This window comes from Arachis ipaensis, chromosome B7, assembly GCF_059453495.1.
Source record: "Arachis ipaensis isolate K30076 ecotype BB chromosome B7, ASM5945349v1, whole genome shotgun sequence".
NCBI classification, from domain to species: domain Eukaryota; kingdom Viridiplantae; phylum Streptophyta; class Magnoliopsida; order Fabales; family Fabaceae; genus Arachis; species Arachis ipaensis.
The window spans coordinates 7,933,060-8,005,148 of NC_142442.1; the positions used below are offsets into that span (position 1 = coordinate 7,933,060).

Here is a 72,089-nt window from a genome sequence, read left to right on the forward strand (position 1 = left end):
TCAGACAATAAATGCTGCTCATTGTTTTCATAGCCTACAATTCTTTAACATACTCAGATTGCAAAGGAAAATGAGCAAGACATGCATGCATGGAGAAATTCTCAAAGTTTCTACTAGATAAGAAGAATATTGGATTTTATTGCTCCAACTACAATGTTGAAAAGTCTTTCATCTATATCCTTCAATATTATGATGATAATAATAATAATAATAATCACCATAGCCTCCTCTCCCTCCTATATATATAGAGAACACATTCCCACTAATTTTCTCATCCTTCACTACTAAACACATACTATAATAATAAATTAATAACTTGTTTGAATTGTAATACTGAAAAAATGGGTTCAAAAGTAGCAACACTCATGCTTGGCCTCTTGGCCATGGTTCTTCTTATCTCCGCAGAGGTGGCTGAAGTTTCTTCTAATAAAGGTTAGCTACTCTTTTGAATTTTCTTATGAACAATATAAAATTTAAATATATAATTATGATCTATTATTAGAAATATAATTATTTATATATATTTTTTTATCGATTTAAATTTTAGTGATAAAAGAGTCTACATCAATTTTTGTTGATATCTAAAAACAAAATATTTAGCCTACAAAACTCAAAAAGAATCTTATTATAATACATACAAATATTTATTAATAACTAGGGTGATAATTAAATTTGCTTACATGATTTAGTGACTTGTAGAAGAAATAATACATCATTTGATTAGTTCATGATGGTTCCAGTTAGAGGCGTATTTTAATTATATCATCCTGTTATTAAAGTGTATAAAAAAAATCAATCTTAAAAATAATTACTCATATAATATATATGTTAGAATAATATAAAAATATATATTAAAGATAAATTAAATTATATATATATTTATATATAAATATATAATGATTAATTTGATAATTAATTTTTAGTGTGTTTTTAATATTTTTTATATTAATCATGTTAGATATACACTAAAATTAACTACTAAAATTATTTACTAATATAAAATATATATTAAAATATAAAATATATATTAAAAGTTAGTTAAATAACACATATATTTATGTATAAATATACGCAAATATATGATGGCTAATTTTTATATATAAATAATATTTTTGTATTAGCATATATCGGAGGTATGTATTTGCCTCATTTAAAATTAAAAAATTGTATTCATAATATATAAATATTATGTATATATAATTTTTGTACCTACTATAATTTTATAAATCCTTCCTCGACTGATTCTATTTATGTCTTTATAGCTGCAGTTGGTAACGAGGCAAATGAAGTGGGCAATGCCAAGTATGAAGGATACGGTGGTGGTGGCGGCTACGGAGGAGGGTATTGCATGTATGGATGCTGTCGCCGCGGATACTACGGCGGGTGCAGGCGGTGCTGCTATTATGCCGGTGAAGCTCCTGAACCAGACGAAGTTAAACCTCAAAACTAAACCAATGTTGTTGCTATGTTACTAAATGTTTTGCTTTTAACGTTGTTTCCTTAATTTGCATGAATAAATAATCAAAGCTAGTGATGAGAGGCTTTGAAAAATATGCATGTATCACTATATGTTTATGTGATATTGTTACATAGAAAATAAAGTTGAAATATAATATATAAATGTGTTTTTCTTAATTATTTGCTTTGTTTTTACATTAAATATATACGATTGGCCTTAAGATGTTTATCGAGAGGAGTGTTTGGGGACAGCAGATTTTGTGAGTTGTAGCTATCAATTAGCCATCAATAATATATTTAATGGTGTGAAATTTCATCTAATAATAGAGAATCACTCATTTTCTTTTTACTGACTAAGTGCTGGCCAAATTTTAATAAATTTGCTGCCCCTAGACTTTCTCGTTTATCAATTACATATAACTAAATAAAAGAAGAGAAAATTTTGGTAGCTAACACTGCATGCCCAACAACCAATATTTCTCTTATTATTTTTTTATGGGTAAGGATAGGAATTAGTACTCTAACAACTAATTTTAGCAAATACTATAGTATGTTACTAAACAAATTCAATATGAAACTAGCTAAATATAAAGTTTTATTGAGTTTAGATTTTGAATATGTCCTTTGATTGAATTTTGGATGTTTCTGTTTTTAAAAATTTAAGAGAAAATTTTATTATTTTCCCATAAGAGGTATTAAAATAACACTTTCTTCACCTTTATTTATAAAATGTACATTTTCTTTCTTTATAACTTTTAAAAAACTTCTACTTTAATCAATTTAAATTTTTTGTGTTAACTAATGTTAACTATTTTTCAAGAAAAATAAATTATTTTACAAAAATTTTATTTTTTTGTCATTAAATTTTGCTTACAAAATACCCTTTAATAAATTATTTTTTATTGATTAAATTGTATTTTTACTAAAATATTTTTTGAAAAAATTTAATAATTAAATTATTTTTTTCTAAGATACCGTTTAATAATTTTTTAATTATTAAATTGTAATTTTATCAAAACTTTTGTTAATAATTATAGTTATATTTTACTATAAATTTTCTGATATCAATATATATTATTTAACATTAAATAAAAAATTCTTGGTAAGATTATATTTTCTGATATTAATATATATTAATTATTATACATATTAACAGTAGTAAAATTTTTTTAGCTAAAAGGTATTTTTGTAAAAAATAATTTTTTTTGTAAAAAATAGATAAAATTAATATTAGTTAATATAAAAAATTTAAAATAGATTAAAGAGAAAATTTTTTAAAATTATAGAAAAAAGAATATATATTTTATAAATAAAAAAAATAGAGTGTCATTTTAACGTCTTTTAAAAAAAATAGTAAAATTTTCTCTTAAATTTTAAAAACAGAAACATCCAAAATTCAATCAAATGACATATTCAAAATCCAAACTCAATAAAACTTTATATTTAGCGAGTTTCATATTGAATTTGTTTAGTAACATACTATAGTATTTGCTAAAATTAGTTGTTATAGTACTAATTCCTATCCTTACCCATAAAAAAAGAAAAAAAATAAGTGAGCCTTTGTTTCAAAGTTTGTGGCATTTATTCCGAAACATAACAAGGTGACTTTAAAATAATATATTTTTATTTCTGTCAAGAAAATAATAAAAAAATCTAAGTATTTGATATTCTCACTAAGTTGGTATATAGATATTTAGGTTAGTAAAACTTTAATCTCCAATTGCTAAAAAGATGACAAACTACTGAAAAAATAATAAACTATATATCAAAAACTACTAAATAGAAAAAAATAATAAAAAAAATGATAAATTGACAAAATACGATAAAAAAAATGACAAATTATAAAAAGATAGCAAACTATTAAAAAGATGTCAAACGGTTAAAAAAATGATAAACTATTAAAAAATATAGTGTAAAAAAAATGGTTGAAAAACAACTAATTTCTTTAAACAAAAAACAAAAATAAAAAGGAGATACTAAAAATCTTTAGAAGTCCATACAGTGATGCCACGCCAACAATCAAGTGATTCTGCCATGTCAGCGGCAAGTGGACAGGCAAAACCTGATTAGCGAGAGAACTACATTAACATATTTACTTAGGATCTATTTGAGAAGTTTTAGAAGTTAGTTTTTTAAATTTTTGGTTTATAAAAAGTTATATTAATAGTGTTTGATATGATTTTTTTAGATATAATTTTAATTTTTTAAAAAATTGTTTAAAATTTTTTAAAAATTTTTTTTAAAAAATTATTTTATTATTTTTATTTATTATACAATTTTAAAATAAATATTTTTATAATAATTTTTTGAATATAAAATAATTTATTTATAAACTGTTTTTAATATAATTTTTTTTATCAAAGATTGAAAAATTCGAACCCGCAATTTCTTAGATAAATATAAAAAAATTATACCATTTGAATTATAACTCATTAGTTTTTAATATAAATTTTTATATTTTATTTTTTTAAAAAAAATTAATTAAATTATTTATCTAGACTGACCTTTAATTCTGTGCTGACATCAGAGTGCACGGATCAAGAAATGAATTGGATGCGAGACGGGTCACGGTAAACCATTTGAAACGTTGATAATAAATGAGATCGGACAGGAGAGATGATGCAATGTGTATATGTATATATATTGCATTTTATTTGAATTTCGTCTAATTCAAGTGTGAGAGTTTTAAAAGTTATATTTTGGAGAAACTAAACCTATTTGTGACGGGTTTTTTAAATTATATTTTATAGTTGAATTTTAAATTTGTAGAGTTTAAAATTTTACAGTAAATTTAAAATATAACTATAATTTTGTTGAGATTTAAAACCCTACAAAATGATTGAAAATAACAAAATTTAAACGAAAGAATGAATATCGAATTTGACTGATATTGCAAGATTTGAAGAATTAATTATTTGGTTATTGAAAATTTAGATAACTAATTTAACTAATGAATAAAATTTGAGGAATCATTTTTATTATTTAAAATATATTTTTAAGTATTTTTTTAAATCTTAAAAAAAATAAAAGTATTTTAATATTTAAATATCTCATGTAAAAATAATTTTTTATTTAAATACAATAATATAAAAATATTTTTTATTTATTATGTTAAATATTATTTTAAAATAAAAATATTTTTAAAAATAAAATTGAATCTTTTAAAAAAATATATTTCTTTTAAAATGATTTCTTATTATTTAATGACATCCAAATAGTCAAACACACATAATTTTTGTTTATCCCTAATATTTGGGATAAGTTTTATTTGTGTCTCTAACATTTAAATCGTCTTATTTGTATTTTTAACGTTTGTAAAAGTAGTGATTCAATATTTCAATGTTATCATGTCGTCAATTACATATAATGAGCTTTAGTTAGAGTTCTAAAAAATCTCTTCTTAAAGTTAGAATACAAATATTTGGGACATAATCAATGATCCATTCCGAATAATAGCTCATCAAAAATTGAAACTAATCTCTACAACATTTACATAATTCACTTTTTATGGATATAATTGAACTTGAACACAAATAGTGGTACAATATTAAAATCGAACACATCTAAGCAAAACCTAATTGAGAATGAATACATCCAAGTGAGAAAAATTGAAAAATATAATCTAATTTGTTAGTATAATTGACGGTAGAATAATATTGAATCACTTTTATAAACGTTAGGGATACAAATAGAACAATTTAAATGTTAAAAATACAAATAAAACTTACTCTAAATGTTAGTAACAAAAACGATATTTTACTCCTTAAAAAAACTTTTCTTTTTTTTTTTTATGTTTTCCTTTCTTTTAGTTGCGCTTATTTATAGAGACAGGACACTGAGACAGGAACACAGAGACACAAAATCGTATTTAACAGAAGAGACAAGAACAGAGACACTAAATTAGTATATTTTGTATCCATCCTAACAGAAAAAACACAAAAATACTAACAAAAAACACAATTTATTTTTAATTTTTTTTTTTATTATTTTTATTAATTTTTTTATAATTATATTTTTTATTATTATATTTTTTTGTTTCAAATTCTTTAAATAAAAAAATAAAAATAAATTAAATTTTTATAATTTATTTTAATTTATCATCAAATAAAATACAATAATATAAAATTTTATATTTTATTTTTTATATCTTATTTTTAATTTCTTATTTTATTTTGTTTATCTATTATCAGAAATAAATACAGTCTTTTATGGATTCAAATGAGATTATTGATTTTGATAAGACGATATGATCGACTGTAATGTCGTTGACTCAGTGACGTTGACACTGATTAATGTGGTCGATCAATTCTACTAATAATTGACAAGATGAGCTTGATTATTGTCGACTAATAATTAATTTTGTACGAATACGTGGAGTAGAAAGCGTAAGAGCATCTGGCCACAAAATGCTGAGCCATAGTTAGGAACATTTAATGCTTCAACCTCCTCAAAGTATTGATTATCCTTTAATTTTATCCATCCGCAGCCGCATTTAATTTGCTTTAGTAAGGCTTTATCTACCGTGTGTTTTAAAGGTACGTATTAAATTTATAAATTAAAATTTATTTTATTAAAAATACAAAAAATTTAAATTTTTAATATATTTATTTTATATAAAAATATTTAAAATTATTTTACTAAATAAATTTATTATATATTTTTAGAATACATATTAATTAAATTCTTTTTTTATATATAATATTATTTGAATTTAGCAATAAACATATGCCTTAAAAGCATATATAAATGACTAGTATTTATTAAAGTTTTTTTCAGGAAAAATGTAAAATTTAGTTTTTTTATTGTGTATTTATTTAAAAAATTTAATTTTTTAATAATAATAATAATAATAATAATAATAATAATAATAATAATAATAATATGTGTTTAAAGTTTAAAGACATATAATAGGTAAAACCCTTGTTATTTTATTTTAATTGGTTATCAAATCTACCATTATATTTTCCGACGATCATATCTAGTGTTTCAAGCCTGTTGCTCTCTTCTACCTTTGTTACTTTGTTCAAGAGAGTATAAACTAACTAATTGTATAACTAACTGTATTTATCTAAAACCGGTTTTATATTTGAAGAAAACTTGTTTAACTAACTCTGTATTTATCTTCAATTTTTGTTTTTTTACACAAAGAATTATTTTTCGTATCTATGCTGAAGGGAGCATTTTATGGTGAACATGCTGTAGCAAGCCGCCTTAGTTGACTCACGTTGATGTTTGTCCATTTTTTGTTTTCACATAGAGGTGTACACTCATCGGTCAAAATTCCGAGTTGATTTGCACAAAAAAATCGAATTGAATTATATCAAATATGTTATTTTTACCTTTTTTTGTTTCCTTTCAAATTACACCTCAACACAAACACCCTCTTTCTTTTTAATTACCAAGTTGACACAAATAAATAAACATATATTTTTTAACCATCTTTTTTAAGTTTGATACTCATTAAAAGATACAAATAAAATTTATTTGTTTGAGAAGATTATTCACTTTATACCATTACACCACATCCGGCAATTAACAGCAGTTATGAAGCAGGATAGCAGCGATTATTAACCGCTGCAAAACGGATAGCAATGATTGTCAATCCGCTGGAAGATAGCGTGCAGCCAAATTTTTAGCAGCAGTTAATAATAACCGATAGAATAACCGTTGCTAGATGGTATTTTACTGCAAAATATTTCTGCGGCGGTTTTAACCGCTACTAAAACGTCAGCAAGCCTACTTGTAAATAGCAGCAGTTGTAAACCGCTGCAAAATATCATCTATTAAAAAGCTATATTTGTAATATAGCGGCGGTTTTGTAACCGCTGCCAAATGTGATATTATAGTTTTTTAATCTGAATTTTTAATAATATAATGAATTCTTTAATTCTTTATATGTTCTTCCGCTACATAAGTTGCTTTAATTTATTAAAACAACCAATCAAACTAAAACACACAAAACAAAATAAAAATATATATACAAAAGTCAATCATTATAATAGTAATTTGTCTTCAGTACATCAATGTCTGTAAAATAGAAATAAATAACTCAAAAGTATGTCTATAAACTAGAAATAAACAACTCAAAAGTATGTCTGTAAACTAGAAATAAATTACTCAAAAGTCATTAGGACAGTGAACAATGAAAAAATATTTAGATTCAGGTGTATCTATTTTTGTTGACTAGATTTCATGATTTATCATTCAGATCATTAGTGCCAGAATATCATCTTACATGGGATAAGGTCAGTGCACTTTCCAAAAAATCTAGATCTACAGCTACGTCAGATGGCAAGTTATCTCCTTGTTACTGGATTAGGTATCTTAACAAATTTCCCATTGTCTGTCTCTTTGTCTTCTAACCTGATGAATTATTTTATGAGTTAATTGGTGTTATATTTTTCGACTTATTAGTTTAGAAAGCATTGAATTTAAATATTTAAAATTATATATTGAATGTTTAAATATTTTTTTAAATTTAAATTTACTATCGAATTTATCATCGGATTTAATTATTAGCAATAGACAAAAAAATCTGCCGATAAACAATTATTATATATATATATGGAGTATTTTTTATTTTTTAAACAAAAACACATAAAGCAATTGTTATTATAAATTTTTACAAAATAACGGCTAAAGCCAAAGTATAACTATTTTCAATATTAAAATAATGAATAAAATTATATGTCTTTAAAATAGAATTATTACTCATTGATAATATTATATAGTTTAAATTTTAAATAAAATATTTATATTATAGTTAAAAAATTTAATTTTATCAATGAATGTACATTATTTTAACTCTTTAAAATAAAACTTTGAACATGAGATTATTATAAATCATGTATGTATTAGCTTTTATCTTTTACAAAGATAAAGTGATATGTGAAAAAAATATAAATTCTTTGCCTTTAAGTTTTTTAAGTTGATTGAACATAATTATCATTTATCTATTGGTAATATTTATTATTTTATAATTTAAAGAGCAGAAACTTTTCACATTATTATATAAGTTGAATGTCTGTATATAATCTTTTATTTTATAAAAAACTTGAAAAGGAATATAATCAATTATTTATATATGTACTATTTGGTACTACAAGAAACAATGTAATTATTGACGCCAAAAATCGACGGTTAAGTTTGCCATTGATATTTTTCGACGGCTTGTCGTCTATAAAATAAAAAAGGAATGATTAAAAATAAAATATTAAAATCGATAACAATGTCGTCTATTATTTTGATAATTTTTTAGCCCTTCACTACTATCGTCATATTACCGACGAAATAGGGGTTGAAATTTTTATAAGACGGGTTGTCGATTTTAATAATTAAAATATCGATAGCTTTTGTCGTCGATAAATTTAGACGGCAGAGATCTCTTTTTTAGATTGAACGAACGGTATAGATTTATTGTATAAAATAGACAATTAGAGCATTAATTTTTTATTTTAACTAAAATCGACAATATAGCCATCGATTTTTATCAACAAAAAATTACTCCCACGTTTGCTTCCCGCGTCCCTGCTCGCTTCACTCATCTTCCCAAAATTTAACCCCAAATATTCAGATCTAGAGTGATGCTTCTTCTTCTCCTCCAACGCCCGAGAGTAGAGACCAGAATGGAGTCACGGTCACGAAGAGAGGCAGAGAGCACAGCTTCTTCTTCTCCGACTCCTGAGAAAGCCCACCGTCCTCCGCCTGAGAGCAGAGCTGCTTTTTCTTCTTCTTCTCCTCCTCCGCCGAGCCCGCCGCCGCGCCATCCTCTTCATGTAAGTTCCTCTCTCTCTCTCTCACTCTATCACATTGTAAGTTCTTCTTCTCCTCCTCCCGCCGTCGCCGCCTGAGACCAGAAGAAGGAGCAGGGAACCACTATGTTGAGCTCCAAGAAGAAGCTCAAGATGCCGAAAAAACGTGTCCTTTTTGATGATCTTTAAGGAAACCTAACTTCGGTAGTTTAATTATTTTTACATCTTGTTGCTGTTTGGACTAATGATTTAGTTGCATAGGGTTGAAATCAAATTTAAAAGGTTTAGAATAATGCATTTGAACATGCGATTTCATTGATTATTTGGTGAATTTAGTTACATCATGATAAATGCATGTTATTGTTTCTGGCCTTTAAAGTGATTGACAGAGTCTCAAGTTTTGTTCAATGAAAAATTTTGATAGGATTCCTATTTGATTTGACATTTATTTTGGTAAATTTATGCTCTTGATTTACTAATTTGTTGTTTATTTTGCTTTTGTTAATGTGGAATCTAGCTTGGCATGGGAATTCCAGAGTGTATTTTTGAATTTATGTTTTCTGGTTTTCTTATAGAAAATTTTATCTGTTTTTAATAACCTTGTGTAGAAGCTTCGTATCCTTTAATATGCTTGCTCTATATCTCATATATATTTTCTGATTCTTCCCTGCAACTGCTTTGGTTTTACCTGCTATATGTCTTTAGCATGGTTCTAAGCACCATCTGGTAATATTCGCTCACCGCAAGCCTGCAAGGGTTTTTGGAAGTGTTTTCTATTGCATGTTACTGGCAAGTTCAAATCTGTTTTTTGTTTTAATTAATCGGTTGTTGGCTGATTGATTTGACAGGCATTGATGTTCTGGTTGAATTGAAAAGGTTGTTTGAGTTGTTATGCATATCTTATGTTTGTTCAAATTACTGAGTGAGTTGGCTTGTTGTTTCTTTACATTTTAGGTAGGTTATGCTACCTTGGCCATAGGAGCTGAGTGAATTTTTTGCCCCAAGCAAAAAGTGATCTCTTCGGTGCTTTGTAGTTGTGATGTTCTTCTTTTGCTATTAACAGGTTTTTTCCTTGCATTGCTCTTGTTTCATTCTCGAAATGAAGTTTTTATGTTGGGGAAAAAATGTAGCAAAATTTTAAAATTCTTTTACATAAGAATAAATTTCAAAAAAGTAGCATTATATGGCAACCAGGGCAAAGGAATGGGCAGTGGCCCTTCCTCTTTGAATAACTCTACCACCTCTGTACCAATTAACAGTAGATGTTTAATTGAAAGAATAAATAAATAAATCTTAAATTAATGATGGTTAATTGAACCTCAAACAGACCATGTCACAGTTAATCCTAATTCTCTAGCTGGGTTCTTTGTTCTTGTTTGATATGCAACTAGTTTTTTACATGCTTTCCTGTCAAATATTTATTTTCTTAGTTGTTCAATTATTATTCAATTCATACACTACTTTGCATAATGGTACGACATTAAAGTTTCATTGAACAAGTTTTAGCTACCCTTGCATTGCATTTGTTTGAAGTTTGTTTAAACGTTGAAAATGTTGATTTATTATGAAATTATGCTTGATGAGAACCTTTTTTCTATCTGATAGACTGATATACGTTGCTTTGGTTTATGTTTTACATCCTAAAACTCTCTTTTTATTTATTTATATATTTATTGTTAAAATTCTCTAAAAATATAGGATACTGGGTTTCCCTTGACTGAAAGGGATCGGTTGGGGCTTCGGGGTCTCCTTCCTCCTCATGTCATATCATTCGAGCACCAATATGAACGTTTCAGTAAGTTTGAGACTGATCTTTGGATATTATCTTCTTAGAACTATTTTAGCACTTTGGTGTTGCTTGATTTGTTCCTTGTAGTAACTGACTATGTTTAGTGACACAAGGCTTAGTTGTTGCTGTTCTTATAGCTATTTTATCTATGCAAATATCTAAGCTTTGAATTCCTATTTCTTACTTGTCTCTAATTCCTTCTTCAGTAATCTTAAATCAGCTAATTATTTAATTTATTATTTTTCGTTCAGTGACTTCATACAGGTCCTTGGAGAAGAACACCTGAGGCTAATCAGATAAATTTGTTTCCTTAGCGAAATGGAGAATCTTAAATAGACTGCATGACAGGAACGAGACTCTGTACTACAGAGTGAGTTTCATCACTAAGTTTTTAATCCTAGAGTATAAGAAACATTTGATCTTATTCGTTACCTGCCTTCTTCAAGTTCTTATTGATAATATTAAAGAGTTTGCTCTAATAATCTATACTCCTACAGTTGGATTAGTGTGTCCACTGTTAAATATCGTTGGTTTATGCATACAGGTGCAGTGGAGCTTGCTGCTGTAGGAGTATCCATAGCTCTCTTCAATCAAATATCGAGGATTGCAATTTTCCCACTCGTCAGTGTGACTACTTCTTTTGTGGCTGAGGAAGATGCCCTTACAGCAGCCAGCCCTATGGTAAAGGATAGTGAATCCTTGGAAGAAGGTTCCATTCTGAAAGCTGAAATTAATGAACTTATACCAGATAAAGGTAACATCCTCCCATTCTTATCTAAATCATGGTGGTTTGGTTTTTAGTCATGTTTTCTTCGAATATTCCTACTGTCTATGTTCTGCCAAAAATTCTTAAAACATGGACACGTGACACGTCACTTAGTTGGTGTGTCTGTGCTTCGTAGCTTGCATAACAAGGCATTGAGGCACTTTTTTTTTGGTAATAATAGATGGAGATGTTCAGAAACCAGATTTGATCCATATGGACTCAAATGTAGTTAAGGTTGAGCATAAGGGAAGGCATATCCCTTCTGCATCATCAGCATTGGTAATTGGTGGTATTCTTGGCCTTGTCCAGGCAATATTCCTCATATTTGCAGCAAAACCTTTATTACACTTCATGGGAGTAAATTATGTAAGTGGTTTCTTATAAACATTTGCAGAATGATCATTTTAGTTTCAGCGCTTTAGCATTTTGTTTAACATATTGTACACAATTTTTTTCATGAAGGACTCTCCCATTCTCAAACCTGCACAGAACTACCTGACATTGAGATCTCTTGGCACGCCGGCTGTTCTTCTCTTGTTAGCAATGCAGGGAGTCTTCTGAGGATTTAAAGACACTAAAACACCTCTATATGCCACTTGTATGCCTTAAAATTTTATCAATTGTGTGTTGCAACATCTTAATATCATCTAATTCTGATGACCCTTTCCCTTATGTGATCCAGTGGCAGGAGATTTGACCAACATAGCACTGGATCCTTTGTTCATGTTTGTATTCCGCTTAGGTGTTAGTGGTACAGCCATTGCTCATGTTATATCTCAGTAAGTCTTATTTCATTGGAGTTAGAATAATCTAACTATACTCTAATGTTAACTCTTATTTTTCTTTTGCTTCTTTCTCTCTTAGTCATCTCTTAGTTTCAAATTAACTGTGAATGCAGGTACCTAATTTCTGTAATACTCCTATGGAAATTGATGCAAAAAGTTGATCTTATGCCTCCCAGCATCAAACATCTACAGTTTGATCGATTTCTCAAAAATGGTAAGGTTAACTAGCATTTCAAGTTGATTATCCCTGGGAAATAGCCAAATAGTTTAACTAGCATTTCAACATTGAGATTATTTTGTTTCATTCTTATCATCCAGGTTTTCTGTTGTTAATGAGAGTAACTGCTGTAACATTCTGTGTCACTCTGGCCGCCTCACTAGCTGCACACCAGGGATCAAAATCTATGGCTGCATTTCAAGTCTGCCTGCAGATTTGGCTGGCAGTATCTCTTCTTGCCGATGGTCTTGCTGTTGCTGGGCAGGTTGATACCTCTGTTTACATAATGCACTATTTTTTACTTCATCCTACTTTCAAGTTGATTGCAGGCAATTCTTGCAGGCGCATTTGCTGCCAAGGATTATGACAAGGCCACTGCGACTGCAGCTCGAGTATTACAGGTTCTTTACATTTCTACTTTTTTTTTAAAAAATAGATCATAATCTTTGCTAAATTAAATTAGCTGCAAGACTAACAAATAATTATATTGCAGATGGGTTTGGTTCTGGGATTGGCTCTTGCATTCATTCTTGGTGAGTTATCTGCGATATGTAATTTAGACAGACATAGTCATCTTGATTGTTTCTAATTTAACATATTGAAAGTTATTGGTGAGTTATGTGCAATATGTAATGTTATATAGAATATAAGTCTAAGTTTAGTTATTTATCTTATCTTAAGTCTTTATGTTAGAGGATTATTTATTATTTTGATAAGTTTGTAAACTCATTATCTAATATTTAGTATAAATTTTATTTTTATATTTAAAAATTTATTTGTCTTGTTATTTATATTCTATATAAATTTTATTTCTATATTATTTGCATTAATTGTTTACTATTTTTCAAATAAAAAAAATAATTAAAACATATCTATTAAAATAGACAGAATGGTTGTCGCTTTTATTGTCACTTTTTAATTTTAAAATAGACAAGAAAAACCAAATATAGACAAAGAATTTGTCGATATCTAAATAATAAAATCGACGGCAGGTGTGTCGATTTTATTGGATCAAATATCGACGGTAACATTGTCGATTTTAGTAAGCATATTATAAACAGAAACATGGTCGATTTTATTGAATCAAATATCGACAAAGATGGCGTCGATTTTATATAATAATATCGACGGCACCGTTGTCGATTTTAGTAAGAATGTAAAATTCTTAAACTCATATTATAAACAGTAAAGCCGTCGATTTTATTAAATTATTATCGATGGCTAGGCAAGCCATCGATTTTATTAGAATTTTGAAAAGTCGACAAGTTTTATAGAGACCACCTCCGCCGTTTATTTTGTCGTCGAAATTTAATATTATCGACGGCTAAGCCGTCGATTTGGCCGTCGATTTTAATGATGTTTCTTGTAGTGTGGAATCATACCAATCATAATAATTTATTTAGAATTTTGAATAAATTGGAATAAATTATTTATTTATGTCTTTACATTTAGTAAAATTAATGCATGACTTATTAAAAAAACGAATGAATGAATAAAATTAATACGATTAGATAATTTACTGATATAATATAATCGTATGACTAGTACAAAATAATCAGTTTCACAAATTTTCATAAAAATAATTACTTATCATAAAGGGGTGGAAAACAAAATTTATAAGAGTATGTCACATGTTTAATATGTAATTACTTATGTTAAAATAACTATATCATCATTTTAGTTATAATTATAGAATTTAATTTTAATATATTGATAATATAAAGAGTTTTATATAATTATTCAATCAAATTTACATGTTTAGGATTTTTTAAATGATGAATCTAAAAGTTAGTTATTTTAATTTTATTGATATATCAATACATGATCAGATGTTTGCGTAAATTTTTTTTACATCGTCGATGAATGAAAACTATAAAATAAAAACTATAATCTGACTTAATATTTAAATTTTTACTCTCTCACAAATTGAATACTTTAATGTCATCTTGATTATTATATTATAACTTTTAGTTGCATAAACACAATAAAAAAATTAATAATCTTTTATTTCATGATTCTTTGTTTTAAATTTCTTTTAATGTCATCTTGATTATAACTTTTAGTTGCATAAACACAAAATAAAAAAAATTAATAATCTTTTATTTCATGATTCTTTGTTTTAAATTTCTTCCATCCCATCTGATTAATCATTTAATTTGTTTGAGGTTAATTTTTTTATTGTTATCACTTTAGAGTAGGCTCAGTTAAGAAACCAGGCTTTGCTATTCTGTGCAGGAAGACAAGAACGAACGGTGGCAGGGGACGTGACGACCGGCAGAAGACGCAACGAACAATGGCAGTGTGGCGACGGCAGAGGTTCCACAAGTCTACGAGCTTTGATGCAAAACAAAGTCAACAGAGAACAGAGAGTGAGAGTGAAAGAACGGAGAAGAAGGAGACAGTGATGAGCTGTTTGAGAAACGGCGAACGGCGAACGACGGCGAGGGACGGACGACGACGAGGGACGGACGAAATGCGAAGAGGGCTTGGAGAAGATAGTGACTGAGTGAGTGTGGCGAGCAAAGTGAGGGATTTAGTGTTTAGGGTTACATTCATACGTTGCTCCCTTTCTTCTTTTTTTTTTCTATCCAACATGGCGCCGTTTTGACGAAAAAGGCCAAACAAAGCAAACTTGCTGACTCGCCCGTAAACTCGCAAGTTTGCTCAAGTTTATGCAAGTTTACCCAAGTCTACTCAGAAATGAGTTTGTGTCCGAGTTAACTTGATTCCATTACCTAAACTCGTAAACTCGTATGAGTTTACGAGTTAACTCGCGAGTTTGACAATAATAATGACAGATACTCAGAATAAGCAGTGAAGCATAGTAAGTCTACTTGTAACAACCTAAGGTTTTGGAAAATTAAATTTATTATATTTTTTGAAAATTTTATTTTAAAAAGTTATTTTACTAAAAGAAATTAAATAAAATCTTATGATACTTTGAATTTTAAAATATTAAGAATCATAATAATTGGATTTTAAATTAATTAGGATTTTTATATAAATCCTTAATATAATCGGATATTTGGTATAATTAAAATTATAATTTCGGTAATTGAAAAATAAGAAAAAATTGTATAATTTAATTTAAATAACTTTTATTATGAATAATTTATGAATTAATTCGAGTTTTTTATTTTAAAAAAAATAATTTATTAAGAATGATTAAATTAATTTTATAAATATTTTGAGTTTAAATTAATTAATATTTTTGTGTAATTTTATTATGATTGATTATTTTATGTAATTTAAAATTAAAATTCTGTTGATAGAAAAATGATAAAAATTTATATGATTTATTCTAGATATTTGATATTTGAATTTAAATTATATTTTACAGTGTGATTAATATATTTATTTTATAATTTAAATTATAAATAATTATTTGAACTTTGTGATATATTAATAAATAATATTCTTAAATATTTTTAATAGAGTACATTTGATTTTAAAATTATTATTCTACCCTTTAATTTTATCTAAATATCAATTCTATTCATATTCCTTTAAAAAAAAACCTAACCCTAACCCTAAATTCCTAAGTCAAACACCCTAATTTTGTCCTAAACCTAACCCTAGTTCTCGTCACCGCCTCCACCACCACATCCCCTTCAATGTTCAGAAATGGAAAATCAGACTGAGGAGAGTGATGCAGAGAAGAAGAGCTCGAGATGGAAGATGCTGTTGCAGTCGCACCTCACCGCCGTGGAGGCCGTCATTCGCATCGCCGCCAATCTACCTTGGAGCCGCTGTCCTACGCGTTGCCGACGAAGAGCAGAAAGAGAGAAGACGCGAAGAGCAAGAGTCGTCCCACACCGCGATTGCGTTGCCATCACTGTCGAAACCTAGCCGTCGTAGAGGCTTCAACGTTGTGACTGTCTGCCGCTGGAAGGGGATCTCGTCGCTGTTGCCGCCACCAAGGAGCCCGAAGAGAGAGAAGAGAAACACGGCAGGGAAGCTCCGTTGAAGCTGGTCACCAGCGTTGAAGCCTCCATGGTCGCCGCTGCCGCCGATGAGCTATCGCCGCTTTTGAGTCTGTCGTGGGAAGAAACGCAACAGTGGAAAAATAACTTGTCACTGCTGCTGAGCTCACCGAAAGCCATCGTACCTACTATTCCACCTTGCCTTGCCCTATCTCGGTTGACTTCTCTGCTAGCTCAGAACTGCTGCAAGTTGTTGTTGTTGTTGTTGTCGCTGGGAACCGTTCTGTGGCCGCTGAAACCACCATCAAAGCTGCTGTTCGGTTGATGCCGCTGCCGTTGTCTTGATTGCGTTGTTAATGCGACTTTGAAGTAAGGGATTTATTTTTAATAACGGTTTTAATTTTAGAATGGCTACAAAGTTAATTGGATAATTGCAAATAATTAATAATGATTAAAAACTGATTAATTGATGTGAGTGGCTTGAAATGTGTTTAAGGATCATTAGTTGTTGTGATTACTCATAATTAAAATATGAATTTTGGCACCAATTTTAAAGAATTTGGTCCAAGATTGGGCCAAATGGGTCGAAATGGGCCCGTATTGGGCCTAAGACCCAGCCCAATTCAATGACATAAAAGAGCTTCAGCTCTTCTTCTCTCCTCCAAAATGAAAACCAACGCAGAAAGCTTGCATGAGGGAGGAGGAAGGAGACCAAACCCTCACTCAATAATTCAACCTCACATAACTTTTGATCCGGAGCTCCGATCGCTGCACCGTTTTTGACCACGCGACCGCAGCGTCGAGCTCTACAAAGTCTAGTGGTCAATTAGATAAGAAATTCACGTTTTTATTTTCAATTTTCTCTTTCCCAATTTCAAAACCCAATGTGAAATTATGTTGAATTTTGCATGATTTCGGTGTTTAGGTTCGAGTTAACCTGCGGGTATTGTCGGGTTTAGCTTGTTTGAGTTGTGGGTCAGGTAAGAACCCTCTAACTTTTTGTGAGATGTTGATTTAGTGAACTCTATATTGATTATAGTGATAATTGTGATGTTAGATTAAAATTAGTTATCGATTGGAGTTAATTTGAGAAGTTAGAGGCTAGAAGATTAACTTTGGAGGCTGGGTATCGTTTGTGAGAGGGCTGGAGTTGTGGAGCTTGTGGTTCAGAAATGCTTGAGGTGTTCTAGGTTATCGGAAAATCGGCCAAGGTATATGGTTTTGGTTTCTCGTATATAATATGTAATGTGTCGTGAAAACTTAGGCTAGTTGCCCTATAGGATAAGTTGAATTGATTGTTGGTTGTTGAATTAAATTATTGATGATCTTGTTGGGTTATGTTGGCTATGAAAGCAACCTTAGATAACTGAAGGAAGGTTGGAAATGTGACTTTGGAAAGGAATATAAGTTCAAATGTGAATTATGGCATGTAAAGTTGTTGAAAAGGTCCAAGGCAGAATTTTATACATAATTGACAGTGGAATAAACCAGTTTTTGGGAGCAAACCAGGCCCTATTTTTGAATAAAACTATTTTTCCATGAAACTTTAATGTGTTATGAGCGTCTCATAAAAAAAATTCAGAATTTATTGATGAGTGGTTTGGAAGAAACGAATTTTTAAAGATTGATGCTTTCTGCAGGAAATTCTGTTTCTCTACCGCAGAAGTACCAACTTCCAACCCACTTAATTTATAATTCGGATGAGATTTTGAGCTGAAACTAATGGCAGTTTCAAGCTTTGTGTACTAATTAGATATGCTGCAAAGAGTGTGGGTAGCTCGCTGGATTTTGAAAACATAATTCTAAAAGGTAGGGTTGAGTTTCTAACCTCATAATTTTTTCATATGATATGATAACAATCTGGAATTTAATTTTATGGAAATCTGGAAGAGTCTTGTTTAAAGACATCAATTTTGGAAGGCAATGGGTGAGAATTGGATTTTTAGTGAATTTAACAAATTTACTACTCCATGCTGTTTTTCTGCAATGATAGCAGAATTTTGAAAGATTTGTACAAGTTTCAATTATAGTCGGAATGTCCCAGAACCAAGTTTTATTTTCTAAACATGTGATTTTACAATAACTAATGGGATTAAAGAGAGTGTAATGACCAATTAGTGTTATTTTAGGGGAGATTATGTCTGAATTTCTGTAAAAGTTTAGGGACTTAGTTAAATAAAAATGTGTAACTTGTCCCCAAGAAGGTTTAAAGTTAATTGGTGATGCGGAGGTATGTGTAGTTAAGCGGTGATGTGGAGGTACATTTAATAATGTGGTGATGCGGAGGTATTTATATGTAATTGGTGATGTGGATGTATAATGAAAAGAGAGAAAATGAGAAACCATGAGTGGAAAAGATAACATAAATGGATAATGATTCATGAAAATGGTATGTTGAATGGGTCTTTGTGCCAAATTGCTAATGTAAAAGTGCCTACCTAACTGATAGCCTAAGATTGCTAATGCGGGAATGTTTGCCTAACTGATAGCACTGTTTCTTACTGTGATACACATTAAAATGTTATTATGATGTGGCCTAATTGACACAGGTAACCGTGACGCCAAGGTGTCTAACTAACACAGTAAAGAGACCATATTCGGGGTTTGCCCCGAGTAATGTCGGGTTGTGGGTAAACAACCGACGCATGAGCTCATGACCCGCGCTAGGAAAAGCATGCATCATGTGCATTTGTATATTTTATTTGAGTGTGCATTGTCTTGGCTTGCTTAATTGTTTATTCACGTTAATTGCTAATTGCCTACTTGTTATATATGCTTTCTGTATGTGTTTGACTTGTCTGTTTTGTCTGTCTAGGTAATTTCATCGGAGTTGGAGGAACGGAGGAAAGGCGAAGAGATTGAGGGTTTTGATTAGATGTTGATCAAGTTTAGAACCTTAGAGACCTATCCTCGTTTATGGTTTCAGCTTTAGTTCCTTAAGATTTATAATCTGATTGTCGGCATTCTAGGATTGCCTTTCGCTTTTCCGGGACCTTGTATGTTTATTATATATGTGGGCACCTTAACTATACTGAGAACCCCTGGTTCTCATCCCATACAATATTGTTATTTTTCAGATGCAGGTTGAGAAGTACCACTCTGTATTCTGGAGACACTGACGGAGCGAAGAACTCTTGGGACTCAGGGTCGTATCTTTGTTTATATTTAGGAATGTATATAGATTCTCCACCTTGTATTTTATGTCTGTCCCTCTTAAAGGTTGACTCAAAGAAAAAGGTTGTCGTTTTCTGCTTTGGGTTATTTCGAGATCTTCTTTTATATATATATATATATATATATATATATATATATATATATATATATATATATATATATATATATATATATATATATATATACTTGTATGTTCTAGCCGGTTTATCTTCGTGAACCGAGATGGAAGCTTTGTTATTATATCTTTGACACTCCCTTTTTATTATTCATACACATATATCTTACGTTTCTTTGTACGCAAGTTTCCGTTTATGTGAGTGTTACGACTTTTGTTTTAAACTTTCCTTCAAAGGCTCCTTGGTATAAATTCCTTTCAACTACTATATATATATATATATATATATATATATATATATATATATATATATTATTTTTAGAGGTCGTAACACCTCACCACCTCAGTTTTATGACTTAAGCATAAGACTCTGTGTGGTAAGGTGTTACACGTTACGTATCGCTGTCCCCATTGAGTCTCATGCACAATATCTCAAGTGAGTGCTACATATCACCGTCCTCACGAGATTGTGCTCAATATCATGTTTCTTTAATTCAATCATCCTCAATCTTTTTCTCAATCTTTATCCTCAAACCTCAAACCTTATTTTTTTAAACCTTAAATCTTAATTCTTTAACCTTTAATCCTTAAATCTTAAACCTTAATCTTCAAACCTTTCTTGTCTTTATCTTTACTCTTTTTCTAAACTTTTTCCTTAACATTTTTCTTTAACCTTTTCCTTAAACTTTATATTTGTTATCACCACTACCTCTTTACTTCTTTACTTCTTCATTCCACTTTCGTTTCTCTTTTAACTTTTACAATACAATTTATTTCAGTTTTTATTGTGTTTTAACAATATGAATAACCAACATATTCTAAGTATAAGTTCATTAAATCTATATTGAACCAGTTTTATTTTTCATATACTTGCCTGAACCTTAAATATAAATCTAGTACTAACGTTGTTGTTTCTAGTTTACTTAATTGATCTTTAGCTTTTTCCTAAAAGATTATTTAAATTATTACAATAATTCTTACCTTAATATTCTCAAAATATCTGTTAATAATATAAAAGTCTATTTTTTAAGTCCCATAACTAAAGCTGTCACAAAAATAGTCGCGACGAATTAACTTCCTTCCTATTATTAATATATCAAATGAACTCAAAATTGCGCAAATTTTATGTCTAGGGAACCATCTCAGACTAAAATTTCTAATAAATAGAAAATGATAACTTTTTTATTATTAAGGCAAAACTGTGACTGCTCTGCAGTGTTTAAAAAAACAGAAAACAACACCAGTGTTCAGGTTTCAAATAGATTTATCTAGGTTTCTTTTCTAATTGGTTCCAAGTCAATACTATTTTTAATGAAAAACTTATGTAGCTTGAAAGTTGAGTAATTTTTTGTAGAGTTCTGTTTTAAAATCCAGTGAACACATCCTCTTTCAAATTCCATAACTCACTCATTAAAATATGGACAGCCTTAAAATTTAATTCACATATACTAGACACATTCAGTTTTCACCACCATTTAGTTTCACCTCAATATCCATCTAGGATTAAAAGTTATAAGCTTACAAAGTTACTAACTTAGAAAACAGAACCTGATTTTTACTACATCATGTATCATATTTCAAAAATTTATATCTTTACAATCACAGCTCCAACAATTTTAAAATTTTACAAGATTAAACTAATAATACCAAAGTTTCATTCAAAATTGGTCTCATTTCAAGATTCAAATTGAAAAATTCTCAGAGAGTAAACAAGTTGATGCCATTTTAAGAGTTCTACAGAAAAATCAGAATCGACAAACCGCACTTCAAAAATTTACCATAAATTATATATTTAACAAAAAGTCCTCAAACTTTCCCGTCCAGCTCCATATATTCCCAGATTTAACTCAGACTTTGTTTCACCTAATTTTGATCATCACAGAGTTAGTTATATATAGCCGTTCAAAATTGCGGACTTAGTTTAAAAGTAATGCAGAAAATCAGATTTTAAAGTCCAACTTCAAAAATTCACAACTAATTCTCTCAATAATACGCACCTCTCAAAATTAAACCTTTTTAAAATACTAAGATACAAAGGAACAATATTAAAAGACTTAAAACAAAAAATAGTGAAATATAAAATAATAGGAACAAACACAATAAAAATTTATCCAATATTCAAGTGTATCATCTTCAAACTCTTTCAAATGCTAATTATTTTCACCTAATCTTTAATGCATTTTTTTTATCTTAGCCTAAGTAGTTAGCTATTGTAATAAGCATATAAATTTATCCATTTTTTAATTAAGAAGGGTTGCACCCTTTTAAATATATTTTTTTAAATGTTCGAATCCAATACAAATTCAAAATAATATTCGACTAAAAGAACTAATATAATAGACTAAATAAAATAATCATCGAATACCTATAATTTTTTCAAAATTTTACAATTGCTCACAACGATGACAAATTTATTGGTCTAAAATAATTTACAATATTTTTTTCTATTTCAAGATACATAATAAAATTTTTACTAATAGAAGATAGGATATAATTTGTACTTATCTTTTATGCATAAGTACCATTTTATATAGTTACTCATGATATTTACAAAAAGAAAGGTAAACCAAAAAGAAAAAAAAGACGTATAACATTCTTCATTGATGTTATTTTATCACTCAATCTCTCAAATAAAAAATAAAATTAAACACATAAGAAATATAATTTAAACATTAAGCAGACTCAACATGTGAAAATTTATGATAAATTGATTTGTATAGATAAAAATGATAAAATTTATAATAAAAAATTATAAAAACCTAAATAAATAAGAATAAAATAAAAGAAATAGAAGAGATAGAGTACAATAACAAATGATAATATTTTATAATTTATAAAAAATCAAATAGTAGAATGATACATCATAGTAGGAAGAAAAAATGTATTACCAAATAGAAGAGTAATTGATAAAAAATAAGATTATCTTGTAGCAAATATGACTTTTATAGTGAATAAGTTATGAAATACAGATATAGGTGAAATAAAAAAATAAGGAATGAAATTATATTTTTTTTAATAAATTGAAAAAATATTTACGACCATATAATTGATGGTAGGCATATAACTATTAGACATAAAATTATAAGAACATAATAATAAAAATAATAGATTTGATATTAAAATAAAAAAAAGAAATATAAACAATGAATAGAAGTATAAAATCAAAATATTTAAGATCAAGAAAGGAAATGAAAAAATTTTTTTGGTAAAAAACAATTCAAACATTATGATAAGATTAGCATTGGGCTAGCCCAATTAAAGAATTATACTATAAATAGGAGTACGATGTAATAATGTGGGATATGCATGATGTAATTAGAAACTCTACTTTTCCTCTTTGACCCTAATTTTAGGAATTTCTCTTATATTCTTTCTGATCATCTATAATTCCCTCTATTCTTGATACAAATTCGTATCAAATGGTGCTTTCATTGAACAAATCTCCTATGTTTGATGGCATTGGAGATGGTTACTAGTGGTTTATTCTCATTGAACAATTTTGGAATTTCCAAGGTACTCCTGAAGAGCAAAGATTATTGGAAACTTCCAAATATCTCACAGGCAAGGCTCTAACATGATTTCGGTTATGGAATAAATTCAATCCAATTGCAACTAGACCAGTCTTTGATATGGCATTTTTGCATCAGTTTATGCCAAATTCTCATCCTATACTCCCATCCGAAATTTCTTGGAAGCCAGTTTTATATTTAGATATCATTTTAGCAGAAATTGGAGCATATTCGAAAAATTTTCAACCACAACCACAGCAACACGAAGATTCAATGAAACTTACAGATCAATCACAATTTCAAAATTCAATTCCAGTTTTAACAAAAACTACGGAACAAGCAGAGATTCATATCTCAGATCCAGAAATTCAAGCACAGATCCATCGAATTCAGAACACAACCGTATATGGAATCACAACAAATCCAGAAATTCAAGCTCTATCAGGATCAGAAATCGCAGATTCAATAAGCAATTTAGCACTAAATTCAACAACAGAGCACAAATTCAATTTTTCAGGTTCACATCACAACTCAACATTTCCAGAGGCACATGATTACAGTGTCGTTCCAACACTTACGAACAAGAACGATGATGGTGACAAAATTAGTACCAAACCTTGTAGTAGAGATATACTGTGGACCGCAGGAGGTCGACCGTGGTGCGATTCGACGATGGCATGTAAATTCCGTTAAATTATTAGATAATTAGTCGATAAATTATTTTTTTAATAAAGAAGATTAGAAATGTGAATATTATATCAAATTTGGATAGAGCTCATCGAAACGAGAATTTTGACACTAATTTCGAAGAAATCGGTCCAAGATTGAACCGAGCGGGCCGAACCGGTTGAACCGGATCCAAACCGGGCTAGCCTTTTAAATGAGCCTAATGCCCTTCACTTCCTCATTTCAGATGAACGACGCTGAAGCTCCAGGGAGAGAAAAGAAACACCGGACCCGTACGGCAAAATTCAATTTGCCGTAGCTCCTCCGTCCGAGCTCCGATCGTCGCATCGTTCGTCCACTGATGACATGTCCGCTTGTGCATGTTTTCTATGCTTTTTCATATAAGAAATTGATGATTAGTGCTTAAATATTGAATGCTTTTGTGCTTAAATGGTATATTTCTTTGATCTTTTGATTTTATAAACTTTTTAGGAAATAAGAAGAAAAAGAAGCAAAAAAGTACAAAATAAGCTCAAAAGAAGAAAAGAAGAATTTTGGGGCACACTTTGAAGTTTGAGCACGCTTTGAAGTCTTAGGCCACGCTTTCAAAAGCGTGGCCCATGATTTAAACAAGGAGAGCGTTCATTTGCAAAGAGAACGCTAAGTTAACTAAAGGAGCGTTTTCAGGCAAATCTAAATTTGGGATTGAAGAATTGGTATCAACGCACGCGTACATGATGTGCACGCGTACATGACGCGCACGCGTTGAAATTGCAACTTTGGAAGGCCACGCGTACGCATGCATGACGCGTACGCGTGGAAGTGGCATTTCAGAAGACCACACGTACGTGTAGGTGACGCGTACGCGTGGGACAGCGTTATCAAAGTGAGCGCTACGCTCACAAAGTGAACGCTAATATGGACGCGCACGCGTACAGCACGAGTACGCGTCACAAGCTCAAAATCTGAAGGTCACACGTACACGTAGGTGACGCGTACGCGTGGGTATAAAAGCGCTCCGTTCTCTATTTGAATGCTCCGTTCTCCTGGAAGTGCAACTCTGGCTCAATTAAATCTGATTCCAAGCCCATTGATACACCAAAGCAAGCAGAGCCCATTGACATCACTCAAAGGCACAAGAAACAGCTAGAATAGGATTTTTATTTAATTGTAATTTATTTTTAATTTCAATTTTATTTGTAATTTAGGAATGCCTATAAAAAGGCTTTAGTTAGAAGGAGGAAAGGGAGGACGGACAGTAGGCTGCATTAGTGGAAGGCTTGGGTAGTAGGAGTAGGAGTAGGAGTAGGATAGAAGGCTCTGGTAGAGAGCTTAGCTTAGAATTTCTTTTTCTTTTCTGCACTTTTAAAATTCAGTTGTAATTGAATTCAATTTGGTTTATGCAATTTCAATTTCTTACACTTCTCTTCTGCAATTTTCTCTTCTGCAAATTTACATGTTTATTGTCTATGGAATTTAATTTCCCTGCACCTCTGCTTCTCAGCCAATTTACTTTCTGCCAATTTTAGATTTTCTGCACTTGTTCTTTGAGCTATGATCTACTGAACCCCAATTCATTAGGGAGAGGAGCTCTATTTTAATTTGTATGATTAAATGAACATCTTCTTCTTCTCAATTCATCTGGATAGCTAAGAAATAACTTCTGTTTTGATTGAGATTCATTCACTCCGGAAGGGGGTTTGAATTTGTGAATTTCCATGTGAGCCTCGGAAGGGGAATCATGAAAATTATAACTGAAGCTCTGTTTCTCACAGCTCTCTTGATCAGCACCATTCGGGAGGAATTGAGATCTTGAGAGTTTGTATGGCTTATGGATGAGAGAAAATGCTTAACCTTTTCTCATGACAATTGGATCAAGGAATTGACAAGATTGATTGTGATTAGAGAGATTGGATTGCCAAGGAATTGGGATCCAACCAATTTCAATCCGCTATTCATATGATTGAGAAAGAAGTTGAGATCTATTTGATTCATTGTGGATTATGATATCTCCAATCCCTGATAAATTTTTCTTTCTGTTAATTGTCCTTGAGTTCACTTTAAGTACTTTGGTTTACTGCCTTTTTAATTTCCCTGCACCCAAAGCCCTTTACATTTCCTACAATTTATTTTTCATGCAATTTAAGTTTCTTGCCATTTAAGTTTCTGCCAATTTACTTTCAGCAATTTACGATTCTTGCAATTTACATTCTGTTTGATCAAATTTCACTCAATTCATCAATATTCGCTTAACTAGACATATCACCTCACTAAAGTTGCTTGATCCATCAATCCTTGTAGGATCGACCTCACTCCTGTGAGTTATTACTACTTGATGCGACCCGGTACACTTGCCGGTTAGTTTGTGCGGAATCGTTTTTCCCTCATCAAGTTTTTGGCGCCGTTGCCGGGGATTGATTTAGATCGACAATGATTAGGTGGGTGATAAGTCTAGATTAAGCATTTTCTTTGTTTTTGTCATTTAAGTTCTTTTAATTTTCCATTTTCTCTTGATACTAAGGTGTTTGTGTTTTTGCCTCACTAAGAAATTCTCATCTGAGACATGAATTTAAATTTTCTTTGGTGATTGTGTTTTGCAAAATTCAAATGGAGTTCACTTCATCTTTTAATCAAATAAATTTCATGGGATATTGCCCACCATCACCAAATGACTATTCTAATGGTGGCTGGAAATATCACCAAGAAGTGACAGATTATGAGCAATCCACCCAGTGGGGATATGCTCCAGGGCCACAAAATAATCAAGACAATTTCATGAGATATTGCCCAACACCACAAAATGATTCATGTCATTATGCTAATGGTGGATGGGAGTATCACCAAGGAATGAGAGAGTATGAACACTTCCCAGAGACACAAAATGAACCATATTGTGATGAATCTAACAACTATTCATATTATGGCTGGGAAGGTCAAAACCAAAGAGATTTTAGTGCTCCATATGCTATTCATCAAGAGGCATCATCACTTGGTTGTGCTGTCAATACATTCATGCAAGATTATTCCCCAATACCACAAAATGATCCATACTGTAATGAATTCAACAACTACTCAAGTTGTGGGTGGGAGGATCAAAATCAAAGAGCATCAATAGTTCATACTCCACTTATCAAGAGCCATCATCACTTGAGCATACCTTCAATTCATTTATGCAAAATTGTCCAGCCTCACGTCCCAATTTTTCATTTGAAAACCTTTCATCGCTTGACTATACCTCAACACAAAGTTTCCTCTATGATCCATACAACTCATCTCACCAACCACAAAATTCATTTCACAACTCATAAAACTCATTCCATACACCTCAAAACAACTTCATCACAACACATCTATGTCCACAAAATTTCTCTCAACCTTCATCTCTTGAGCTAGCAGAGGATCTCCTTCAAAAGTCCAGAGAATTATTGGAAAGACAAGAGCAATCTTGGAAAGAACAATAAATCTTCTTCAAGAAGATGGATGGGCACTTAGAGAAAATAAGGAGAAACTTAGGATTGCCAAGCATTGAGGATGAAGACCAATCTGTGAGTGACGAAGTGGAAGAAGAGGCCCATGTATCAAGTGAAATTTTAATGAAGAATGAGGTGGTGGAGGTATTTGAACCTGAAATTGTATATCTACAGAAGCCACTTGAGATGACAAAGGAACATGAAAACTCACATCCCCCACAAACTTCCCTGAACCAAAAACTCTCAACACTTGAATCCGTGATTGAAAGATATGAAGAGGAGATGAAGAAATCTTGGGAAGAACAACAAACCTCCTCCATGAAAGTGCTATTAAATCAAATGTTGAGTGCAAAAGAGGAAGTGGAATAACAAGAAAGTGAGGAAGAAAATCAAGAAAGTCCATACTCAAGTGAGGTAGAAATTTGTATAGAAGAAGGGCTCATTGAATCACCAATGCAAGAAGCTCTTGATGAAGAAAACACTCCAACAATCACACAACCACCAAGTCTTGATATCCAAGAAGTGAAGGCAACCAACAACAACACCGAGAAGAGGATTGTAACCAAGCCACAATTGATCATATCCATGAAGAAGAAAAGGTCAACTACAAGCAATCCAACCCCTGAACTACCAGCAAGCAAGCTCAATCAAGCCATTTATAAAAGGAAGCTTGCTGAGAGGAGACCAAGAAAGGGGACACTGACTGGTTCTTCTCTCCCCTTGAGGTCATTCCTCTTAACAAACTGGAAGAAAAGGAAGAAAGTTGAGAACAACATGTCAGGCTAATGACACAAAAAGAGCGCTTGTTGGAAGGCAACCCAACCTTAGGTAACATTTCGTTTTTTTGCTTTGTTTATTTTATCTCTTTGCTTTGTTTAATTTCAATAAATTGGCATATGATTACTTTCTAAGTTTGGTGTTGCCCTGCAACAATCTGTTTTCAATCTTTATGGATGATTGCATCAATTCTAAATTGAAAGTGTCACACTAAGTTTTTAAGTTTGGTGTGCCACTTAATTTTCTATGCAATAAATCCAGTAACACCACTTGTCTGCATAATCATAATGCCTTTACAGTGTTATCTTTCTTTGACACTTTATTATTCTCTTTGTTTTTAGTCATTTCTTTGTTTTTAATGTTTTCTTTTATTTTGCTCCTTAACTGTTTTTGTTAAGACCTCACCAAAAAATCTTTATTCATGATAGATTCTTCGCTTGGTGATTGTATTTAACACATAACAGTTTCATTTGCTTAGTTTTACTTCAAATAAATTGACATGTGATTGCATTCTAAGTTTGGTGTTACTATGCAACAAAATTTGGTTCCAATCTTTACTAGATACTTGCATTAATTCCAAGTGAAAGTGTCACACTAAGTTTGGTGTGCCACTTATCTTTTATGCAATGTATCATGCACACTCTCTTATTTTTGCAATCACAATGTCTCTGTTTCCTGTGCCTTCATTGTTATTTTTCATCTTGCTTGCTTAAATACATGTGCTACTGACATTTCATTATGTAAGACACTCATGATCCATCTTAGCCCCATGACCACTGTTCCAATTGTTGTTTGAGGATGAGCAAACACCCTAAGTTGGTATGGAGAGGGGAAGAATGGGAGGAAAAGAACAACAACAGTGAAGATGAACTACAAGGTGGTAACGTTCCTTTTCCCTCCTACTTATTTCCAGCACTATAAATTGCATGATTGTCTTTATCTTCTCTGTATGCATGTGTGTTGTGAATAAGCATAGTTTGATTGCTAAATTGTAACATTTTGCTGTGACATTATGACTACCATCTTGAATTTTGTGACTTCAAAAGCAATAAATCATCATGATCATAAACAAATAAGGTCATTAAAGAAGAATTTAGCATGAGCATACAAGTATTGGAAGGCTAGTATGATTAATTGTTGCTCAATTGCATTTGAATTTATTTAATTGAAGTTTTCATCTAGGACATTTTATGAAATTTTTGAAATCATGAAAACCTTGAAGAAGCAAATGCAATTAAGGCAAGAAAAGAAAAAGGGAAAGAATGAGAAAGCTGAAGGCTCTGAGTACCAATGACAATTCAATTGTTAAGTACTTGTGGTGTTTATGTATCAGACAAAAAGCTTGAAAACAAAACACTTAGAGTCAAGGCTAGGCTCAAGTGCAAAAACACTCCCTCAAAGCTCAAGGCTCTGAGCATCAATGATTAGAGAGTAAAGAAAAGAAACAAATGATGCTTAAAGAAGTCCTCTAATTAAATGCTTGTGGTGCTTATGTATCAAGTGGTAATACTTGAAAACAAAGCATTTAGAGTCGTAGCTTTGTTATCAACTCATGGGGCAAAGCACCAAAAAGGAGAAGCTAATAAGAGAATAAAAAGCTTGTTTCAAGGAAGAAATATAAGGAAAAGATTTCATAAAATGAGCTAGATAGAAGTATCAATCATTTACATTTCTTTTGTGATTGTAGTATACATAGAAAACTAGCCAACCATGAACATAAACTTGCTACTCTTCTCACCTTAGTTTGTCAAAACTTACTGCATGATTCTTTTCTTGCTTGGGGACAAGCAAGGTTTAAGTTTGGTGTTGTGATGACATGTCATCTTGTGCATGTTTTCTATGCTTTTTCATATAAGAAATTGATGATTAGTGCTTAAATATTGAATGCTTTTGTGCTTAAATGGTATATTTCTTTGATCTTTTGATTTTATAAACTTTGTAGGAAATAAGAAGAAAAAGAAGCAAAAAAGCACAAAATAAGCTCAAAAGAAAAAAAGAAGAATTTTGGGGCACACTTTAAAGTTTGAGCACGCTTTGGAGCCTTAGGCCACGCTTTCAAAAGCGTGGCCCATGATTTAAACAAGGAGAGCGTTCATTTGCAAAGAGAATGCTAAGTTAACTAAAGGAGCGTTTTCAGGCAAATCTGAATTTGGGATTGAAAAATTGGTATCGACACGCACGCGTACATGACCCGCACGCGTCGAAATTGCAACTTTGGAAGGCCACGCGTACGCATGCATGACGCGTATGCGTGGGACAGCATTGTCAAAGTGAGCGCTACGCTCACAAAGTGAACGCTGATATGGACGCGCACGCGTACAGCACGCATACGCGTAACAAGCTCAAAATCTGAAGGTCAAGCTTACGCGTAGGTGACGCGTACGCGTAGGTGATGCGTACGCGTGGATGGGCAAAAATGCAAAGGCACACGCAAGCGTAGAAGACGCGTACGCGTGGGTATAAAATCACTTCGTTCTCTATTTGAACACTCCGTTCTCCTGGAAGTGTAACTCTGGCTCAATTAAATCTGATTCCAAGCCCATTGACACACAAAAAGCAAGCAGAGCCCATTGACATCACTCAAAGGCACAAGAAACAGCTAGAATAGGATTTTCATTTAATTGTAATTTATTTTCAATTTCAATTTCATTTGTAATTTAGGAATGCCTATAAAAAGGCTTTAGTTAGAAGGAGGAAAGGGAGGACGGACAGTAGGCTACATTAGTGGAAGGCTTGGGTAGTAGGAGTAGGAGTAGGATAGAAGGCTCTGATAGAGAGCTTAGCTTATAATTTCTTTTTCTTTTCTGCACTTTTAAAATTCAGTTGTAATTGAATTCAGTTTGGTTTATGCAATTTCAATTTCTTACACTTCTCTTCTGCAAGTTTACATGTTTATTGTCTATGGAATTTAATTTCCCTACACCTCTGCTTCTCAGCCAATTTACTTTCTGCCAATTTTAGATTTCATGCACTTGTTCTTTGAGCTATGATCCACTGAATCCCAATTCATTAGGGGGAGGAGCTCTATTTTAATTCATATGATTAAATGAACATCTTCTTCTTCTCAATTCATCTGGATAACTAAGAAATAACTTCTGTTTTGATTGAGATCCATTCACTCCGGAAGGGGGTTTGAATATGTGAATTTCCATGTGAGCCTCGGAAGGGGAATCATGGAAATTAGAACTGAAGCTCTGTTTCTCACAACTCTCTTGATCAACACCATTCGGGAGGAATTGAGATCTTGAGAGTTTGTGTGGCTTATGGATGAGAGAAAATGCTTAACCTCTTCTCATGACAATTGGATCAAGGAATTGGCAAGATTGATTATGATTAGAGAGATTGGATTGCCAAGGAATTGGGATCCAACCAATTTCAATCTGCCATAGATCTATTCATATGATTGAGAAAGAAGTTGAGATCTATTTGATTCATTGTGGATTACTGGATTATGATATCTCCAATCCCTGATGAATTTTTCTTTCTGTTAATTGTCCTTGAGTTCACTTTAAGTACTTTGGTTTACTGCCTCTTTAATTTCCCTGCACCCAAAGCCCTTTATATTTCCTAAAATTTATTTTTTATGCAATTTAAGTTTCTGCCAATTTACTTTCAGCAATTTATGATTCTTGCAATTTACATTTTGTTTGATCAAATTTCACTCAATTCATCAATATTTGTTTAACTAGACATATCACCTCACTAAAGTTACTTGATCCATCAATTCCTGTGGGATCGACCTCACTCCTGTGAGTTATTACTACTTGATGCGACCCGGTATACTTGCCGGTTAGTTTGTGCGGAATCGTTTTTCCCTCATCATCCACCGCGTCGAGCTCTACATTTCTACCGGAACAATTTCATAGGTAACTCGCTTTATTGTTCTCAGCCACTTCTTCCCCCAATTTTGGAAAATTAAGTGGAGATATTGAATTTCTTTACTCTTTGATGTTTTAGGATCCAATTAGCTTGAGAAAAACGTTCACTCTTGCTTATGTGAAGCTTGGGTAAGGTGAGGATACCATAATTCTATTTTAATTTTATCGAATTTGAGCTTTGAGTATTAAATTAGGTATATATGTGTTATAAATGTGTATTAGGTTGTGAATAAATAATTGTAGCTTGAAATTGTGAATATTGTAACTTGGAGGAAGCTGAGCCTAGAGTTTATTGAGCTTTTAAGGGGCTGTCTTGGTTCTAATTAAGTTGCTTTGGTCGCTATGTGGAAATCCGCCAATGTATGGTTTAGGTTTCTTGCATTTAATATATAATGTTCTATGAAAACTTAAGTTAGATGACCATAGGATAAGTTGGAATGCAGGTGTATATTGAATGTTTAGTAATTTGTTGATTATATGTTTACAAGAATATTGAATGAAAGCTTGATGGAATTGTCGAGAAATGAAATTGTTTAGTGTTATTGAATGGTGGTTAGTGGAATGGTGTAGAGTTTTGTTGAGGTTTGTTGCTGGCAATTGTATTGGTATTGGCAAGTTTAATATTAAATGGAATGGAAACTTTGAATGAACATGAGGTTTAAAGAGTTTGCAAAACTTTAGTTTTTGGCTGAATTTCGACGGACTATAACTTGGTTTTCAGAACCCCAAATTGATTTCAACTTATTTTAAATGAAAATTGGGTTCGTTAAGTTTGTGCCGTTTGAAGAACGGAAGAAAAACGATTTCAAACGATTGAGTTATGCCCGTCGGAAATTTTGGTGAAAAAAATGTAATGTTGCAGGGGAGATTTCCATGATTGTGCAGCTCCCTGGTTGATCCTTTTTTTTTTTTGAAAAACGTAAGTCCACGTGTACGCGTGGCCCACGCGTACACGTTGCATGGAATTTTGGCGATGTGTACGCGATTGGTTCCACGCGCACGCGTAAGGAGCTAACGAGCATGTCCACGCGTACACATGACCCACGCATACGCGTGACATGAAGTTTTCACCTACGCATACACATGACAAGGAACGCATGCATGACGATTGGATTTTTGATGGTTTAGAATTTCACAAATGAATTCTCGTTGCAAGTATAGTTCCTAAACCAAACAATAATCCTTTCATACAAAAAGTTGTTTGTCACAAGTACAAACCCCTAAAATTTATAAACCGAAGTATTGGACCTCGGGTCGTTCTCCCTAGGAATTACAATAAAGTGTCTTGTTATTGGTTATGAGTTATTTTGGGGTTTTGGATAAGAAGCATGAAAAGTAAATGGCAATGAAAATAAACTAACAACTATAAAAGGCTCTTGGCAAGGTATGAAAATTAGAAGTCCTATCCTAGTTATCCTTCTCAATTGTGATGAGAATTGTTCATTGCTACCACTTAGTTAACCCTTACTAATTAAAGGAAAGTCAAGTGGATGAATTGACTTGAGCCACAAGTCCTAGCCAACTCCCAAGGAAAGACTAGCTTTAGTGCACTCCAAACCAATTAGCAATCTCTCCAATTATCAATCAACAAAGGAATTAGATAACTCAAGTGTCACTAATTACTCTACCTAGGCCAAGAGGAACAAAATCTATACTATATCTAGAAGAGGCATTTCAACAAACACATAAAAGGCAATAAAAGTAAACAACATAAATTGCAAGAATTAAAGAGAGATCTAACTACAAAGGCAAGAGATCAACAATAGAAAAGCAAAGAAGAACAATTATTATGAATTACCTCTTATTGAATTGAAAGAAAATGGAAGGAACAATAGTAGATCTACAACAAAGTATAAGAACAACATAAAGGAAATTACAATAAAAGAATGGAAGAAGAATGAATGTAACAACAAGTAATTGAGATGTAGAAGTAGAAGAAGATGAATTAAAATCTAAATCTAAGAACTAAACCTAATCCTAATCCTAATTCTAGAGAGAAGTGAGAGCTTCTCTCTCTAGAAACTAACTCTCACTACTAAACTAAGCTAAACTATGACTAATGATGACAAGTATCTAAAGTATGAAAAAGTCCCCCTTTCCCCTTCAATCCTTGGCTTAAATAGCATCAGAAATGAGTTGGATTGGGCCCACAAGGCTTTAGAATTCGCTGGCCACGTTTTGCTTTAAGTGAACCAGGTGGCAGCAACGGCGCGTGCGCGTACTTTGCGCGTGCGCGCCACCATACGTGTAGCAACTATGGCAAATCTTATATCGTTTCGAAGCCCCGGATGTTAGCTTTCCAACCCAACTGGAACCGCATCAATTGGACCTCTGTAGCTCAAGTTATGGTCGTTTAAGTGCAGAGAGGTCGGCTTGACAGCTTTCCGGTTCTTTCATTTCTTCATGAGTTCTCCAACTTTTCATGCTTTCTTTCTTCATTCCCTTGATCCAATCTTTGCCTCCTAAACCTTAAATCACTTAACAAACATATCAAGGCATCTAATAGAATCAAGGTGAATTAAATTTAGCTATTTTAAGACCTAAAAAGCATGTTTTCACTCTTAAGCACAATTAAAGGAGAAGTTATAAAACCATGCTATTTCATTGAATAAATGTGGGTAAAAGGTGATAAAATCCCCTAAAATCAATACAAGAATAACCCTACAAATGGGGTTTGTCAACCTCCCCACACTTAAACCAAGCATGTCCTCATGCTTAAACCAAGAATGAAGTAAGGGTATGGCATTTATTCAATGGAAACTAACTAAATGCAATCTACCTATATGCAACTATCTAAATGAATGCAAGTGCTTGGTCAAAATAAATCAATTTCCAAGAAACATATATGCACAAGGGCTAAGGACTAGCAAGTCTAATCCACAATTGAATTGAGTTATTAAATATTTTTACAAACTTGCATGAAGAATGATGATCATAAGTGAAAACATGTAATTGAGCATCAAACCCTCACCGGATGTGTTTGCACTCTATTCGCTCAAGTGTTTAGGGTTGATTCACTCAATTCTCCTCTATTTCATGCTTTCCAAGATTTGTTTTTCTTCTAACAATCAACATTTATTTCATGCATGCATACAAGTATCATGAGGTCTTTTCATTGGTTGTAATGGGTCTAGGGTCAAGGTAGGATGCATATTTGGTCAAGTGAGCTTGAAATTTGAATCTTTGATAAGCTTAAACTTCCCACCTAACCTATGACATCCTATACAATTAAGTTCTAATCTAACTACCCATTTTTCACCTTTTCACATACTCATGCATTTTCTTTTCATTTCACAACTCATATGCATTGATCTTATTGAGCTTCACCTTAGGGCATTTTGTCCCCTTTTTTTTTTATTTCTTTCTTTTTCGTTTTCTTTCTTTTTCCATTTTTTCTATACTTTTCATATATTTTTTTCTCATTTTTTTTCTTTCTTTCAAACTATATACAAGAGTACCAATGCATAAGGTCTATACATTTAATCAATACATGAGCATGTACCCAATTCCCAATATTTACAACAAAAATATAAAACTACCCTTTTACTCCCCCAATGTCCCAAGTTTCCCACACTTGAATGATACACACACTCTAGTCTAAGCTAATCAAAGATCCAAGTAAGGACATTTATTGTTTTTTTTTTCGCTTTAAGGCTTGTAATGTGCTAAATTAAGAACAAGTGGGTTAATCGTAGGCTCAAATTTGGCTAACAATGGAAGATAAAAGGTAGGCTATTTGGGTAAGTGAGCTAAATGAAATGATGACCTCAATCACATAAATGCATGAATACACAAAATAATGGACATAAAGAATCAAACAAATCAAAGATTACAATCATAGAAAGAGAATAATGCACACAAGAAGGAAAAATAAGTGGTTGTAAGATGTAACCACACCATTAGGCTCAAATCTCACAAGCTTGTGTTCTTAGCTCAAAAACATGATCCACAAAATATATAATTCAAGCAAGTTCTATGAAAAGTTTTCCACTCAAATCAATTGGTGCCCTATAGATAGAAATCCTTGGAAAATTTCATTATTTTGACTAAGCTTATTGTGTATATATATGCAAAAATAAGAAAATGCAACAAAAATCCAAAAAAACCTAAGATGAAATGCAAAAGTGTTGGGATTAGAAATTTGTCACCCAAAATCGCCGACCGGTCGGACGACCTCCCCACACTTAAAAGTTTGCACCGTCCTCGGTGCACTCAAAGATGAGCAAGGGGGTACGGCGACTCTCCGGATTGCTATGTGTTCTTAAAAAAAACGCTTCCATGGTTGCTTGTGGTGCATTCGTTATGAAAAACAAAAATATAACACCATAAGATGAGAAGATATAAAAGCAAGGAAGTATACATTGTTGGAATGAGGTAAATCACTAGAATGAGGTGAGTGAATTAGTGTGACATTAAGAAATATTAGGTGTGTGAATTCTAAATTGCGCGGTTTAGAATACACATTAGCATAAAAGCTATGTCACAAAAGAGGCATGCACGTCACTCATCCTAGTGTGCTTGAGATGCTTTAAGTGAACTTGTAAGGTAAGACAAGCATTAGAGAAGCATGAAAGCATTCAAGTCAAACATATGGATGGATATAATCATGAAATACAATGCATTAAGGTAAATGCTCAACATTATCCATCAAGAGATTGCCTAATCAAAGAATACGGTTCAAATCACATGGTGGCTAGCTACAACACGCAATTCAAAAGAGTTATAAGCTCGAAGACAATTCTCATCACTTGGTATTTTTCAAAGGGTAAGCATGAAGAACTCAAAACCAAGTAACAAAATATAACCTCAATCATAGAATCCAACAAAGATTATCTAAAAAACATTCATGCTAAAATAGCATTTAGGCAATAAGGGATATAGCAATGTATAGTAAACAAAGTCAATACTCCAACACTTATGATGAAAAGAGAGAAAATAAAATGAAAACTAAACTAAAACTAACCAATCAACTAACTAACTAACTAAAATAAATGGTTATCCATGGTGTTTGGAAGTGTTGGATGAGGGGTAGGAGAAGGGAAGAAGAAAGGAGAAGGAAAGAAATAGAAAGAGGAGAAGGAAAGAAATGTGGTGAAGGAAGGAAATCCGCGCATACGCGCGCATGCCGCGCGCGCGCGGCTGGCTTATTCCGAGAGTGACGCGTACGCGTCATGTGCGCGAGCGCGCAAATAGGTTTGCGCCAGAGGCACAACGTTAGCGCGACGCAGGCACAACTCTCTGGGAAATGTATGGAGGTTGGAACTTCTCAATCCACGCGTACGCACGCATGGCGCGCGCGCGTGGATGGTCGAAAATGCTGGAAGTGCGCGTACGCGCCATGTACGCGTACGCGTGGATGGTGCTCTGTTTTTCAAAAAAAAATTTCTATATTTTTGCACCAATCCAAGCATTCCGAACCTCCAAACAGCTACCAAAATACCATAAAACCTTATTTAACATACTAAACTACCAATTAAACTCAACTATCTAAACAAAACATGAAATTAAACTAATTCTATCAATATATACAAAAGAGAAAATGAAAGGATTTTACCATGGTGGGTTGTCTCCCACCTAGCACTTTTGTTTATTGTCCTTAAGTTGGACTTATGGGGCGCTCCTCTCAAGGTGGCTTGTGCTTGAAGCTATCCTTGAACATCCACCAATGCTTGAATCTCCAATAAGCTCCATTCTTCAATTTTAATACCTTCAAGCCTTGATGGAGTTCTTCACAAACCATGGGCTCCCAAAATTGATCCTCATATATTCCCGGATCCCATATCTTATTTCCACACCCATCTTCAAGTTGATTATCATTATTCCATTTGGGTGGCACGACCTTAGAATTCTCAATAAAGTGACCAAACATTCTCCTAGACCCAAACAATCTAGCTCTACACCAAACCTTGCAATTAAGCTTTGAACATGCAACCATAATGAGCCTAGAATAATGTTTCCAACCACTAGCCATTTCCTTTTTGCTTTTAAAGCCACAAATATGTCTAAGTTGACCATCCGTCTCAAGCAAACCATATTCAAGGGGAATAATAAAGCTTGAGTATGAGGAATTTACCCACTTGAATGAGAGAATGGATGGTGGTGGCTTGGGGAGAGGTATCTCCAACGTGCTAGCAAGCTTTACTCCCTTGTGTTCTTCCTTGTTAATCTCCACCTCTTCATAAGCTTCTTCACTTCCAATCCTTTGTTCATCAATTTAATCTAACTCTTCCCCATCACTCAAATCATAAATGGGAGGTTGAGAGAAATCTACCTCCACATTGCTTTCTATCTCATTGGGAGAAGGTTCTTCAAATTCAAAGGATTCACCACCAAGATGGTTGGATGCATGATCTTCATCACCAAGGGAACTCAATTCTTGCTTCATTCTTTCCAAGTCTTCATTCAAAAATTGTTTTGGAGGTTGTGCACTTTCCTCCTCGACATCAAATTCAATCTTCTTGGATGGATTTTCTATGATTTTAGCTTCCCATGGAGGTTCCGCATCTCCTAGGTCTTCAACCACTTCTTCCTCTTCTTTAATGATCATAGGCTCCTCCAATTGTTCTAATACAAAGTGGCATTCCTCCTTTTCCACCGGAGTTTTCAATCTCTCCTTCATGCTATGTTCCTCTTTAGATTCTCCACATGTAGCCATGGGAGTTCCTTGAGTGTCCAAAAGTTGGGATGCTAGCCGGTTTACCACCTCATCCAAGGTGGTCATGAATTGTTGCACATCCCTTGTCATCTCCTCTTGTCCTTGAAGAAGAACATCGAGGGTTTCATCCATTAGAGGTTGGGGTGGATGGGAGGGTTCATCATATTGGAGAAATGGTTCATTATAGGAAGGTGGTTCTTCTTGGTAAGGTGGTGGTGTGTATTGAGGTGGTTCTTGGGAGTAGTAATCTTGAAATTGTGATTCCATGTATGGCTCATATGGTTTAGAAGGAGGTTGGTATGGTGGGTAAGGATCATGGTCATATGGAGGTGTTTGTTGAAAATAGGCTTGTGAGTGTGGTTGAGGTTCATGTTGAGGATATGACTCATAGGCATATGGTGGTGGTTCTTGAAAATCACAAGGAGATTCACCATAGCCATTTGATTGGTATGCATCATAGAATGGCTCTTCTTCATAGTGCATTGGTGGAGGTTGTTGCCATGAGGATTGATCATATGCATATGGCTCCTCCCACCTTTGGTCATCCCATTCTTGATACACATCTTCATTATAGTCCTCATTTCCTACAACATGTTGATAACCAAACTCATAGCCAAGGTGAGAATTCATGGTGAAAAGATAAAATAAAAACAAAAGCTAATAGAAAACAAAAGAAACAAAATTCTACAACTAGCAAATAAAGCAAAAAGCAAGATATTCACACTATTCACATATGTACAATAACCAATAACATAACACCATTGCAATTCCCCGGCAACGGCGCCATTTTGACGATTGGATTTTTGATGGTTTAGAATTTCACAAATGAATTCTCGTTGCAAGTATAGTTCCTAAACCAAACAATAATCCTTTCATACAAAAAGTTGTTTGTCACAAGTACAAACCCCTAAAATTTATAAACCGAAGTATTGGACCTCGGGTCGTTCTCCCTAGGAATTACAATAAAGTGTCTTGTTATTGGTTATGAGTTATTTTGGGGTTTTGGATAAGAAGCATGAAAAGTAAATGGCAATGAAAATAAACTAACAACTATAAAAGGCTCTTGGCAAGGTATGAAAATTAGAAGTCCTATCCTAGTTATCCTTCTCAATTGTGATGAGAATTGTTCATTGCTACCACTTAGTTAACCCTTACTAATTAAAGGAAAGTCAAGTGGATGAATTGACTTGAGCCACAAGTCCTAGCCAACTCCCAAGGAAAGACTAGCTTTAGTGCACTCCAAACCAATTAGCAATCTCTCCAATTATCAATCAACAAAGGAATTAGATAACTCAAGTGTCACTAATTACTCTACCTAGGCCAAGAGGAACAAAATCTATACTATATCTAGAAGAGGCATTTCAACAAACACATAAAAGGCAATAAAAGTAAACAACATAAATTGCAAGAATTAAAGAGAGATCTAACTACAAAGGCAAGAGATCAACAATAGAAAAGCAAAGAAGAACAATTATTATGAATTACCTCTTATTGAATTGAAAGAAAATGGAAGGAACAATAGTAGATCTACAACAAAGTATAAGAACAACATAAAGGAAATTACAATAAAAGAATGGAAGAAGAATGAATGTAACAACAAGTAATTGAGATGTAGAAGTAGAAGAAGATGAATTAAAATCTAAATCTAAGAACTAAACCTAATCCTAATCCTAATTCTAGAGAGAAGTGAGAGCTTCTCTCTCTAGAAACTAACTCTCACTACTAAACTAAGCTAAACTATGACTAATGATGACAAGTATCTAAAGTATGAAAAAGTCCCCCTTTCCCCTTCAATCCTTGGCTTAAATAGCATCAGAAATGAGTTGGATTGGGCCCACAAGGCTTTAGAATTCGCTGGCCACGTTTTGCTTTAAGTGAACCAGGTGGCAGCAACGGCGCGTGCGCGTACTTTGCGCGTGCGCGCCACCATACGTGTAGCAACTATGGCAAATCTTATATCGTTTCGAAGCCCCGGATGTTAGCTTTCCAACCCAACTGGAACCGCATCAATTGGACCTCTGTAGCTCAAGTTATGGTCGTTTAAGTGCAGAGAGGTCGGCTTGACAGCTTTCCGGTTCTTTCATTTCTTCATGAGTTCTCCAACTTTTCATGCTTTCTTTCTTCATTTCCTTGATCCAATCTTTGCCTCCTAAACCTTAAATCACTTAACAAACATATCAAGGCATCTAATAGAATCAAGGTGAATTAAATTTAGCTATTTTAAGACCTAAAAAGCATGTTTTCACTCTTAAGCACAATTAAAGGAGAAGTTATAAAACCATGCTATTTCATTGAATAAATGTGGGTAAAAGGTGATAAAATCCCCTAAAATCAATACAAGAATAACCCTACAAATGGGGTTTGTCAGTGCACGAGCTGCACCTTTACACTCCCACGCGTACGCGTGACCCCCTATTTTCATGGTTTTCAGCAAACATGGTTTTCAGCATTTTAAACTATATTTCAAACTTCTAAACCTCTATTTTCATTCCTTTAGTCATTGGTAATATTGTTAAACCTGATAATCAGATGAAGTTAGGAAATGGGGATAACTTGGAGGTGAAGTAAATCTAAAAAGTGATGAATTGATTATGAAATGTTACGGATGATCATGTATGATACTTGGCTTGAATGATTAAATAATCTAAGATACGAGATTCCCTGGGTAAAGTACCGTGGCTTGTTACCATGTGTACCAGGTTGAGAACTCGATACTATGTTGACCCTACGATGTAAGGGTGACCGGGCACTTGTAAATTCCCGGAAATGTTAACCCCCATTAAGCAATATTAATTATTTGAGAAAAAGCTATGCATAGACTCTTGGGGATGCACGTCGAGGGACAGTCTAATGTTTTCGAACTTGACGGGTTGGCTGGATAACCGACAGATGAGCCTCATTAGCCATAGGACAGGCATGCATTATATGCATACTACTTGAATTGCTTGTCTGTGCATTAACTGGGTGTGCTTAAGTGTACTTGCCATGTTAAATGTATATTTATTACCGGCAGTATTTGTAACCTTCTTGTGTTTACCTTTATCTGTTTATTTGTCTGTGATATGCTGACGGAGATGGAGGTTTGGAGGAATGGAAGTATGGGACTTTGATTTAAGATTAAGCTAAGTTAGGCTTAGATACTCTGAGAAAACCACCTTTTATGGCTTCTGTTTAATACTTTAAGCTCCATAATCTGAGTGTCGCCGTTCTAGGATTGCCTCTGGCATTCTCATGACCTTATATCTTATGTGTGTGACACCTTTACCATACTGAGAACCTCTGGTTCTCACCCCATACTATGTTGTTGTTTTTCAGATGCAGGTCGAGAGGCATCTCGTTAGGTGTCTGGACTCCTGATGGGAAGTGGTTATTGGGTTATTTTATTGTACAGTGATGTATATATATGTACTTAGCTTTCTCTCTGCATAACTTATTCTTTTTTATGCTCTTAGAGATTTATGGAGAGACAGGACTTTGTTTATGTACATTTGGGTTTTGGATATGTATATACATATATATGTGTGTGTATATTCTCCGGCCAGTCTTGACTTCGCGGGCTGAGTTAGGAGCTTGTTACTTTGTATCTTTGACCCTCTATTCCTATTTTTGGTTACTTTATATTTAACAGCTATAGCTTTCTTCGTATGAAAGATAACTCGTTTCTTGAGAATTGCACCTTTATTTCGCAATTTTTATTTTCTCTATTCTTTAAGGTTCCTAGTATATTATAATCCTTCTGCTATTATATGTACACATTTTATTTTAAAGGTCGTAATATCACTCCACCTCTGTTTTACGACTTAAGCGTAAAGCTCAATGTGGTAGTGCGGCCAGATCGCGATGTGGAGGGGGAGGACGATCGGCAGTTTCCACCACCGAAACCGCCGGACCAGTCGAAGACCGTCGCAGATGACGCTGCACGGCGGCTAGGGGGCGTTGCAATCGGCGTCGAGGATGACGCCGACGTGGCAGGGAGGGATTAGAGCGTCCGATCTCGGAGGCGATTCTGTGACGTTGTTGCGCCGCGCGAAGGAGAACTGCAAGCTCTTCGCAGAGGTTGGCTCGCCGTTCTTCGCCGATAGTGGCTAAGCCACCACCACTCATGGCGGCATCGTTTCCCTTGGATCGTGTTGCAAAGGCGCCAATCCTCGAGTTCTCCAGCGATGGCGGCACACGCGGTTGTTGGCTCGTTCCACTGTGGGTGGCGTGTGAAGAAGGAGCAAGGACGAAGCGCGAGGCGGTGACGGAAGGAGAAGAGGCATGAGCGACGTTGGTGGTTCTCCCAGCAGCAGTGAAACCCAGGGCAGAGAAGGGAGGAGCCGCTGGAGATACTGCAGAGAAGGGGAAACGCGTTGCAATTCTGAAGCGTGATGGACAAGAGAGGACCTCTAGTGTTAAGTTGGGCCTTTTTGGTAAGAACCAAGCCCAAATCCATTCTCAGCAAAGTGCGTTAAAAATTAGGCCAAACATCAAAGAAAATTATTTTAATCAGCTGATGAGTCTCATATTTTTAAACAATAGGATCCTGGTGGTTTAAAAAATTTTTTTAGCAGTAGCATAGACAATATTATTTTAAGATTAATGATATCTTTTTTATTATTTGTAATTAGTATTTATAATTTTCATTAGGATTTATATTTTTCCGCAACCTTGAGGACAATGTTGTTTTGAAGGGTAGGGTAATGATAGGATTAGCATTGGGCTAGCCCAATTAGAAAATTATACTATAAATAGGAGTATGATGTAATAATGTGAGATATGCATGATGTAATTAGAAACTCTACTTTTCCTCTTTGACTCTAATTCTAGGAATTTCTCATCTATTCTCTCTGATTATCTCTAATTCTTTCTATTTATGATACAAATTCGTATCACATTAATGTGACAATAAATTGAATCAAATAATTTATATTTGAATTAATTAAATTACACAATTGATATAATACATTAATTATAATTATTTGGCTCAATAAAGTAAGTTAAATAAATAAAAAAATATCTTATAAATTTGCTATATAAAAATTATAACACTTTTAAAAGTCATTAATCAAAATATATAAGATGAAAAATTAATACAAATTAAAAAAATTAATTAATTTATTCTAATCAAATCAAATAATTAGTATAATTGATTAGTTATATTTAATATAATTAAATATAATATTAATAATTTGATATTTATCTTAATCAAATTAAATATATAATTAATTATAATATTTTTAAAAACTACTAATCAAAATAAATAGGATAAAAGTTAATACAAATTAAAACAAAATAATTCATTTATGTCACCAAATCAAATAATTAATATAATTGATTCGTTATAGTTAATGTGGTGAAACAAAATATTAAATAGTTTGCTATTAATCTCAATTAAATTAATTGATTAATTAATTAATTAATATATTTGGATGAATCAAATAAGATAAATAAAAAAATACCTTTAAAAATATTTTATGTCAACTATACTATTAATTGAAAAAATCTAATTTTAATAATATACTATAGATAGATAGATTATTTTATTGGTTCTTTTAGTAATTTTTCTTGGTTTTATTTTTATTTTTATTTTAAGGAAATGAAGATAAAATGTATTTCAGTTAAATGTAAGTCGAATTTTAAGTTGATTCACTCGGCACTAGATTCGATGGTCTCAAAACATTTGGACTATTAAATGATCCTATTACAAATTTATTTTTTAAGTTTTTTAATAACTGCTAAATAGTCCTTATTTAATTTTAATTACAAATTAATCCTTTATATTATTATTTAATTATAAAATCTATTTTTTATTTTATAAATTATTATTTTATCATTCATCTATCATGTTCATTAATAATAAAAAACAAAAACAATAACAAATTAGATATTCCATTAATCGTAATAATTTTTTTGGCTATCCTAATCTATTAAAATTTTATCTTTGATCCGTTACATCCATATAGGGTTGTGAAATCGTGTTTCTTAGAAAATCAATTGATTGGATTCACAAAATAATCGATTGAATTTCAGATTTTTCATAATTCACCAATCAATTGAATTTTGCAAGACATGTGGACTTTTTCTTATTCAATCAATTGTTCGTGTTACCCAATCAATTGAAGTCTTCAAAGCAATATGAGGTCTCACAATTCAATGGATTAGTTGTGTTACCCAATCGATTGACTTACGCTATTAGAATGATATATCAAAATTTAATCGATTGGTATGATAATATAATCGATTGAAGTTTTTACGTGATTAATGGTATTTTTGAATTCAATCGATTGGTCTGATAATACAATCGATTGAAATGTGTCAGTTTTTTCTGCATTCAATCGATTGGTATCCCTCCTTTTTTTAATATAACAACTCCATTTCTGCATAATCTCTCTTCTCTCTCTAAATCCAGAAAACTTCTCTCTTCATCTTCTCCAATCTCATCAACACCCACTCCAAACTATATACATATTATTAATCCTCATTCAAATCCCTACAAAACCCATCGAACCAATATCCCCAAAATAGCCAAAACTAAAAACACAAAGAGAGCTAGGGTTGAGGGTGAAAGTTCTGCATCTGCCAGACTAGTTGCTTCATCCCGTTACATGGCAAGGTGGATGTCGTCTCTGAAGGCTTTGAACAACTATGTGGAGAAGTTCAAGTCAAGGGCGATTGTTCCTCCCAGGTACATAACAGCCAATTTCATTCACAGTAGACATTATAATTTGTTCTGGAATACTTCGCAAACACAACGTTTGACTGATTTTGTATAAACTAAGGATGAATATTATCCTCACTTGGTTAGGGTTATTTATAGTACTTTAAATTATGTTGTTCCTGAAAGTGATGAAGAGAATGAGGAAGTAAGGTCGCTCATTGAGTTTGATTTAGGGTCACGACACTATAGAGTTACTTTGGAACAATTAGCTGAACAATGAAATTTAGTTTATCACGGGACAAAATTTACTGGAGGTATTGCAGCAGATGAGGAATGGGGTGAATATGAAATATTGATTGGTTTGCAGAGTCTACAGTATGAGAATTCACACATGCATGCTAGAGGTAATATAAGTTGCAGTAGTTTGGGTAATAAGCAGCGTATATTGATGTATTTGTTTTCATACGTGTTGATTCCGAGAAAACATAATCATGGGATCTTGTTTAACGAAGATATTCTAGTACTTTGGGCTATGGTGACCAGAAAGGAAATAAACTGGCCTTATTTTATGGTTCATCATATGTTTGAAATAAAGAGAGGAAAATCAAGGGTTGGCTGGTTTAGGATATGCTTGCCAATGGACCAAGATTTTCAAATGGCTTGGAATTGACTTGAGTGAAGAGAAAAGTATCGTCTTGAGTAATGTAGCCAAGATTGATGACAGCACTCTAAGACAGATGGGAAGAGATTCGGATGCCCACGAACCTCAAGTACAAGAACAACCACAAGACCTTGAGGTGCAAGCAAAATCCCAGGAATCACCACCACCACTGCCTCCTTTGCCAACAATGCGAGATTCAATGGATGAATTGAGAAGCATAAGATTGTACATTGAGGGACAATTTGCTGAGATGAGGCCGCGTCAAGATAGGCAAATTTGGGTAATGAAGTGGATAGATATGACTTTTGAGTTTAAACCAAAAGGTAATAATAAGATGAGCGCAGCCAAAATAAATCTCTAATATTTATACTCCATTTTGTGGTACTAAATTGTAATAATTAAATTGCAGCTTGAGAATCATGATATTCGCATGATAACCGCTATGCATTTACTCAAGAGTCGGATCAACTAGAAGAAGTCACGAATTATAGTGTCGACCAATGAATTTTGGAATATGCACACAAACCATGAGATGTAAAGATAATATTAGTAATCTAGATAAATTATACTACTTTAGTTATTGAGTATTTATTTGTTAGGTTTGATGGATGTACTTCTTTAGTTATTTTTCAATGACTTCTTAAATAGATATTTTCTAGTTTGTGGCTTTACAATTTTTTTCTATTTCTATGCACTATATAAATATCTTAGTTTAAAAGAACTCATATTTTTATGATAAAGTAATGTCATTTTCATTTATTATTTTAACAATGTCATATAAATATTATGTCTTGTGAATTATATTTTATTTTATACAATTAATATTTAAAAAAAAAGATTTTTCTATTTTTTTTATTTGTTTGCATTCTATTTATATGTTTCCATATATTCAATATTTGAACTAATTTGAAAAGTTTTTTTTCTTAAATCCTCTTATTTATATTTGTAAGGCGTATTTTAAACTTATTGAAGTCCAAAATCAGAAGAAATTTTAACTAATAGGAATTAAATGAAATCTATTTACCGTGGCTATAATATTCTTGCTGCAAATGTGATTGAAATTGTCAAATACAAACTAGCAAATTAAAATTTGGTATTTATTACAGTGGTTTATGTTAAATATTTCAAACATCGAAAGTAGTTGCAGATTACAAATTTACTAAGACAATTGGATTTAATCATCACATTCAAATAATTTTTCTCCTCAAATCCTAACATTATCAGTACATAGTCCTTGATATTTTGATTACCCGTTATAATAAAAATCAGAAGTGAAAATAGGAGAAGAATAAAAAAATTGAATGAGAGAAAAATGAGAAATATTTTATTTAACATAACAAATTTTGTATTTCTTTCATTTCCATCTAAGAACTCCACCAATTTCCTCTTCTGCATTTTTGTAGCTTCATCCTCAACTTCTTCAAGTTGAGCAGTCCTCTTCACCAATAAATAATAAAAAAAAATAAAATAAATAATATAAATTAAATGGCTAGACATACAAAATTATTGTTCTTAATGAACTTACAAAACCACTTCCAAATACTAAATAAAACTTTGTATAATTAGTGTTTTTTTTCTTTGTTCTCATCATTCACACTAATCTACACTACATAACCATCTTACTGCATTTGGTGACACTAATTAAGATTTAACTATTAAGTTTCACAATCTACAAAAGTTGAGAGAGAGCACAAAATAGTCATTTAATAACAATCTACATACTAGTATATTTTTTTATTCTAACAGAAAATTAAAAAAAATAAAAAACGTTAAAAAACTGCTGCTATTTTTTAATTTTTTTTCTAAGAAGCACAAATAAGCGTATCCAATGGAAGTGTTTGAATTGCTAGACTTGGTAGTTAAATATTTAATATTTAAAATATTATTATTTTGAGTAATATTTAATAATTTTTTCTCAGAAGTGAGTATCCGTTATATAATTCGTAGCTAGTTGCTTCGATTTAGATATTTAATAAAATGCTAAATTGATTCGATTTGCTATGACGCTAAACCTATTTCATAAATTGAATTCATCTAATTCGATTTACCATGGAATATAAGCTTCATTGTAGTGAATTTTTTTTCTTACACAATCAATTTCACGAATAAAGAATCGAAACGAAAAATTGCAAAATTAGAGATTCTATTTACTGACCTCGATTTTGTAATCAACACAGTGGATTGTTTTCTGAATACTACAATGAAAAAATTGATTGGATCTTTGTTGATTGCTACAGCTGTGATTATCAATTAATGATATGATGAACAAATAATATTGGATATTAAAGAGATGGATAAAAAATAAGAAAAATTGGATATTAAGTAGATGGATAACTGGAACAAAAACAATGCAAATTTTGATAATCAAGGAGATTGATAAACAATTTCAATTATAGGATTGAGTAATTGATGATAGATTATTTACCAATTTATTATAATCTTAATATTAAAGAAAAGATAAGATTAGAGTATCTAAATCAAAATAAAAAACTTAAAAATTAAAGATAGAATTTTAAAGATAAGATAGATGAATAATAAAATAATAATTTATAAATATGAGCAGAAAAATTGAGAACGGCGTAACATATAACGTAGTGCACAATTCAATTGATTGGATAATACAATCAATCGATTGAATTGTGAAAATCCATATTGCTTTGAAGACTTAAATCGATTGAATTGTGAAAATCCATATTGCTTTGAAACCTTCAATCGATTGGGTAACATGAACAATCGATTGAAATAGAAAAAACTCACATTCTAAGCATCGTTCAATCGATTGTGTAAAAGTTACAATCGATTGATATTTGGAAAAATCATACTATCATCCAACATTCAATCGATTGTTTTGTGGAAACCTGAATTCCAATCGATTGAATGATGGAAATCTGAAATTTAATCGATTGTTTTCTGAATCTAATCGATTGATCTTCTAAGAAACACGATTTCACAATCCTATAGATTATCAAAGATAAAATTTTAATCGATTAAGATCGCCAAAAAAATTATTACGATTAATGAAAGATCTAATTCGTTATTGTTTTTGTTTTTTATTATTAATAAACATGATAGATGAATGATAAAATAATAATTTATAAAATAAAAAATAAATTTTATAATTAAATAATATATAAAAAATTAATTTATAATTAAAATTAAATAAAAAATATTTAACTGTTATTAAAAATTTTAAAAATATATTTTATAATAAAATCATTTAATGGTCCAAACGTTTTGAGATCTCGAAAGGTGCCATCGTGCATGATAAAATACTATGTTTTTTCACGATTTGTTTAAATATATTTTTTCATTTTGAGATTTTATTCAAATCATAAATAATAAACGCGTGCTCTTTATAAATTATATATTACAATTTATTATAGAAATTGTGAAACAAAATCAAGAATGAGTTGACCGCGCGATGAGATCCTAACAAGACACTAAATAAAATAATTATTTAAAAGTACTCGTAAGCAAAAAATTAAATGCAGTAGTAGTTTATTAATTTATTTACCCACCCTTCTTTATATTGTAACCTCTATATAAAGCATTCTAGTCATATCAAATAGTCCATCACTATCTATCATTTGTTATTAGTTTGTGTTGTCTCGAAAAATGACTTCTAAAAATATTTTATTCGTGCTAAGCCTCTTTGTGCTGGTTCTTCTTATCTCTGCCAGGGACATCCTTGAATCTTCTTCTAATTCAAAAGCAGGTAGGTTTATGTGTTACTTTTCCCCCTAATCCTATCTCTCATCATTATTGAACAATAATAATCATGGATTTAATTTCCATGTATTATTAATGTAAAAAGTTTTTATACAAATAACTAATTATATATTGTTGTATCAATAGAAGCAATTAATTTTTAAAATTATTATTTCAAAAAATATTTAAATATATAAATTTTATTAGATAATCATTTACATTAATTTTCATATTCATTACTTAATAAATCATTTAAAAGCATGAATTTAATTGAATAAGTGTGTCATTAGTTAAATTGGGTGTGTGTAAAGCTTCAACCTATATATATTTGGATTTGCATGTCTTAATAAATGATAAAAGAAAATGTTACATTTATTATTGATACGTTACTAATTTTTTTAAAGAAGAAAGATGATAATACACATCATCTAATTTTTCATTAATTATTCAAATAATGTATGCAGATGTGATGAATGGAGGAACTAATAATGGTTTAAATGAGAAGAGTGAAAGTGATTGCACAGGTCAAGGTGGCGGATTGGGAGGATGCAAATGGAGTGGAGGCTGGGGATGGGGATGGGGAACGCCGCCCGGACCCGGTGGTGAAGGCTGGGGATGGGGATGGGGAGGACCACTGCCCGCGCCCGGCGGTGTTCCTCCTTTGAACCGCCACATCTAAGAATTTTTCTATTACATATTGGCAATTCAAAATCAATATTATTATGTTAAAATACGGCATACGTAAAGTACAATAATATATAGAAGCAGTGAATATATATTTATTTATACGATGAAAAAATTCATCTACGGTTAATTTTATTTCATATAAAAGTTAATAGTTGAAAATTGTGAGATAAAATCTATCAAAATCGTTTAATGATTTTCAACTATTAATTTATATAAAATTAACTGTAACTGAGTTTTTAATTATTTATATTATATTATTTTATTCCTTAGTATATAACTTAGCTTGTTTGTATTGAATAATTGTATTGCCAAGTTTGAATTTGTGATTATTATCTCGTGCTTATTGATTATTTTCTTTTTTTCTTTTATTTGATTGACTTGATTTTTCTTTTATTTCATTTATATTGTATTCGATCTATGATGCATGTGTTAATTAAAAGCCTGATGATGAAAGCCCCAAGGCTTTTGCTTTTCAAGAATTAAATAAATAAATTGAGTAACGATTGACTCTTAAAGAAGAGTAAGAGTATGTTAAAATACTTATTATTCCAATCTGGATATCAGAGTTCAAAATATAAATATTCGTAATATTTGACAAGGCTAAAGTTAATTTTATTTGGTTTACATATATTTTTTGCTTAAATCAAACCAATCTGACCCATTTATATTTTAGATCGATGGATGACAAATAAAAAATATTTATTGTAAAGTTAATTAAACAATAAATATACGTTTTATGAGAATGAAATTTTTATACAAAAATATAAAAAATATATTTATAATTATTAGATTGATTTAAATAGTTGAGATTAAATATACTTAATAAATAATATATAGGTCATATATTTAATATAGCTATTGGATTCATTAGAGAATATATATATATATATATATATAAAGAAGAGTATTAGAAAATTAGTAAATTTTGTGATTTAATTTGTAGTTATTAATTAATTATTATTAATATTTTTAATAATATAAAATTATATTTAATAATATAAAATTACTCATTTTTCTTTTACTAATTAATAAAAGACACCGTTGCTTCTCTGTTTAAAAGATATTGGCATTAAGGTAACAATAAATACTAACGAATAATTAATGTGCATATTAAGAATCAAAAAATAAAAACTTTTTGCCAAAATTTTAGATTTTCAATAATGTTGAATGCATTAAAAAACCCCTACTTTTTCTCTTTTTGTTAGGAACTAATTTCTACTAAATCGAAAACTGTTAAAGAATACTTTGTGATATTATTCATCATCGAATCATTGATTCCAATACTAATCTATTAGATTCAAATAATTTTTTATAAAAAAATTAAATTAGGAAAGATTCAAACAAACAAGTAAAAGAAAAATCATAAAATATTTTCTTCATCCTTATTATATTGTAGAAAAATACACCACCACTTTTTGATAATTATATATTTAAAGTTTAGGGTTATGAATTTTGGGTCATTTTACCAAAAAAATTTATCCAATTATATGCATAACAAAATTCACAAAAAATAAAATACTTTCTTTTTTATCAAAAGAAGATTTTTATTTATCTAATAAAAACAATGTCATGTAAGCTAACCCATAAATTAAAGAATTAAGTTGGTGTTTAAGATATTTAAGAGTTTGTTTGAAAAACATTTAATATGAGAAAAAAATTTTATTTTTTTTAAGAAAAAAATAATTTTTATTTAAAACTTAATTCTATGATTTGAAATGATTATGATATATTAATAGAATAGAATTTAAATTTAAAGAGTACGAGAATGAATTTAAAATTAGACCCCTTTTAGTCTGATTTATAAAAATAAAAGAAAATTAAAATTAAAATTTTCAAAAAAATTTAAATCATTCACTTTTACTTGTTCTAAAACAAGAAAAAAAATTATTTCTTGAATAAATTTTAATTTCTAACATTTCAAACAACCTCTAAATGATCATCTCAAGTTAAACAAGTTGCAAAACAAAATTAAGTAAAAGAAGTTGCAAAACGAAACCAGTCATGAGAAAACGATGCATATATATCATGTAGAATACTATTGGTACATAAGTGAAGAAAATTAAGAAGGGCATGATTTCTTTTTTTTATTTACTAAACTTTTATGGTTGAAAAATTTTAAAATAGTAAAACCAAACTGTTTTTTCTCTTCATCAAAATTCTTAAAATACATAGAAAACACCTAAAATAAAAATAAAAAATGAAAATAAAATCCAAGAGCAACCCTAAACAAATGTTGAGTTTTGCCAATATATTTTAACAAAAATGCTTCAGAAATATTAAAAATAATCTAAAACATTTATTTGTATATATTCAAATATACTATTTCACACATTCTTCTAACGAAAAATTCAACTACTAATAAGATAATCAAACATTTCATAACAAAATAGTTAATTCAACTTTAGTATGAAGACTAAATATATATTTCGAGTAAAGTATTGTTTTTGTCCCAACATTTGGGGTAAGTCCTATTTGTGTCTCTAACGTTTAAATCGTCCTATTTGTATCCTTAACGTTTATAAAAGTGATTCAATGTTATCCTACTATCAATTATACTAACAAATCAGATTATATTTTTCAATTATTCTCACTTGGATGTATTCATTCTCAATTAGGTCTCATTTGGATGTGTTCGATTTTAATATTATACCAACTATTTGTGTTTAGATTCAATTATTTTCCTAGAAAAGTGAATTATGTAAATGTTGTAGGAGTTAGTTTCAACATTTGATGAGCTATTTTTTGGAGTAGATCATCGATTCTATCCCAGACCTTTGTGTATTCTAACTTCAAGAAGAGATTTTTAAAACTCAAACTAAAGCGCTCATGATGTGTAATTGATGGCAGAATAACATTGAATCACTTTTACAAATGTTAGGGATACAAATAGGACAATTTAAACGTTAGAGACACAAATAAGATTTACCCCAAATATTAGGGACAAAAACGATACTTTACTCTATATATTTCTGAACGGTGATTTTTTTTTATGTAACATTATTGATATTATAAATTTTAATCAATGTTATTATTTTTTTTTATCAAAATATTACGTAAACACAAAAAATTAGCCACTAAACTAATTATTTATATACATATATAATTATTATATTATTTTATGTATTTTTTAATATAATAAAATAATTAATTTTTTTACGGCACTGTAGTCAAAGTGTCAAACTCATACGGATACCAGCAAATGAAATGCGCTCTTCAATTATTGCAAGTTCTGCAATTGATTTTTTGTCTCCCTATTTCAAATTGCAATTGATTTTTTGTCTCCCTATTGTAATTATGGGTTGAGTTCGTAATAATTAATAAATATTAAATAAGATAAATTTTGATTATTTTTTTATTTTTTAGTATTATTATTTTTTAAATATTTTAAATTATTTTATATTATTTTTTATATTTTTATATAGGTTTATACATTTTTAGAATACTCTATAATTTTTTAAAATATTTCACATACCTTTTAAAATATTCTAAAATAGTTTAGAATAATCTAAAACAATAATTTCAAATATTCTAAAATATTATATAAACACTATTAAATATAACATCTTAAACTTTATCATGACATTATGTGTCTAAAGAGACAATATTTTTATTAAAATTAGCCGATATTTAATTAATAAAAAATATAATTTTATATTATTAAATATAATTTTACACTATTAAAATAAATAATAATAATAATTAATTAATGACTATAAATTATAAAATATGTTGACCTCTTAACCCTACTGTTACTATTATTGTATCAGTACCTTTTAATTATGTGTTGAAATATCTTTAATAAAGATATTTATTCGAACATCACTTTATTAATTCTTCTAGGAGTCTTTTTATTCTTAATAACCAGAGGCGGATAAATACAAGGGGGAAAGTCGGTGATATGCGTGCCCCGGCACATTATTCTAAAACTTCTATTGTATTTTAAATGACGTGAACAAAAATTCATGTTGGTTCTATTTTTTTTTTATCAAAAATAGTTTTTATTAAATAAAAAGGGTTTTGGGTCCACGTTAGACCTCATACAATGGCAAAATTGAGATTTTTTACAAGCAAAATCAGACATACAACTAAAAGATTTCTCGGCTTGGTTGAATCTTCGACAAATTCAAAAGTCATGAAGATTCTTTCATGAATTCGTTGATTTACCGGTAAGCTTTTATATATTATTTTTCACAAGAAAACTCTGATTTTGGTGGGTTGTATTTTCATGTTCCAAACAAATCTCCAAAGTTATTTCTGCTGGCATTATAGAGGCATCAAATCAAATGGAGGGTGATAAAATTAATGAGGTAAGGCATTTCCTAAAGTCATTGAGTAATTTTTTTTTTTTTTGGTTCAGATAATTTTGTTATTTTTTTTTAATTTTGTCTGAAGAATGGTCTGTAAAGTAGACATTAAACTGTTCTATTCTGAGCTGTTAATTTTATTGTCGATTTGCGATTATGAGTTGATTAATTCATATCAGTTTTGAGTTAACATTTATAACTATTTGACTAAATAGGACTGATTTATCTTTGATCTAAATGTCCTCTCATGTTCTCACAGATTGTCTGTCATCCGCCTTCTATCTCACTCCTTTTTTCAAAATCTTTCGACCTTCCAACAAGCTTCGCCAACCCAAAGAGGGGTTAATTCCAGTTCCTGTCTTTAAGAAGTCAGAATACCTGAAAATACTTGTTTTTGTAGACCTGGTGAATTAGCTAGTTAGGTTTCATCTGTAACTTTCTAACCTTGCTTACCTAACATTATTAGGTTGAAAGTTCTAAGATCTTTAAAGTTTAGTTCTCTTTGAGTTTTTGACCTGTATAATACTCTATTTAATTCAGTATATCCTTCTCTCTACTTCTTTTTGTTCCTACCAAAACTGAAATATTATCTAATCTTTTTGTTCTATTTTGTATTTAAATATATATTTTATACTAATAATTAATTTTAATATACACATAGTATAGTTATATCACCATGCATCAATTTATATTGGATTAATTGTTTAATATAAATAAATTTTACAACATAAATCTCGTTACACAATTTATTGATAATAATGATAAAATAAAAAATATAACGACCAGAACTAATTACTAACAATTTATGCCAACATTTTTTTATTCTAGATAAATTGTAACAAGTTCAATGCACCAATTGTATCATACTCTTCTTTCCATTCTTCCGGACACATTAAAAATAAGTTAATATATTTCTCATAATTAAAGGTCCATTTGATTTTTAATCCGCACGTGTTAATGAGAATGCTCCTAACCTCCATCACATATTAATACTAAAAAAAATCTAGGGCCAGCAACTTTATTAAATTCTGCCTAGTATATAACTAATAAAAAAAAATGAATAATATTATTGGATGAAATTTCACACCATTAAAAATATTATTGATGACTATTTGATAGCTACAAATCACAAAAGTTATTAGTCCCCTAACATTCTTCATAAATAAATAAATAATAAATTTAATTTTTGGTGACGAACATTAAATTGCAAAAGGCTTACAATCAACCCAACATAAGGCCAATTTCATTGAGGACCAATCTAAAATGCGTGCAGTGACCCCACACCCTTATTCAGTATTCACTCCATAAAGGAAAAAAGGGAGAAGCATCAGAGCCAGAACAAGCTAGGGTGGGTCTGGCCGGCTCCAATAGCTTTGACTGCGACACAACGATCATGGAACGCAATGAAGGAGAAGAGTAAATTGAGTAAATTTGGGTGTGAGGGGATAAATTTAAGCATTTAGGGTCAGGTTAGTATTAATGATTTAAGAAAATTAAGGGTATATTGAGTAATAAAAATTGATATAATTGATTAAAAATTATGTAGAAAAGTTGTAAAATTTTACTTATTAACTCGCCAATGAATTTAAATAATTACTTTGATTTAGATTTTTAAATGATATAATAATATCTCTCCATTTATAAAGTTAAACTCCAATTTTAATTATTCAAATTAAATTCTCCAAATTTCCTTACTTCCTATTATTTGAATTTTTATTTCAATTATGTACAATATTCGAAAAATTGACCAAAAAATCGACCGAAAAATCTTAATAATTAAGCTCATATATTACAAACTAATTTAATTATCTTTTTAACCATATTAGTGATGGAATTTTAGCAACAAAAATTTAAAATTACGTCGTTAATTTTTGAAACAAATCTACCACTATTACGGGCTTTAGTTTCATAACATTAATTTTTTAATTCAATTTGTCAATTATCTAAATATGTCTAAACTTTCCACCATATGGCGCAAGAATACATCAACCAAAATGTTTATTTGTCGCTAAACTTTAATACAAGTTTGTCTACCTATTTTTCCATCATTATTTTGACTAAATTCGTCGCTAATGACGAAAAAATTAGTTGCTAACATCTGTCGATAATCCAAAAAATTCTAGTACTGAAACTAATATGAATGTTGAAAACCAATAAACCATTATCCCTGACTTTTTGTCCCGCGGACATTTTCGTCCCTAACCATTGAAAAATACTTTTAAGTCCCTGACCTTCATAAAACTTGGACGGATCAGTCCCTGACGGAGGCATTTGGACGGATCAGTCCCTGACAGAGGCATTTGGACGGAGGGACTGATCCGTCCAAGTTTTGTGAAGGTCAGGGACTTAAAAGTATTTTTCAATGGTCAGGGACGAAAATGTCCGCGGGACAAAAGGTCAGGGACCTATTTGTCCTTTTCTCTTAAAACTAAGTCAAAGATCCAAAAATAAAAGGTGTTGCCAATTTTTGACATAATATCTTTATATTTAATTCGATAGGGCAAAAAATTACTAGATCAGGATTAATTAAATTTAACATTAGACACTACAAGAAAAATGTTGAGTAACATCGTATTTACCATCGAATTTAACGTCTTAGAGTAGCGGCGAATTTATCATCGGATTTACCAGCAGTAACCACGTCGAATTCGTAAGGTTTTTTAACTGCCGACGGATTCTATTTTCCAACGTTAAATCCATTGGTAATTTTTGGAGGAAAATAAATTAAAGTGGTGCGTCCTTTACCATTAGGTTTACTGTTGAATTAGTCCGATGGTAACTCAATTTAGTGAAACGATGTATTTTAGTGACCCGCAACGTTTTTTCAATGGTAAATTCGACGGTAAAAATGGCATAAATTTAAATCACAAACCCCTTCCCCCTCATTCGAACCCTCATCACCATCACCACCATCCGTCTTTCTCCCTTGCGTTCCAGCTGCCATCACCGTCCTCTGCCGCTGCCGAGACCACCATTGTCGCCACCCCCTCTTCGTCGTCGGCAACCCCCACCGCCAAGCCTCCTTCTTCTCCTTCTTCCCCTCCCTCTCAGTGCCGCCGCATTCCTTTCCTCCTTCTCCTTTCGTTCTTCTCAGCCCATAGCCTACAGCTCGCCCTCTTCTCTCTGAGCTAGAACCAAGTAGAACAAGGCAACCGTAGTCCAGCTCCCTGCTCCGGCGGCTTAGAACCGCCACCTCTAGCGCCGGCAACAACATAGTGTCGTCGCCTTCCTCCATCCTTCTTCGTTGCTTTCTACACCCTGCATTGAATGTTTTTTGTTTGAACTCTATTTTTTTTCAAATCCTGTTAGTTAGTTTTCGTTCATTAGATTGGTTTAATTAGTTTAGTTAGTTTAATTTCCTGTTTTACTGGATTTAGGTAGTTAGGATAGTTTAGTTTAGATTTATAGGTTCTGAATTGTTGTTGAAAGTGTCTGGAACTATTCTGATTTTGTTGATTGAATTAATGAAATTACTGCTGAGTTTATTTGGTTAATTGTTTGATTGTGCTCATTCACTGTGTTTATTGTTGTTTTCTTGTTTTGCTATTTTGAATTAATTAGATTGTTGTCTAATGAATTTATGATCAACGCTGCTGCCTTTTTTTTGGTGTCGTTGATGTTGAATTTTGTGAATTGGTGTTGCATAGATTACTTGTTAATGCTAAATTATGTTGTTTATGACTTTGCATGCTAAATGTTTGTAAATATATCTCAAAAAGCTTTTTATTAAAAATTTTGGTCAATCACTTGAAATCATTTATTGTTCTCCTCTTGTTTTGACTATTTGCATGAATGGAATTTGATTTGTTTTTTCATTGACCGACGTTTTTAAATTTTGAATGTTTGAGATTTTTTACCTAATATTGCAAGTTTGTTGCACTTAACCCTAGGGAATTTGATTTGTTTAATTTTAGTTTAATTTAGTTTAGGTTCGATTAGAATTTCAATTTTAATTTTCATTCAGTTTGAAAGTTAGTTTAGTTTAGTTTTCTAATCTTAGTGGATTTAGGTTGATTAAGTTAGGTTAGATACAATACACATTAAATTTTGAAAGGTTGAAGTGTTTGAAATCGTCTAATTGTGTTAATTGCTGCGTTGATGACTGTTTTGCTGATAAATTGTTGCTAAGATTGTTTAATAATTTGATATTTGCAGACATGTTGACAGGTAAAGGTGCTGAGGATCAAACTGCTGGTCGTGGTCGTAGTCGTGGTTGGGGTAAAGGGAGGGTTTCCTGAGACTTCTAGCTCCTCTTCCTCTACTCCGACCTCCTCGGTGACGCCACATGTTGCGGGTTTAGCAGACCAGCCGTTCATCATGGTCCCTAACTCTAACTACGTGTCTTTGTCTACGGTGACCCCTCCGCCTCCTACCGCTCAGCAGCCCGCATCCACATCGACGTCGCCTCCAGCAATGGATGCCATGGCTCCAGAGTCCATCCATGGTAGTGAGGCAGCAGCTATGCCCCACCACCACCTCCCATCGTACGGTTGAATATTTGGCCTGATGGCGGCACGGGGTAAGTATCAAGTTGAGTCTCATGATTGTTTCTGCCAGTAAATCCGATGGTACTCAACATTTTTTTTTGTAGTGAGATTACACAACAAATTATCATTGTTCATTAAATTCAAATTAACTATATGTAATATCATATTATATTATACTCTTTGATTTCATACCTCAGTTTTTTTATCCTTATAAAAACTATACAACAGAAGCACAAGATAGTTGCGGATTATTAGCAGCCATATTGACAATGGCCATTATCTTTCTAGTTTACAGTGGTCAGGGCTACGGTTTTGGGAAGAACAACTGTATGATTCTAATTTTGCGACAATTTGCACAGAATCCGCCACTAATTTGGCTTTTTAACCAATCAAGGGTTCAACTTCAACTTGCCCTAATACCCTTGTCTGTCTAATTCTATTTTTCACTTTCACTCATTGTATCTACTCACGAGTTCTTTCACCATCGTTCTTGATCATTAACTCTTCAACCTCTGTCCCTAAACATCTGTTGGCATTGCTTCTGCCTTTGCCGATGTTGTGCTCCTCTGTTTCATCTCTTCCTCCGGATCTGTTCATCGTCTCCTTCGTTCTACACGTGTGTTGTTCTAATCTGCTGTAGCTGCACGAGTATCCTACTTATGTCGCCTCCATCTCTGTCGCCGCCAACCTTTCACTGTCACCATCCATCACTGGTTTTGGCGTTTTGCCCCTTCTTCCTACCTTTCTTTATTTGGATCTCTGTTTTATTTTTTTTTCTTTCTTCTTTTTCTTCCTAGGTCTTTGATTCCATTTTTCACATTGCTAGAGTAGCTAATAAAATGAGGTGAATGGCTTGAAATTTATCACTAATTATAACGCGAGTGTGTTTGTTACAAGTTCAATTTCTATTTTAGCTAAATGATTGTTGTGTTGAAATCTACTGGGACATGATTGTGTTAACAGAATATTTTTCTCAACCGATGTTTGATGAAATGCTTCAATCCTAGTATATTTCGTAACGTTCGTGTGCCTCATTTTCTACTTTCAGTCTTAAGATTGTAATGCTTGTAATCTATTTGGTTTGAAGCTAAGGTTTACGAACCTAATAAATATTTTGTTAAGATCTCTTAGAAAAAGGTGAGTATAATCTTGTTGTTCAAAGCTATATATGTCAAAAACTGCTATACTTTATGGTAGAAAATCAAGCATGAATTTCTTTACAGAGACGTGTTTATCTTGCTTCTTTTAATAGCTATTTAAGTTTAATTTGCAACAAATGTATCAAGTCAGAATGTGATTGGAAGTATCTTAAAATAAAAATTTTCATCTATTTTAATTATAATTTCATGTATAAGTATTCTAGATTTCTCATCATGTTTTCTGCAACAAGTGCCTCATGTAATATTCTATCTTTGGAATTCTTGTAGGTTCTAGATCAGATGTATAATGTTGTTGCTGCATATAATGATAAATATTAGTATACTAGTATCCTTGCCTCTCTTGTACTTTACTCATCAAAGAAAGAAGTCATTTTGAATTTATAAAGGTGAGAACTATTTGTGTACACAATTAATGCAATTAACATAATTATGTTTGGTTATCTACCCTGCTTCTATTTGGTTAGTAAATTCAATTCAATGGTTAATTGGCAATTTCTTATCAATTTTTGTTTACATTCTTTGTTTATCTTCAAAACAACTTTTTTGAATGATCAATGAGTATGACGGTAAATGAACTATTAAAGTCTTGAATTTTAGATAAAATGAATCTAGATACTTTTTTTTTTGAAAATTTTTCTTTTGAATTTGTTATGAGGTTAAGTTCTGGAGCAATAAATATTGTTGCTTTTGGTGTTTGCTGCACCATTGTCGTGTAATGGAGGTCTTAGCATTTATACGAAAAGGAAAAAAGCTTCATAAATCTAAGCATCTAAATAGTTTCTTTCGTACCCTGAATCAAACAAATGAAGCTCATAGCATTTTCATCACATCTGATACTCACTTGTTTATCCCTGTCTTTCTACTCTTACCTTTCAAGTCTCATTGTCTCAACTCAATTTTTTCAGCCTTTCATATAATATGAAACATTTTATAGCAGACTTAGGCTTACCACATTTTTCATTTAATTGTTGTGTTGTTTTAAACAAATATGATGGTAATAATATACATTATGTGTTAGGAAATGTTCTCTCGTGCTAGTCTTTCTCTCCATGCATTTATTTTTTTTTTTTGGCAAGTGGATATATAGTTTTCTTTAATTACTCTCATTAATATATCATAGTTGTCTTTTATCTCCCTAAAAGTTTTTTCTTAACGGTATTTTTTATTTGTCCTTTTCATTAGAGATAATTTTGTGGTAAATATAAAATGTTAAATTATTTATTATAACTACTATAAAGTGTTGGCAAGGGACTCGAAAAAGAATCCTATCATCTATGTACGCTTTTTGGAGGTACCACTCTTTATTTCATTTGAAATATTTCTAGAAATTGTTTTTAAAGTTCTACAAGAAGATTTACTTGATTGAATGATTTGGATAATTGGGTGTTTAGAAATTAATATTTGGTGCTTGTTTCTATCTAATGAACTACAACTTTGCTATGAGTTTATCAAAGGCTATTAACATGACATTTTCTTGTTCTGAATTTTTTAATTTTGTTGATTGTTACTTTTTGGGTGACTATATGTAATCTTCTAGTTCATATCTTGTTTGGCAGAATATTTTAACTTGGACAGATGTTGTAGAATAAGAATTTCAAGATCTAATTTTAACTGCATCATGCTTTTTGCTTGTTGTGAAATAACTAATTTTTTAACATCATTTGATTTAGGATTGTTCCATGGCCTATGAATTAGAAGAAAAGAATTTGAGGTGTATTATTAAACTAGTGTGCTCTGTTTTAGGTAACTACTATTTCTATAAATTGCTGAGTTTCATATGATAAATTATTAAAGAGTAATGTTACATATACATCAAAATCAGCCACCTAAGTTAGTCACCAGTATAAAATAAATGTTGAAATATAAATACACATTGAAAATAAATTAAATCACACATCTTTTCATACACAAATACATTAGTGACTGATTTTAGTGGTTGATTTTGGTGTACAAATAACATTTTGATTATTAAATTACCGAGTTTCATAGGATTTTGTAATCTCCTGTTTTTGCTTTATTAATCTTTTTATATGATTATTTGATTTAACTGAGTAATTATATATTTTTTATTAAGAGATCTTGCGGAGAACACTTGGGGTGATTTTGGACTAATTTTGTCGTTAAATCTTCAAGAGTTTTCATAAAAATAGAGAAGGCTTAATCACATTTGAAGGTTAATATTTTTACTTATCTTTGTATTTCTCTTTGCTAGTTTGAAATCTTTATAGTTTGGCTTTGTTTTATTATTTTGTAGGCTAGTGCAAAAAAAAAGTAATATAATATCAGCTCTATTTTTAATGAAACACCAATGTTTATATGACAAAAATAAATGAGAATATAGAAAAGATATACAATCTAACTGCAGATATAATTTTTAATGCAAGATGTATTACAAGTTTTATAAGGATTTTTATAGTAAGTAAAAATGACACAAACCATTATAGGTGGTGGCATTTTTTTGAAAACTCAAGAATAAAATTGCTACGGTTTGTAACCATCGCAGTTTTGAAAAAAACTCACATGTCGTAATTTTATTTTTTAAAAAACAATAAGTAAATAGAGGCGGTTACACAACTACCGTAAATTAATTTATCTGTGATAGTTATACCAATAATTACTAAAAACTACCACAAAAATTAATTCTCGCATCCTAAAAGATGTCTATTGACGAATTATTAAAGATTAACTTTACAGTTATTTAAAATCGCTACAGATCCCTAAGAAAAATTCTGCTATTTAGTGGCTCTCTCGTAGTGTAAGATATACTTTGTTTCCATCTCCACACAATGTTGGACTTACATTCCACCCCTCTGTCTGGCCTCTAATGTTATAACCATGCATTCCATTTTTCATTTATGGTAATTTGTGTGATTAGTTTAAAAAATATAGAAAGTAAATATAGGTGTAATGAAAGACAATGTGAACATGAATAATATAATTATTATTGGGGATGAATGTTTCAACAATATTATTGTCAACTCAATATTATATTCTTGATTTACTTGATTTTTTAATAATTAATTTTATTAGTCCTTTCAGTAAATTTTTTCTTAGTTTTATTTGTATTTTAAGGAAATGAAAATAAAATGCATACATTATTAGTCCATATAGTAAATTTATTAGTCCCACCGCCTCACTTCATTTTTTCCCTCCTCTTCCTCGGTTCAATCTCTGCATCCAGGTTCCTCCTTTCCTCTGTTTTACTTTGTTTCGCTGTTTTTTTTTGTTAATTCCGTTAGTGTAGTTAGAATTAGATTAGTTAGTTAGCTTAGTTTGATTTAGGTGGTTAGCGAATCTGGGCTGAGTAGTGGATTTAGGCATTGTTTGACTCTATGTTGCTATATGAAACTGCTCTATTCTGCTGCGTATGCCATTTGTGTTGCTGGGTTGTATTTCACTGCTGCTGTGCTTCATTGATATTGTCTTCTTACTGCTCATGCTATGTTGCTATCCGGGAACGTCCAATTTTAAGCCGGAATGCTGCCCGATTTTCAAGGAAATTAGTTTCATTTTGATCTTTATTTCAGTTTTGGGCATAATCTCCGTTTCCTTTTTGACTTCCCAGATTTGCAAAATCATCGTGAACATAAACCACAACTTTTCTTTTCATTACGCATAAATATCATCATATCACTAACCTACTTTTCTAACTTACTAACTTCTTTAACCATTCCACTTCCACTCATCTTTAACCATCTTTAACAAATTCCTTCAACTACATGATGATATTATTGCCTTGTGAATATGAGTTGTTGACTTTAATGAAGCTTGCATTTTTTGGTTTACTTGTTCACTTTTGCATATTCATTACAACATCATGATTGTTCTTTGTCAGTTATGACCTGACCATGTTTTTTTTGCTACATGCTAATTGTTTTATATATTCTATCACATTTTTCAGGATGTCGGATAAAGGCAAAGCCATAGCCACCGCCTCTAAGAAGAGAAAACACTCTACCCCCTCCATTCCTTCCATCTACAAGAACTATGCTAAGAATCCATTGCATGACGAGGATAAAGAGAATCAACAGTTGCCTTCTACCAATCCTGGAAAATTCCCCAATCTCTACTGTGAGCTTCGGTTCTCTAGATATCGAACCACGAAGCTAAATATTGAGAAGAAGTTGCTCCTACCTAATGATGTGAGACGACGCATTAACGGTCGGATCCTTGAGTTAGGTATTGACTTTGTTGACCGGGATTTGGGTGACATCAATATATCTTGGGTGAAGGAATTCTACTGCAATTTTTTCCGTCCGACCTTGGATTCAGTTCAGGTGCGGGGTAGAGAGGTTATGCTCACCGAGACCGCCATTGGGGAGGCATTACATTGCCGTCACATTCCGCATGACCAGTGTGCCCATCATCAGGCTGAGATAGCCATCCATACCATGACTTTTGATTATGAGGCGCTTCGGCGCGTGATTGGGACACCGGATGCTTCATGGGTTATGGATGCGGGCAACACCAAGCCAAAGGGGATGTTATTCACTCATTTGACTAGGGAGGCAAGGACTTGGCAGATGATCTTCGCCCACTACGTCCTGCCTACCACCCACTTTTCTGAGGTCCCCATGGAGATGCTTCTGCTGATCGGGTGTGTTATCGAGGGGAAGGATGTCTCCTTCCCTAGACTTATCCGACAGTGCATGTGGCGGGCGCATATTCGTGGCCTCCTTCCATTTCCTACATTGGTCACGAGTATGGCAGCCTTAGCTGATGTCCCATGGTCAGATGATGATGTGCGACCACCACCAGCTGATGCAGATGACAGGGAGGTTACTATCCCCTGGGGTGTTTGGGTGCACGAGAAGCCACCTGCTAGACGCCGCTCTCGGGCTAGAGCTGTCGTAGGGACACCTTCACCACCAGCCCCTACAGCTGGCCCATCATCTTCGACACCCGCAGCTCCTTCACCATCTACAGACCCTCCAGCAGCACCTGAGCCTACCTATCTCCTGGTCCAGCGTCTCTTCCGGTTCTTAGAGCGAGAGCGACACCATGTCAGACGCCGTTTGGATCGGATGGACCAGGCACTCATCTCTCTGGGCGCTGAGCTACCTCCGCTTCCCGATTCTCCGGCCTCCGATGAGCAGGATCATCAGGGGGAGGACGCGGAGGCGCCGGTTCAGCAGGATGCCCCTGACACTACAGAGCCACCTCAGACTCAGGAGGAGCCCGTCCCTCAGCCGGTCCCACAGCCACAGTCAGAGCCAGAGCCTATCGTTGTACCCCCCACTGATCCTCCGGTTTAGCATCGAGGACGATGCTTGATTTTAAGTGTGGGGAGGGCACCGGTAGCATTATCTGTGAACCGGTGAACTTCTCAGCCTAGTTATCCTATTTTGCACATCTTTGTATATATTTTGATGCCATTTCTAGTTTGCTTTGGATACTTTTATTGCTTATTTTGGATCTTAGATATTTTGATGCTTTTGGATATTTTTAGATCTTTTGGATGATAGATTCCGTACTTTTAGTTGGATTCTTCTTTATACACTTTGTTTATGTTTGTTTTTAGTTTGCGATTGTGATTAGAAATCATGTTTTAAGTGAAACTTAGGCACCCTTTTTGCATAATATATTGGTTCTAAGTGAAAAAGGAAAGGGTGAACTAAGAAAATTTTTGAACTTTTCAATCACAACAATGCTTAGTCAAGCATTGAGGTTTTTCAAGGAGCTTAAATATAGGGCATTAATCCAATTGATTGAAAAAGAATTTTTGAAACTTGCTTGAATTTCATACCTTGTGAAGCATGTATTGAATTGAGAACACAAGCTTGTGAGACTTGAGCCTATTGATGTGGTTACATTTTATAACCACTTATTTTCCATTCTTGTGTGAAATTGTTCTCTTTCCATGATTGTGATCCTTAATTTGCTTGATTCTATATATCCATTTAATTCTTGTGTTTGTGCATTTATATGATTGAGGCCATTATTTCATTTGCCACTTACCCAAATAGCCAACCTTTTACTCTCCATTGTTAGCCAATTTTGAGCCTATGCTTAACCAACTCATTCTTATTTTAGTTCATTACAAGCCCAAGGCGGAAAACCAATGAAAAGTCTTTGTTTGGATCTTTGATTAGCCTAAGCTAGTGAGAGTGTGTATTATTCAAGTTGGTGAGGCTTGGGAACATTGGATGGGATAAAAAGGGGCAATACACTTTTATGTTTAGGAATTGGGCATATATTCATGTATTGATCAAATGTAGAGACCTTATGCATTGATGTTCTTGTATTTAGTTTGAAAGAAGAAAAAAGAAAAAAATATATATATAAAGGAAAGAAAAAAAAATGATGAAAAGAAAAATAAAATGAAAGAAAAAAAAGAGAAGAAAAAAAAATAAAAAAATAAAAAAATAATAATAAAAAAAAGGGGACAAAATGCCCAAAGTGAAGCTCACTAAGAATCAATGCATAAGTGTTGAGAAATGAAAAGAAAATGCATGAGTATGTAAGAAAAAAAGTGAAGAATGGGTAGTTAGAATAGCTCGCATTTGTATAGGTCATTAAATAGGTTAGGTGGGAAAGTCTATGCTAATCAAAGATTCAAATCCTAGTCCACTTGACCATAAATGATCCTACCTTGACCCTAACCCCATTACAACCTAAATGAAAGACCTCATGATGAATGTATGCACGCATTGAATAAGTGTTGATTGTTAGAAGAAAATCAAATTTTGGAAAACATGATTAGAAGAGAATTGAGTGAATTAACCCTTAAACACTTGAGTGAATAAAGCGGATACACATCCGGTGAGGGTTCAAAAGTTCAATTACATGTATTCACCTATATTATCTATATTCTTGCAAGTTTGAACTCTTTTTGACAATTCAATACAATTGTGGTTTGGACTTAGTTCCTATATGCCTAGCTCTTGTGCTTACACATGATCTCTTGGGAATTGATTTGTTTGAATTAAGCATTTCCAATTGCTTTAGATAGTTGCATTTAGATAGGACTCATATAGTTTAGTTGCATTCAATGAATGTCATAACCCTTAGTTCCTTCTTATTTTAGCATGAGGACATGCTAAGGCTTAAGTGTGGGGAGGTTGACAAACACCAATTTGACGGTTTGTTTTGCATTGAATTTAGAGTATTTTGATAACCTTTTGTCACATTTAGCCTAAGAATTAGCATGGTTTTGTTATCTCTTCCATAATTGCGCTTAAGTGTAAAAACATGCTTTTTAAGCCTTATTTTGATGAATTCTAGTTTCTGTTTGATTCCATAAGATGCCTTGATGTGTTTGCTAGTAACCTCAGGTTGAAATAGGCTAGGCATGAATCAAAGGAAGCAAGGAAGAAAGCATGCAAGTGGAGAGAAGCACAAAAAGTCAAAGAAGCAAAGTCAGCCGTGCACGCGTACGCGCACAAGGCGCTCGCGCGCACATTGCAGAATCGACCAGGGGCGCGCACGCGTACCATGCGCGCACGCGCCGATGATAGCACATGACCTCATTAATGCAACACGTGCCTGGCGATTTGAGAGGGTTTCTGAACCCATTTTTGGCGCCAAATTGCTAAGGGAAAGGAATAAAAGGATGAAGGATTAAGGGGAAGGCATCAATGATAAGGAGAATGATCATCATCATTCCCAAGGACTAATCATTTTTTAGTTTAGTTTAGTTTGGAGAGTTAGTTTCTAGAGAGAGAAGCTCTCACTTCTCTCTAGGATTAGGATTAGGTTTAGTTCTTAGATCTAGATTTTAATCTTTGCTTTCTTCCACTTCTATCTCTCAATTCTTTGTTGCTACATTCAATCTTCTTCTACTCTTTTATTGTAATTTCCTTTATGTTGTTCTTATATTTTGTTGTAGATCTAGTGTTGTTCTTTCTACATTCTTCCAATTCAATAAGAGGTAATTCATAATAAATGTGTCTTCTTTGCTTTTCTATTGTTGATCTCTTGTTTTTGTAGTTGTAGATTCCTTTAATTCTTGCAATTAATAATGTTTACTTCTATTGCATTTTATGTGTTTGTTGAAATGTCTCTTTTAGTTTTAGTGTAGATTTTGTTCCTCTTGGCCTAGGTAGAGTAATTAGTGATACTTGAGTTATCTAATTCCTTTGTTGATTGATAATTGGAGAGATTGCTAGTTGGTTTGGAGTGCACTAAAGCTAGTCTTTCCTTGGGAGTTGGCTAGGACTTGTGGCTCAAGTCAATCCATCCACTTGACTTTCCTTTAATTAGTAAGGGTTAACTAAGTGGTAGCAATGAACAATTCTCATCACGATTGAGAAGGATAACTAGGATAGGACTTCTAGTTCTCACACCTTTCCAAGAGCCTTTTATAGTTTTTAGTTTATTTTCATTGCCGTTTATTTTTCATGCTTCTTATCCAAAACCCCAAAATAACTCATAACCAATAACAAGACACTTCATTATAATTCCTAGGGAGAACGACCCGAGGTCCAATACTTCGGTTTATAAATTTTAGGGGTTTGTACTAGTGACAAACAACTTTTTGTATGAAAGGATTATTGCTTGGTTTAGAAACTATACTTTACAACGAGATTTTATTAGTGAATTTCTGAACCGTCAAAAATCCATTCGTCAAAATGGCGCCGTTGCCGAGGACTTGCAATGGTGTTGTGTTATTGGTTATTGTACATATGTGAATATTGTGAATAGGTTTATCTTTTGTTGTTTCTTAATTTTTGTTAGTTTTATTTTGTTCTCTCACTATGAATTCTCACCACTTTGGCTTTGAGTTTGGTTCTAAGTGTGTTGTAGGAAATGTGGACTTTAATGGCAACATGTACCATGGATGGAACCAACAAAGATGGGAAGAGCCTCAAGGAATTGATCACTCCTATTGGCAACAACCTCCGGATACTTATAGGTATAATTTCCATCCTAATGCATGCCAACTTAGCGGCTATGATGATTCTTTTTGTGACACTCAACAACCACCATCATATGCCTATGAATCTCATCCTCAACATAAACCTCAACCATTCTCACAAGCCTTTCATCACCAAGCACCACCCTATGATCCATATCCATCATATAACCAATCATCCATACCATATTTTTATGGCCATTATGAGCAAGAACCTCCAGAATCACCACAACCATATCAAGATTACTCCCAAGAACCACCTCAATACTCATCATCTCCATACCTTTACCAAGAAGAACCACCTTCCTACCATGAACCCTCCCTCCAAAATAATGAACCTTCCTATTCACCCCAAGCCCCAATAGACGATCCTCTCACTTTGTTACTCCAAGGACAAGAAGCCATGAAGCGGGATACACTTGAGTTTGTGACCAATTTGACCAAGGTGGTGCACACTTTAGCCCACCAATGCTTGAATACTCAAGGTACTTCCGTGACCACATGTGAAAAGTCAAAAGAAGAGCAAAGTATGAAGGTGAAATTGGAAAATTCGGTGGAGAAAGAGGAGTCAAATTTTGTATTGGAGCAACTAGAGGAACCTATAATCATTGAAGAAAAGGAAGAAGTGGTTGAAGATTTAGGAGATGTTGAAAGTCCAAGGGAATGTAGTCTCATGGAGCACTCTTCCAAGAAGCTTGATATTGATGTTAAGGAGGGTGCGCAATCTCCAAGACATATCGTCGTTGGAAACTTGGAAGCGGTTTATCAAGAGATGGATTCAATCATGAATGAATTTCTCTCTACAATGGAATCCTCTCCCATTGGACATGGAGTTGAAAGTATAAAAGAGTGTGCACAACCTCCCATACCCTTGGTGAGCAATGAGAAAGAGAGCTACCAAGAGGAAAACGTTGGCATGGTGTATATCGAAATTGAAGAATATGAAAAGGTTGACCAAGAAATAGATTTATTCATCAATGAATTTCTATCCAAAATTGAACCACCTCTCATTAGGCAAGAAATCAAAGTTCTTGAAGACAACACCAAGCTATGTGACAAAAGGGGAAAGGTTGAAATCAAGGAAGCTCGCAAAGAGGTGGAAATACACAAAGAAGAGCACAATGAAGTAGACCTTGCATTGTCTAAGTGTGGGGAGGTCTCCCTTCCCAAGTTACCATCCAATACAATATTTAAGTGGGTAAAATCTCCATCCCTAGACTTTAATTTCCCACTTGAATATGGTTTGATTGAAAATAATGGACAACTTAGAGCTCTTTATGGACTTAAGGGAAAAAGAGAATTGTGTAGTGGTTGCAAGTTAGGAATTAGGCTCATTGAGGTCAAGGTTTCAAGGCATAGGAACGATGATTGGAAGAATATCACATTGCATGGGTCTCAACAGAAGGTTTGGTATGTTAAAGAGAATTCTATATGTCAACCACCCGGAAAGAAAAAGTATGAAGATCAAATCGAAGATGGGTGTGAAGACAAGATATGGGATCCCGGTTCGCTATATGAAGACCAACTATGGGGACTCGTATCTTGGGTAGAACTGTGCCCGAGCTTGATGAATATGGTTGGAAATTCTGTCAACCAATTGAGAAGCAAGGATCCTTGGAGATTCAAGGATGAGTACAAACATAAGCCACCATGACAATAAGCATCTCAAAATGTCCAACCTAAGGACTTAAACTAAAAGTGCTAGGTGGGAGACACCCCACCATGGTAAACTCTTTTCATTCTCTTTTGAATTTGCCTAATAAGTGATTTGAGTTACCATTGTAGGTAGATATTTCACATAATTTGTTTGTACAACTTAATTGTTAGCTTAGTCACATGCATGTTGTGTTTAGTAGTAGATGAATAATATCAAAAATTGCATTTTTGTGAATTGTATGATGGTTGAGTGAATAAGAGTTGTGAACACTAAGGGGAGCACCCAGCAAGTTTTTATTCTTAAAAAAAAAAAAAAAAAAAGGGGGAGGGCGCGAACGCGCACTACGTGCGGGCGCGCCGACTATTAGAACATGGAAGTTCGCGCGGACGCGCACCTGCCGCGTCCGCGCCGATTTGCTGCTGCAAATGATTGGGCCAAACCCCAGAGAGTTAAGCCATTTCTGGGCTAGCTCTAGGCCCCAGGCCCAACCCGATCTGCGCGAGCGCATGCATCGCGCCAGCGCGCCATTTCACTATTCCTCAATGTACGCGGACGCGCACTTGCCGCGCGCGCGTCCTTGCGTGGTGCCACCAAACTAGGCCATGGACCAGAGAGTTGGGCGTGTCTCAAGCCAACTCTAAGCCTCAGGCCCAATCTCATGTACGCGTGCGCGCAAGGTATGCGCACGCGCCCTTGGATAATATGCCACCCCACGTTAGCGCGCACTGTACGCTCACGCGTGGTTCTCCATTCCCCTCAATACACGCGGACGCGTACCTGCCGCGTGCGCGCAAATCTAGTGGCGCGACTCCCAGGCCATTCTCCAGAGAGTTAGGCCTGAGTTGGGCCAACTCTAAGCCCCTAGCCCAACTCCATGCACGCGTGCGCGCACGCGCCTTTCCCTATTCTGCTCACCCCCGCTTAAGCGCATTGTACGCGCACGCGTAGAACCCACGTTTTTTTTTTCAATGGACGCGGACGCGCAAGGTGCGCGCGCG

At 32.4% G+C, this 72,089-nt stretch overlaps 1 protein-coding gene and 1 pseudogene across 1 annotated transcript; both read left to right on the forward strand.

Moving 5' to 3' along the window:
* The first annotated feature begins 268 nt into the window (after positions 1-268).
* On the forward strand, positions 269-1,635 carry LOC107609148 (glycine-rich protein). Its single transcript, XM_016310996.3, has 2 exons — positions 269-432; positions 1,263-1,635. The coding sequence occupies exons 1-2, from the start codon at positions 342-344 to the stop codon at positions 1,448-1,450; spliced, it is 279 nt and encodes a 92-aa protein (XP_016166482.1). The 5' UTR covers positions 269-341; the 3' UTR covers positions 1,451-1,635.
* A 7,448-nt stretch (positions 1,636-9,083) lies between these two features.
* Positions 9,084-15,272, forward strand: LOC107606693 (protein DETOXIFICATION 42-like; annotated as a pseudogene).
* The last annotated feature ends 56,817 nt before the right edge of the window (positions 15,273-72,089 follow it).

Bases quoted from the DNA above. Each gene is read 5' to 3' on its own strand.
- LOC107609148 (XM_016310996.3), top strand. From the start codon at position 342: ATGGGTTCAAAAGTAGCAACACTCATGCTTGGCCTCTTGGCCATGGTT. The intron at 433-1,262 runs GTTAGCTACTCT...ATGTCTTTATAG, and splicing joins TGAAGTTTCTTCTAATAAAG to CTGCAGTTGGTAACGAGGCA.